General features: G+C 37.4%; 1 protein-coding gene across 4 annotated transcripts; it reads left to right on the forward strand.

Moving 5' to 3' along the window:
• The first annotated feature begins 16143 nt into the window (after nt 1–16143).
• Nucleotides 16144–57393, forward strand: CLEC4A (C-type lectin domain family 4 member A). Of its 4 annotated transcripts, none has more exons than XM_037846444.1 (7): nt 16144–16334; nt 16652–16787; nt 20581–20697; nt 26551–26649; nt 52144–52295; nt 53065–53180; nt 54255–57393. In XM_037846444.1, exons 2-7 carry the CDS (start codon nt 16706–16708, stop codon nt 54400–54402), a joined length of 714 nt encoding a protein of 237 aa, XP_037702372.1. In that variant the 5' UTR covers nt 16144–16334; nt 16652–16705; the 3' UTR covers nt 54403–57393. The 4 variants fall into 4 exon arrangements, with proteins under 4 accessions (XP_037702372.1, XP_037702373.1, XP_037702374.1 ...); XM_037846445.1 differs by lacking the exon at nt 16144–16334 and having other exon boundaries at nt 16363–16787; nt 54255–54268; nt 56649–57393; XM_037846443.1 differs by lacking the exon at nt 16144–16334 and having other exon boundaries at nt 16380–16787.
• Nucleotides 57394–72089: the final 14696 nt, after the last annotated feature.

Here is a 72089-nt window from a genome sequence, read left to right on the forward strand (position 1 = left end):
ACTTTTCCAAAAAAACTGAATGAGAGAATACTGCCTAACTCATTCTGTGAGGCCTGCATTACCCCGATACCAAAGCCAGACAAAGATATTGCAAGAAAACCAATATCCGCTATGAATTTAGATGCAAAATTCCTCAACAAAGTATTAGTAAACTGATTTAAGCTGTGTAAAATAAAAGGATTGTACACCATGATCAAGGAGTATTTATTCCAAGAATGCAAGTGTGGTTAAACATGTAAAAGTCAATCAGTGTAACCACATTAATAGAATGAAGGAAAAAAGCCACCTGTTATCTCAATGCAGAAAAAGCATTTGACAAAATCCAATACTTTCATGATAAAAACACCCAACAAACTAGGAATAGAAGGGAACTTCCTCAACATGATAAAGAGATATATAAGATACCCACAGATTAACATGACAGCCAGTGATGCAAAAGTGACAGCTTTCCCCCTTCAGATCAGGAACAAGACAAGGATGCCTGCTTTCACCACTTCAATTTAGCATTGTACTGGAAGCCCTAGCCACAACAATTAGGCAAGAAAAAAATAATAAAACAGTTTGGTGGTTCCTCAGAATGTTAAACATAGAATTTTCATCTGACCTGGCAATTCAATTTCTTGGTTAAAAAAAACACATCCAAATTGGCAAGGAAGAACTAAACCTATCTCTATTTGCACCTGGCATTATATCTAGAACACCCTGAAGAATTCACAAAAACGTCTGTTAGAGCTAATAAACAAATTCAGCAAAGCTTCAGGATACAAAAACAACACCCCCAAATAATTTTTTATTTCTATATGTTAGCAATGAGCAATCCTTAAGGAAGTTGAAAGAACAATTTCATTTGCAATAGCATAAAAAATAATAAAACAGGAATAAATTTAACCAAGAAGGTGCAAAACTTGTACACTGAAAACTACAAAACATTGAACATTCCATGTTCATGTATTGGGAGAATTAATATTATTAAGATGACAGTACTACCAAAAGAGATGTGATGATTCCATGCAATCCCTATCAAAATCCCAATGGAATGTTTGCAGAAACGAAAAGAACTCATAATAAAATTCATATGGTATCTCAAGGACCCAGTATAGCCAAAACAATTGTGTAAAGGAAGAACAGAGTTGGAGGACTCACTCTTCCCATTTCAAAGCTTATTATAAAGTTATGGTTTTCAAAGCAGTGTGATAGTGGCATAAGGATAGACATATAGACCAGTGGAATAGAAATGAGAGCCCAGACATAAGCCCTCACATCGATAATCAATTGATTTTCAACAAGAGGGCCAAGACCATTTAATGGAAAAAGAACAGCTTTGTCAACATACAGCACCGGGAAAACTGGGTATCCACATGCAAAAGAAAGGTGGACCCTTACCTTACACCATATTAACTGAAAGTGGATCTAAATTTAAGACTTAGAATTATAAAACTCTTACTAGAAAACATAGGAGAAAATCTTTATGACCTTGGATTTAACAATGGTTCCTTAAATATGACACCAAAAACATAGGCAACAAAAGAAAAAATAAATTGGACTTCACTAAAATTGAAAACTTTTTTTGTATCAAAGGGCATTAGCAAGAGAGTGAAAACAGCCTACAGAATTGGACAAAATATTTGGAAATAATATCTGATCAGAGTTCAATATCCTGCATATATAAAGAATTCCTACAACTCAACAACAAAAAGACAATCCAATTAAAAAATGGGCAAAGGACTTGAGTAGACATTTCTACAAAGAAGAGATACAAATACCAGTTACTTAATGAAAATGTTCTCAACTTAATTACTCATTTGGGAAATGAAAATTAAAACCACAATGAGATACCACTTAACACTTACTAGGGTGGATATGTTAAAAGAAACATACAATTTAGGATCTCACAGTTTTATTGAGTGATTCATGAATTGGACAGCATCCCATTCAGAAAGTAGAAGGCCCCCCCCCCCCCCAAGGGAATGGAAAGGGGAAGTTTATAGAGTGAACATGGAAGCAAGCAAGGAAGTGTTCTGATTGGTTGACTTTAAGTTTCCATTTTATATAGGGGCTCTTACAGAGTGGGGAACAGATGTACATTGGTTACTATGGTATGTCCAATCTGATAAGCTATCTCTCCTGGACTGAAGCTGGTTTGTCATGAGGTATTGCTTATCTGCAGTTCTGTAGGGTGTGTTATATTATTCCATTTTCTTGGAAAGTTCCTGCAGGTCAATTTTTTTTTGGTCTGGAAAATCCTTTCTTGGAATCCTGCCAACAATGCCCAATGCAGGTGGCCATTTTATTTTACTGAACTGCTATTAATAAGAAAGACAGAAAATAGCAAGTGTTCATAGGATGTGGAGAAATTGGGACCTTCATACATTCCTAGTGGGAATGCAAAATGATGTAGCTACTGGGGAAAACAGTTTGGTGGTTCCTTAAACTGTAGAACTATCATATGTAGAAAACAATTTGGTGGTTCCTTAAAAAGTTAAACTATAGAACTACCATATGTAGAAAACCATGTTTTCTACTACAAGTATTTGTTTGAGGTCCTGTTTTCAATTCTTTTGAGTATATACATGTGAGTAGAATTGAACATTGTACATCAATGTTCATAGAGCATTGTCTTAATTTTGCTAGGCTGCAATGACAAATATCACACAATGGGTTTTGTTAAACCTTGGGAATTTATTGACTCATGGTTTTGAGGCAGGAGAAGTCCAAAATTGAGGCATCAGCAAAGCGATACTTTCTCCTCAATTTTGGTGCTAGTTGCTGGTGATTCTTGGGACTCCTTGGCTTGTGCCCTCAGTTTGAATCACATGGCAATGCCCTTTTCTTTCTTTTCTGGATTTCTTTGACTTCCAGCTTCCAGCTCCTTCCTGTGGCTTTCTCTTTCTATGTCTGAATTTTCCCTTCTGTTAAGGAATCTAGTGATCCAAGTTCAGTGGGGCCAATCTCATTCATTTGGACCAATCTCATTTAGTCAACTAAAATAACATTACTTTAGGTTATCCTGTTTACTCCCACAGGAATGCGAATCAAGGCCAAGAACATGTCTAAATTAGGGTACATAATTCAATCCACCCCAGGCTTTACTTACAATAGTCCAAAGGTGTAAACAACCCAAGTGTCCATCAACAGATGAATGAATAAATGAAATATGGTATCTACATACAATGGAATATTATTCAGCCATAAAAAGAATGAAGTTCTGGATGAATGAATCATAAAATAATTAGGATATGTGGAGTTAGAAATTACGATACAGGTTACTACGGGCAGAGGTGTGGTGTGGGGAGTGGGAATTTAATACATAATTTCTTTTTAAATATTGTTTTTTAAAAATAACGAGGCATAATTTCTGTAGTATGAAATTAACCCATTAAGTGTACAATTTGATAGTTTTTAGTAATTTTCCAAGTTGTGTAACCATTCACCACAATTCAGTTATAGAAGGTTTCCATCATCCAATGATATTCCTCTTGTCAGTTTACACTTAATCCTGTTTTTCACCCTCAGTCCCAGGCAACTACTAATCTACTCTCTGTTGCTATATAATTTTCTTTTCTAGACATGTCATATAAATGGAATGGTACATATAGGATTTGCATTTAGCATAAGGATAAATTTGGCCTTTCAATTAGCATAAGGTTTTAGAGGTTCACCCATGTTTTAGTATGTATAAGTAATTTGCTTTTTTATTGCTGGATAATATTACCTTATATAATATACCACATTTTGTTATACCAGTTGACAGACATTTGAGTTGTTTCACTTTTTGGCTATTATGAATAATGCTGCTATAAACATATGTGAGTAAGTCTCGTGTAGACATATATTTCATTTTCTCTTGAATAGATATCCAGGAGTGCAATTTCTGGTTTGTGTGGTAAATATATGTTTAACCTTTTTGTTTTTATAAGGTTGTGGGTTTACAGAATAATTATGCATGAAATACGGAATTCCCATACACCACTCCACCACCACCACCTTGCATTTGTGTGGAAGATTTATTACAATTGTTGATAGCACATTTTTAAAAATTCAGTTTTATTGAGATATATTTACATACCATACAGTCCACCCACAGTGTACAATCAGCTGTTCATAGTACTATCATATATAGTTGTGCATTCATCACCACAATCAATTTTTTTACAGGAACCATTGTATTAAATTTTTTTTAAAAAATTCAGTTTTATTGAGATGTATTCACATACCATACAGTCATCCATGGTGTACAATCACTTGTTCACAGTATCATTATATATTTGTGCATTTATCACCACAATCAATTTTGAACATTTTCATACCCCATCTCTCCCTAGTATTCATTTACTTTTTGTCCCCATTTTTCTGTTCATTCTGTCCATACACTGTATAAGTGATTGGGAGTCACAAAGTTTTCACAATCACACGGTCACACAGTGTAAGCTATATAGTTATACAATTGTCTTTAAAAATAAGGCTACTGGATTGTAGTTCAACAGTTTCAGGTATTTCCTTTTAGCTATTCCAATACACTAAAACTAAAAGGGATATCTATATAATCCATAAGAACCTCCAGAATGACCTCTTGACTCATTTGAGATCCCTTAACCATTGAAACTTTATTTTGTTTCCTTTTTCTTCCCCCTTTTGGTCCATGAAGGATTTCTCAATCCATGATGTCAAGGCCAAGCTCATTCACTGATGTCCCTCATTGCCAGGGAGATTTACACCCCTGGGAGTAATGTCCCACATAGAGGGGAAGGCAGTGAGTTGACCAGCAGATTTGTTTTAGAGAGAGATTGACTACATCTAAGCAATAGAAGAGGTTGTCTGGGGGGTGACTCTTAGGCACCAATTTTTTTTTTAATAATTCAATTTTATTGAGATATATTCACATACCATACAGACATACAAAGCATACAATCAATTGTTCATAGTACCACCATATAGTTGTGCATCCATCACTAAATTTATTTTTGAACATTTTCATTACCACACACGCAAAAGTAATAAGAATAAACATTAAAGTGAAAAAGAACAATTAAAAAAGAACACTGGGTGCTTTTTTTCTTTTTTTCTTTTTGTCCCCGCTTTTTCTACTCATCCATCCATACACTGGACAAGGGGAGTGTGATCCACGTGGCTTTCCCAATCACATTGTCACCCCTCATAAGCTACTTTGTTATACAATTGTCTTCAAGATTCAGGGGTTCTGGGTTGTAGTTTGATAGTTTCAGGTATTTACTGCTAGCTACTCCAATTCATTAGAACCTAAAAAGGGTTATCCATATTATGCATAAGAGTGCCTACCAGAGTGACCTCTTAGATCCTTTTGGAATCTCTCAGCCACTGAAACTTATTATATTTCATTTCACATCCCCCTTTTGGTCAAGAAGATGTTCTTCATTCCACGTTGCCAGGTCCAGATTCCTCCCCGGGAGTCATATTCCATGTTCCCAGAGGTATTTACACCCCTGGGTGTCAGATCCCACATAGGGGGAAGGGCAGTGATTTCATCTGCCAAGTTGGCTTAGCTAGAGAGAGAGGGCCACATCTGAGCAACAAAGAGGCATTCAGGAGGAGACACTTAGGCACAATTATAAGCAGACCTATCCTCTCCTTTGCAGTAACAGTCTTCCCAAGGGCAGGTCCTGTGATTGAGGGCTCAACCCATCAAACCACCAGTTCCCAATGTCTGCTAGCAGATCAGCAACCATCGAGGTGGGGAATCCCAACATCCCATGCGTTCTCCCTCAGCAATGTTCACGTTAGTGGTAGCATATAATATTTCTCTTTTTGTGCTTGGCTTATTTCGTGCAGCATTATGTCTTCAGGGTTCATCCAAGTTGTCATATGTTTCACGACATCATTCCTTCTTATTGCTGCATAGTATTCCATTGTGTGTATATACCACATTTTGTTTATACACCCATCTGTTGAAAGACATTTGGGTTGTTTCCATCTCTTGGCAATTGTGAATAATGCTGCTATGAACATTGGCATGCAGATATCTGTTTGCGTCACTGCTTTCAGATCTTCCAGGTATATACTGAGAAGTGCAATTGCTAGATCGAAGGTAACTATATCTAGTTTTCTAAGGAACTGCCAGTCTGAATTCCATAGTGGCTGAACCATTATACACTCCCACCAACAATGAATAGGAGTTCCAATTTCTCCACATCTTCTCCAGCATTTGTAGTTTCCTGTTTGTTTAATGGCAGCCATTCTAACTGGTGTGAGATGGTATTTTGTTGTGGTCTTAATTTGCATCTCTCTAATAGCTAGTGAAGCTGAACGTTTTTTCCTGTGTTTTTTGGCCATTTGTATTTCCCCTTCAGAGAACTGTCTCTTCATATCTTTTGCCCATTTTATAATTGGCTGTCTGTACTCTTGTCATTGAGTTGTAGGATTTCTTTATATATGCAAGATATCAGTCTTTTGTCAGATACATGGTTTCCAAAATTTTTTTCCCATTAAGTTGGCTACCTCTTTACCTTTTTGAAAAATTTATTTGAGGTACAGAAACTTCTAAGCTTGAGGAGTTACCATTTATCTGTTTTTTCCTTGTTGCTTGTGCTTTGGGTATAAGGTCTAGGAAGTGACCTTCTAATACAAGGTCTTGAAGATGTTTCCCTACATTATCTTCTAGGAGTTTTATGGTACTGTCTTTTATATTGAGGTCTTTGATCCACTTTGAGTTAATTTTTGTGTAGGGTGTGAGGTAGGGGTCCTCTTTCATTCTTTTGGATGTGGATATCCAACTCTCCCAGCCCCATTTGTTGAAAAGACTGTTATGTCCCAGTTCAGTGGCTTTGGGGGTCTTAGGCACAATTTTAAATAGGCTTAGCTTCTCCTTTGCATAAGGACAAGCTTCATAAGGGCAAGCCCCAAGATCAAGGGCTCAGCCTTCTAAATTGGTAGCCACCAATACTTGTGAGAATATCATTAATTCCCCAAGTGGAGAAATTTAATATTACGTTTCCCCCAGTCCCTCAAGGGAGCTTTGCAAATACTTCTTTATTCTCAGCCCAAATTACTCTGGGATGTTTCAGGGCTTCAAACTAACCTGTACAAACCAGCCAGATTTCACTCCCTATTCAACATTCCATGTAGTTATCTTGTTTGAATAAACTGAACTTACAAGTTAAATTGTATAGTATGTTACAAAAAATATAAATTTTGCGCCTAATAAACATCTCTTCCTTTGGTGTCACACAGAATTTGAAGTTTTTAAAACACTGTCAGTATCATCCTTTACACTTTAGTCTGATTTGCCTTAGTCCTAATGAAGTCCATTTCGTTCATATCTCTATTTGAAGTCTGATCTCCTTTTTCAGACTCCTTAACATTTGCTATATGGGGTAATGCTGACATTCATAGCTGCTGAATTCTGGCTCTGGATCTCTGGTGTCACACAGATACCCAAAGTTCCAGGGACTGACCAGATTATACACAAAGAACTCAGAATCTCAGAATTTAGAAATAACCATTACACCTCAGAAATAGATACAACTGCTGTAAGAGCTTACAATCTAGGAACCTTTACAATAAGCCTGATAACCTATGGTCTTAGACCAAACTCTTGAGAGCTTGCACAGTGTGGTTAGTCCATACTAGTGAGGCATTATAGTGTTTTTAATTTTCATTTCTGGTTTATTTCACTCAACACATTGTCCTCAATTTCTATTCACCTCACAAGTTCACTCCTTGTAGCAGCTTAACATCCATTTATGTATACACAACAATTCACCATTCCATTCATCAGATGATGTATCCTTAGGCCACCTCTATCCACTGCAAATCGTGAATACTGACACCATAAACCCCACTGTGCAAATGTCCATTTGTGTCCGTCTTTTCAGTTCTTCTAAGTAAATACCCAATAACCAGGTTGCAGGACCACATGGCAATCCCATGCTTAACTTCCTTTGGAATGGGCTGTACCATTCTACTTCCCCACCAACGGTGATTAGGTGCATCCCTTTCTCCACATTTTCTCCTGCACTTGTATCCCTCTGCTTATTTTTTAGATTTTTTTTTTTTTTTGTGTGTGTGTACCATACTTTCCATCCTAAGTAAACAATCAGTGGTTTCCTATGTAATCATGTAGTTATGCATTCACCACCACTATCTATATAAGGACATTTCCATTTCTTCCACAAAGAAAGAAGAAGAGGTGAAAAAAGTAAAGAGACAAAAGGAAAAAAAAACAGAATAAAAGACAACTAAAAAGCAACAAAAGAAAAGACAAAATTAAAATAAAATACAATAAAAAAGTCAGACTACAGCACCAATGCCAAGGATTCCCTCCCTTATATCCCCCTCTTATGGGCATTTAGTTTTGGTATATTGCCTTTGTTACAGTTAAAGGAAGCATATTACAATGTTAACTATACTCTAGTTTGCATTGATTGTATTTTTCCCCAATACCACCCCCTTTTAAACACCTTGCAAAGTTGACATTCATTTGTTCTCCCTCATGTAAAAACATATTTGTAAATTTTATCACAATCATTGACTGCTCTAAGTTTCAGTAAGTTATACAGTTCCAGTCTTTTTCTTCTGTCTTTCCTTCTGGTGTCCTGTATGCCCATAACCTTCCTCTTTCAACTTTACTCACAGTCATCTTTTTTCAGTGTACTTACATTATTGTGCTACCATCACCCAAAATTGTGCTTCAAACCTCTCTCTTCTGTCTTTTACTATCTGCCTTTAGTGCTCCCTTTAGTATTTCCTGTAGCTCAGGTATCTTGTTCATAAACTCTCTCATTGTCTGTTTGTTTTAGAATATTTTAAACTCTCCCTCATATTTGAAGAACAGTTTTGCCGGATATAAAATTCTTGGTTGGCATTTTTTTTTCTCTTTCAGTATCTTAAACATATCATACCACTGCCTTCTCACCTCCATGATTTCTACTGAGAAATCCACACATAGTCGTATTGAGCTTCCCTTGTATGTGATGAATCACTTTTCTCTTGCTGCTTCCAGAATTCTCTCTTGTTTTTGACATTTGATAATCTGATTATTAAGTGTCTTGGCCTAGGTCTATTTGGATGTATTCTGTTTGGGGTACTCTGCGCTCCTCGGATCTGTAATTTTATGTCTTTCATAAGAGATGGGAAATTTTCAGTGATTATTTCCTCCATTAACATTTCTGCCCATTTTCCCTTCTCTCCTCCTTCTGGGACACCCATGACACATATATTTATGCACTTTATGCTGTCATTCAGTTCCCTGAGATGTTGCTCATTTTTTCCCATTCTTTTCCTTGTCTGTTCTTTTGTGTGTAGGATTTCAGATGTCCTGTCCTCCAGTTCCTGGATGTTTTCTGCCTCTTCAAATCTGCTGTTGTATGTCTCCATTGTGTTTTTCATCTCCTGCATTGTACCTTTCATTTCCATGAGTTCTCCCAATTGTTTTTTCAAACTTTAGAGTTCTTCCTTATGTTTGCCCAATGTCTTCTTTATATCCTTCATCTTTTTTGCCATATCGTCCCTAAACTTGTTGATTTGATTTTTGAATTGATTTAGTATATTTGTTTGAAGATCTTGAATTAGTTGTTTAAATTCCTATATCTCAGTTGAAGTGTAAGTTTGTTCCTTTGACTGGGCCATGTTTTCATTTTTCCTTGTGTGATTTGTAATTTTTTGTTGTCTAGGCTTCTGGTTTCTTTGATTACCCCAATTGGATTTTCCCATACCAGACAGGCTCAGGTCTCAGGAGGAGGCTTCATTCACTACCAGGTTTCCCTGAAGGTGAGTCCTAGAAGATTAACAGACTTTCCTATGAGGCCTCTAGATTCTGTGCTTTTTCTATCCTGCTGAGAAGGTGGCATTGTTAGCCCGCAGGTCCTGACTGGTGTAAAGAGGTGTGGTTGCTTTAATTCTCAGCAGACCCTGTTCTGGCCAGGGTCCAAGGGTGTCAGAAGTCAATCTTAAGTTGTTTCTGGTTCCCCTCCCTCAGGCCCTGGAGTCTGAATTCTCTGAGGGAGGACAGCCCCTTGAGCTAGGCTCCACCCTCCTTTTCTTAGGGAAAATACACCCTCTAGGGGTTATCTTCTCCACTGGAATTCCTCTTTTGTCTCTCTAACTCTCTTAACCCCCACCTTGCCTGGGTCAGTGCTGACAACTGAAAATGCCTGAGTCTTTCTCTAATTAGCTACTTATAGTGAGAGAGAAAAAAAAAAAAAGGAAAAAGAGAGAAAGCCCCTTTTTAGATCTAGTCCCCAGATCTCCAGTTTCGCCAGTTAGCTGGTGTTGGTACCCAGTTCTCTGTGCCCTTTTTCTTGGGACATAGCTATTTTCTGGTATTCTGAGCTCAGCTATCTCCAAAAGCCTCTGTTTTTATTTATTTATGTTTTTTTTTTTTCCATCAGCCCTGCCTACTCTCTGCTGTGAGGAACCTCAGGTTCCTTTCCTGCTTTGTCCAGGATTATCTGTGCTTTTAGCTTGTATTCAGTAGTCCAAATTTGTTAATTAAAACTGGAATTGGAGCTTGGTTGAGTTACTTTCCATGCAACCTGTTCCTTTTTTCCACATGGAAATGTTTCAGCTCAGTCTGCCTTGCCTGTGGGGGAGGGATGCCAGCCCTACAGTTTGGGGAGCTTTACTTAGAATTCTGAGCTGCAGTCTCAACCATTCCACCCATTCCATGCTGGTGTATGATGTGTGCCCAGTCACGGATGTCTCCCAACAGTTTTTCCAGATTATTTACTAGTTGTTCCTGGTTATTTACTAGTTGCTCTAGAGGACTAACTAAATTCCACACCTCTCTATGCCGCCATCTTGCCCCATCTCAGGTGGGGAAGTTTTTATAGTTCCACATATCCCCCCAGTCTCTGAAGGAGACTTTGCAAATACTTTTTTATTTTTTGCCCAAAAATACTCTGGAATATATCGGGATATTACATTAACCTGAACAGAATAACCAGACCTCATTCCCTGTTCTAGGTTCCATGTAATTAGTTGTTTTGACCAGACAGGTTAAATTAGGTAGTGTGCTACAGAGTATTTAAATTTTGTACCAATTAAACGTCTGTTTCTTTGGTCTCACACAAAAGTTGGTTTTAAATAAGACAATATCATCCTTTTCCCTGTATTCTGATTTACCTTCGTCCTATGAGATTCATTTCATTCATATCTTTATTGAAGTCTGATTTCTTTTTTAGCTTCTTTGACAGTTGCTTTATAGAGTAATGTCAATTTTCCCCAGAGCAATTTAAAAATAAAATGCTACCTCAATCAAAATTCCAACAACCTTCTTTGCAGAAATGGAAATGCCAATCATCACATTTATATGGAAGGTTAAGGGGCCCCAAGTACCTGAAGCTATATTGAAAAAGGAGAATGAAGTTTGAGGATCCACACTTCCCAATATCAAACTTATTATAGTTATAGAATTTGGGTAGTATTGACTTTCAGAGCTGCAAAACTTTGACTCTTAGTCTCAAGTGTCACACAGTATATACCACATTTTATTTATCCATTCATCTGTTGATGGACACTTGAGTAGCCTCCATCTTTTGCCAATTGTATATAATGCTGCTGTGAATATTAGTGTGCAAATATCTGTTCAAGTCCTTGCTTTCAGTTATTTTAAGAAATATACCTAGTAGTGGGATTGCCAGGTCATATGGGAGTTCTATACTTAGCTTTCTGAGGAACTACCAAACTGTGTTCCACAGTGGCTGCACCATTTTATTTTACCAGCAATGAATGAGTATTCCTCTTTCTCTATCCTCTCTAACACTTGTTATTTTCCACTTTTTAAAAAAATAGCATCCATTCTAATGGGTGTGAAATGGTATCTCATTGTGGATTTGATATGCATTTCCCTGATGGCTAATGATGTTGAGCAACTTTTCATTGCTTTATGGCCATTTGTACATCTTCTTTGGATAGATGACTTTCAACCTTTTTGCCCATTTAAAAATAGGGTTGTTTGTCTTTTTGTAGTAAGTTGAAGGATTTCTTAATATATTTTTGATATTAATCCTTTATCCAATATGTGATTTCCAAATATTTTCTACCATTGTGTAGGTTTTTGTTTTACTGTCATGATAAAGTCCTTTGAGGCACAAAATCTTTTAGTTTTTATGAGGTACCATTTGTCTATTTTGTCTTTTGTTGCTTTGCTTTGGGTGTAAATTCTAAGAAACCATTGCCTAACACAAGGTCCTGAAGTTGCTTCCCTACATTTTCTTCTAGGAGTTTGATATTTCTAGCTCTTATATTAAGGTCTTTGATCCATTTTGAGTTGACTTTTCTATATGGTGTGAAATAGGGGTCCTCTTTTTTTTTTTTTTTTTTTTTTTGCAAATGGAGATCCAGTCTTCCTAGCACCATTTGTTGAAGAGATTATTCTTTCCCAATTGAGTAGTCTTTGCTACCTTGTCAAAAATCAGTTGACCATACATGTTTCTGAGCTCTCAATTCTATTCCATTGGTCTATATATCTCAACTTGTGCCAGTACCATGCTGTTTTGATTACTATGGCTTTGTGATAAGTTTTGGGAAATGTGAGTCCTCCAACTTCATTCTTCTTTTTCAAGATAGCTGCAGCTATTTGGGGCTCCTTACCCACCCACATAAATTTAATGATTGGCTTTTTCATTTCTACAAAGAAGGTTGTTGGAATTTTGATTGGGATTGCATTGTATCCATAAATTGCTTTGAGTAGTATTGACATCTTAATAATGTTTAGTCTTTCAATCCATGAACATGGAATATCCTTCCATTTATTTGGATCTTCTTTAATTTCTTTTAGTAATGTTTTGTAGTTTTCTGCATACAAATTCCTTATATCCTTCATTAGATTTATTCCCAGATGTTTGATTTTTTTAGTTGCTATTGTGGAAGGAATTTTTTTTTTTATTTCTTCTTCTGATTGTTCATTGCTTGTGTATGGAAACACTGCTGATTTTGGGGTGTTGCTCTTGTACCCTGGCATGCTGCTGGATTCATTTATTAGCTCTAGGAGCTTTGTTGTGGATTTTTCAGATTTTCTTCATATAGGATCATAGCATCTGCAAATAGGGATAGTGTTACTTCTTCCTTTCCAATTTGGATGCCTTTTATTTCTTTTTCCTGCCTAACTGCTCTGGCAAAAACTTCCAGTACAATCTTGAATAACGGTGGTGACAGTGGGCATCCTTGTTTTTTTCTGATCTTAGAGGAAAAGCTTTCAGTGTTTCACCATTAAGTAGGTTGTTAGCTGTGGGCCTTTCGTATATGCCTGTTATCATGTTGAGGAAGTTTTCTTCTATTTCTAGTGTTCTAAGTATTTTTATCAAGAAAAGGTGCTTCATTTTGTCAAATACCTTTTCTGCATCAATTGAGATGTGTTTTTTTCTTCATTTTATTAATGTGGTGTATTCCATTAATTGGATTTTCTTATGTTGAACCACCCTTGGATTCCAAGGATAAATCCCACTTGATCATAGTATATAATTCTTTTAATATGCTGTTGCATTTGGTTTGCTAGTATTTTATTGAGGATTTTTGCATATATATTGTTCCAGTTTGCTAATGCTGCCTTTTCGCAAAGCACCAGAAATGGCTCTATAGTTAGATTCAATAGAGGGTTCATTTTATCTTAATTGTTTGCATTGACTTGTAAGCCTTCCCATATTACTCTTGTTTACTGACTCCTTAACCTGAACAGATGAGTAATTTTTTGAGGTAGCCTAAAGTTATAATTTAAAGGTGACATCAAAAATATAAAGTACAGATAAAGGTGCTTAATTATGCTAATCCTTGCTCAGGATCTTAGACATGCTTTAGTGAAAGTTAATCAGCTTTTTATCTAACCAGTATTGGATAGGGAAAATATGATTTATAAAATAAAGATGTTGTCCAGACAGGCCCATGTTTCTAGTGAAAGGGCTAATACACATGAAAAATGCATTTAAAAAGTTGTTCTCAAAACTTTTGTCTTTAAATTTAGTGCAAACCAAATATTCAATTCTTACTTCAATCTATAAAATGAAAATTACAGCCTGCTTAGCTTGGCTGTTTGCTAAGAGTGTGCTTTACACTTGGTCCTTGAAGGACAGACTGGTTTTATTCAGTAGGGGAGACTCTTAGGAGCTGATTCTGTGGTATTTCCTTGGCAGGATGAGTGTCTCAACCATTGACAGGTGGCCACAACCTATATTTAGGTTCACAATATTTATGTATAAAGACTATTCATTTATAGGGGAACTGTGAACCCTCCCTTCCTCTCATTTGTCAGCAGCCACTGCACTAACTCCATTCCTTTTTTGGTCAAAATCCTTAATATTCTTCTAGGTGCAAAGAGAACGTAGAATCTTGGGTTTGAAAGAGATCTTAATGATAATTTTATAGAAAACAACCCTTCCAGTAATATCCCTGAAAGACAATTATCCAACATCTGCTGGGTAGCTTACTCCTTGAAAGTTAACCTTTTGGAATACAAAGCTAGGTTTTGAAATTAGACAAGCCTGGATTAAAATTAAAGGTTCAAATTAAAAATCTGTTTTTACTGGATATGTGACCTGGCCAATTAGTTAATGTCTTAGACTCTCAATCTCATCATTCCTCAAAAGGGAAGTAGTAATGCATATTTTCCAGGTTCCCAAGCAGCCCAAACCGGGACAATTAGATCATGAAAATAAACAATAATAGTGGCAGGTTATAATTAATTGAAAAAAAATAGGAAATAATCTGTACTTTATAAAAAACAATGAAAATTTGATGAGGAGTGAGATATTTATATAGTTTCAAAGACCCTCCCCCCACAAAATACTTATTAATTGCAAATGGGGTAAAGAGTAACTTTACAGTGAAGAAATCTGGCAGATGTCACCTTAATCAAGTGATCAAAGTGAACATCATCATACTGGGGCAGGTTGAAATTTTGTACCACCTGGTAGGAGGTAATGATTATATCAGACAAACCCAAATTGAGAGAATTATGCAGAATAACTTCAAAAATGCCAGGTTATGAAAGTCAAGGGTAAACTGAGCAATTACTACATACTGAAGAGGACTAATGAAAATGACAACTAAATGCAACATGTGATTCTGAACTGGATTCTTTTGCTGTAAATGATATTATTGAGATAATTGGCAAAACCTGAATGGGGTCTGAGGATTAGATGGTAAAAATGTATTAATGTTAACTTCTTGATTTTGGTGGTTATATTGTGGTTGCTCAGGAGAAGGTGCTTGTTTTTAGGCAATATACACTGAAGTATTTGGGGATGATGGGGCATCAGGACAGCACCTTACCCTCAGATGATTCAGAAAAAAAAAACGTACTTGTAACTTTTCTAAGTTTGTGATTGTTTCAAATAAAAAAGAATGACAAAAAGGTTTTGTGATCTTCAATAGGTATGCCTGCAACTCACATTGAGAGGAGATCATGAAGGGGTTTCACCTTGGAATGCTCATGTCCATTCTGGCCCCTGCCAGGATATTTTGAATATCCAGTTTCACCTGCAGCTATGCTGTTTATCTAAGACTTTCTGCTAGACTTGGGAAGTCAATTGCTATCACTGATTTTGCTGAAGGATCTTCTGTTCTGGGGTATTATTTCAAAATGAAAGAGTCAGACTTGGGGAAATATATTGGGTGGTATTGATGGGTAAGTGGCAAGACGACTCTATAGGGGTAGGAGGTAAGATTTCCAAAAGGTGGTTAAGTTAGATGGAGGAAATTCAAAGGAGGAGACTCATCTGGGGAGACTTGAGAGCAGAGAATCTGGGCGATGAACTGGGAGTGCATCTGTGTAAAGACTCCACATGAAAGATTTAATTTTTGGAATATTTCCCTCTTGGCATTTGAAGAAAGTCAAATTTAGTATCCAGTTAAAAATTTTTCTCTTCTAACATTGTAATTCCATTTAGTTATCCCAACTGTTAAAAATAGCTGTATGTACCTGGCTTTTGTTGTGGTATTGCAGGAATTAAAGGGATAGGAGTAGGGTGGAATCAAGTGTGGCCTATTTCTTTACAATCCAATGGAGAGAGCTGCTTTCAGGAGTTCCTGGAGGTGTTTATAGAAAAGTGAATGGAGATTCATAATGGAGTTAGTTAAGAGCAACAGAGAAAAGCAGGGTGCACTGAGATGAGGAATAGCTTCAGAAGGTGTAAGAGTTAAACTTTCACTTCCCCACTACACCAGAGGAAGCTAACTCGTCAAAGTGAGAATGCTGACATGATTTTTACGTCAATGACCTCTTAGAACGCAGTGCCAAGAAGTTGTCTGACCAGCCACAAATGATGAGGTGAACGCAACATGAGTGAGCATAAGCCCAGCTTGGCTGGTCTACAAATAACTGTATTTGCCTATGGATACATAAGAATGTTTGAATTTCTTCCTTGCTGGTGAGTTCAGAAAACACAATTCTCGGGAAAGATTTCTCTAACTACTTAGTTCCTCTTTTCCTTTCCTTCTTGTTTTTCTCCCCACCCTTTGAGTTCTTACTTTTATTACATTTGCTAAGGTAAGATTAAAAGTTGTGATTCCCACTGTGCTGATACTGGGAATTGGGCTTCTGTGAACTGTGTGGTTCCATGCTGAGGTTTTTATATTTCGTGAGGTACTTCTCAGGGGCATGTGCCTTTTTGGGACTTGTGCTCTTATTTAGTTGAGTAATAGGAAGTGCAACAATTTGCCAACATGTTTGGTTCTCATTTATAAGATGTTTTAAGGAAGGGCTCAAACATTTTCTGAAGAAAGAAGTCCTCTTCTCAACATGGCCTCAGAGGTCATGTACGCTGAATTGAATTTCGAAAATGAATCCAAGTCCTCAGGTACCAACTCAGAGCCTCTTTCAGGTAAGAAACATTTTCTGGTAGTCAGAGTTGGTGATGAGATTAGGAATGAAGGATAAATTACAGTTGCTAGTTCTGTGACTGACCATGCCTGGGAAACACTGAAGATTCCCAGAAGATTGAGTTACCTGTAGATAGGCAGTAAGGGGTTGTGCAAATATATGATAGGGAAGAAATATATCATGACCCTATCTCTAGCCTCAACTCCACTGACTATGAGGAAATTGATGTGTGAGAAATCAACTACAGTCCTGAGTCAAGAAAAGTTGTAATGATGAGAAGTTGTGCTCCTGTGTCTTCTGGGCTGAATGAGGCTGTGTCAAACGTTTGGGTACAGGTCTTAAAACCATGTCTAGTCCAGACACAGGGTTTATTGATGGATTAGTGGGCTTTGTGTCTTGATCAGTTAGAGGGGAAGAGTGTGGGTAGAGTAAGCTGAGTGTATATTTTTTAGTATTGGATGAAGTGCAACAAAAAGCATTGCAGATGAAAGACTACAAAATCTTCCAAAGAAAATAAATCTCTTAAATCTTCAGGGAAATTTTTCAGAGTTCAGAAAATCTATTGCATTTTGCATCTCCAAGACAGACTTGATTAATTTTGGGAGTAGATAAAAGGTAATATGGGGGCATGCATGGTATCTTAGGTAAATAACAAGAGAGAAAAATGTATGTAGATTTCCGGAAGCTATGAGGGACAGTCAGGATTGCTTGTGCCTTGTAAAACTTTTTGTCTCTGGAGCACTGAAGGAAACTTTTTTCTCCCTTTAAAATACTTTAGATCGTTTTCTTATTATGCAAGTAATGTTCATTATAGAAAAATTTTTTATACTTAATCTTACAATCCAGAGATAACCATAAATTACATTTTCAAAAAAACAAAAAAAATGGTGGAAAACAATTTGGGGGTTCCTCAGGAAGCTAAGTATAGAGCTACCATAGGCATAGAACCCAGCAATCTCACTACTAGGTATATACCCACAAGAATTGAAAGCAGGGGCTCGAACAGATACCTGCACACCAATGTTCATAGCGGCATTATTAAGCATTGCCAAAAGATGGAAGCAAACCAAGTTGCTTTAACCGATTCATTGGTTTATTTATCAGCTAAATAAAATGTAGTATATACATACAATGGAATATTATTTAGCCAAAAAAAGGAATGAATACATAAAAAAAATTACATTTTCATGTATATCCTTCTAGATGTATGTACACTTAAATTTTTGTTCTAAAAATAAGATCATATTATACAGTATTGGTCTCCATCCCCCTTACCCACACTCAACAATATATCATCACTTTAAGAAGTGGCTCTTAACTGACTCTTAACAATGAAATGGCGACTAAAAAGTACTGGACCTTATCCTAAGGAAATGATCAGGGGTGATTATAAATTTTTATCTACAATAGCATTATTTAAAGTAGATAATACTGGAAAAAAATCTTGAGGATTATTTATATAATGAAATACTATGTGACTATAATAAATAATCTTAAGAAAAATATTCATGATACAGTGTGAATAAAAATAGATCAGAAACCAGTCTTTATAGTGTGTCAGTCATATGGGAAAATGTGCATGTATGTATAATCACTTTAAAAATTGCTGGAAGACAGCTGTTAAAAAAAAAAAAAAAAAAGACTGAAAAAGAGCCCAGACTTCAATTAGTGATATGAATGATCTGGTTAAGACTAGGGCAAACCGGGCCAAAGGGTAAAGGTCGAAACTGACTATATTTTAAAACTTCAACTTCCACGTGAGACCAAGGGAAGAGATGTCTATTTGGTGCAGGATCTATATTTTCCAAACAGTGTAACTCTACAGTTGGTTTGTTCAAATACCACAATTACATGGAACTTTTATAGGAAGTGAGATATGGTAGGTTAGTATAGGTTAGAGTGAAATAGTGACACATTCCAAAGTAATTTGGGCAGAGAATAAGAATACATTTACAGGCCCCCCCTGAGGAGCTGGGGGAAAGTGCAGAAGTGTTGGACTTCCTCACCTGGACTGATGCTGATGTTGTCACAAACATTGAGGACTGGTGGTTTGATGTGCTGAGCCCTCTGTCATGGGACTTGCCCTTATGAAGCTCATTACTGCAAAGGAGAGGCTAAACTTGCAGATGATTGTGCCTAAGAGTCTCCCCCTGAGTACCTCTCCGTTGCTCAGATGTGACCCCCTCTCTCTCTGTCTAACTGAGCCACCTCAGCAGATGAACTCACTGCCCTCTCCCCTATGTGGGACCCGACTCCCAGGGGTGTGAATCTCCCTGGCAATGCAGGATATGACTCCCGGGGATGAATCTGGACCTGGCATTGTGGGATTGAGAATATCTTTTTGACCAAAAGGGGGATGCAAAATGAAACGAAATAAAGTTTCAGTGGTTGAGAGATTTCAAATGGAGTCGAGAGGTCACTCTGGTGGGCATTCTTATGCACTATATAGATAACACCTCTTAGACTTTAATGTACTGGTATAGCTGGAAGTAAATACCTGGAACTATCAAACTCCAACCCAGTAGTCTGGACTCCTGTAGACAACTGTAGAACAATGTAGATTACAAGGGGTGACAGTATGATTGTGAAAACCTTGTGGATCACACTCCCTTTATCTAGTGTATGGATGGATAAGTAGAAAAATGGGGACAAAAACTAAACGAAAAATAGGGTGGGATGGAGGGGATGATTTGGGTGTTCTTTTTTACTTTTATTTTTTATTCTTATTCTGATTCTTTCTGATGTAAGGAAAATGTTCAGAAATAAATTGTGGTGATGAATGTATAACTATATGATGGTACTGTGAACAGTTGATTGTACTTCATGGATGACTGTATGGTATGTGAATATATTTCAATAGAACTGAATTTAATTTAAAAAAATTGCTGGAAGAACTGCCCTCCCCACTACGTAGGACATCACTCCCAGGGGTATAAATCTTCCTGGCAACGTGGGACATGACTCCCAGGGATGAGCCTGGTCTTGGCATCCTTGGATTGAGAAAGCCTTCTTGGACCTAAAGGGGGAAGAAAAATGTAACAAAACAGAGTTTCAGTGGTTGAGAGATTTCAAATAGAATCAAGAGGTTATTCTGGAGTTTATTCTTATGCGTTATATAGCTATTCCTGTGTAGTATTCAGGGTATTGGAATAGCTAGAAGGAAATATCTGAAACTGCTGAACTGTAATCCAGTAGCCTTGATTCTTGAAGATGATTGTATAACTATATAGCTCTTAAGGTGTGACTGGGTGATTGTGAAAACCTTGTGAATGGCACTCCCTTTATCCAGTATATGGACAGATGAGTAAGAAAACAAAGACAATGAATAAGTAAATAATAGGGGCATAAGGGGTATGGGATATTTTGGGTGTTCTTTTTTTATTTTTATTTTAATTCTTATTCTTTTTTTTTGGAGTAATGAAAATATTAAAAAATTGATTGTGGTGATGAATGCACAACTATATAATGATAGTGTGAACCATTGATTGTACACTTTGGATGATTATTTGGTATGTGAATATATCTCAATAAAATTGCATAAAAATTGCCAGAAGAATATATACCAAAATGCTAACAACTGTTATCTGTCAATGGTAGGAATTTGTACTTTTATGTATTTTTCAAATACATATTTGGAATTTTCCAATGAACATTATTGTTTCCTTTCTATTTCTTATCACAAATGTCATAGTTAGTAATTGTGTATCATCCAGGAAAAAAGAGAAGAGGAAGCGAAGGGGGAAGGAGTAAGGACAGAATTTGTTACTGATGAATCTAATTGGTTTCTCCTTCAGCTCCCAATAAGAAGACCAGCTCTCACAAAAGTAATCCCAGTTTCCCCAAGCTGTTTCTTGCCTCATTGCTGATACTTGTGCTGCTGTTGGCAATCTCATTCTTTATTGCTTTTATCAGTAAGTATGCCTTCTGAATCAATAAGAAATATCTGCCTTACATGAAAAGGCGGTATCCGTTAGATACTGACATTTAACAATGGGTTTATCCAGAAATCTGGAAAAGAACTTTTCTCTGGGGGAGACATAATTAGTAGGAGTCCATTAGCAATTTTGCTCTTTATTTGGATTTAGTTACAATTTTGCAAAAATATTGGAATCCCCTTTCTTTAGAGAAATTGAAGAGTGTATGTTTGGCAAGATTTGTGTTATAGACTGAAATCTGTGAGGTACCATCTGTATCTTAGACAGCTGTGTGAGCCCAAGCCTTTATTTCCTTAGTAGTGTTTACAGGGTGAACCCTATTTGAGTGCAGAGCAACTTATATTTTGGGATGAGCAGGTAGACAAGGAGATGGGAAGAAATATTCCAGGAAGAGTTCTCCTTTGAATTTTTTTTTTTTTTTTTTTTTTTTTTTTTTTTAATAATAGTCTGTCTTGGTTGGTTGGGGCCACTATAACAATATACCATAGACTAGTTGGCTTAAACAACAGAAATTAATTTTCCCATGGTTATGGAGGCTACAAGTCCAAAATCAAGGTTCAGCAGGCCCTGCTTCACTCCTGGCTTTTGGTGGCTTGTCAGCAATCCATGGCGTTCCTTGGTTTGTGGCAACGTAACTGAATCTCTGCCTCCATCACATGGCATCTCTCTCTCTGTCTCTTTCTGTGTCCAAATTTCCTCCTCTTATAAAGACTCCAGTCATATTGGATTAGGGTCCACATTAATCCAGTCTGACTTCATCTTACTAAAAACTTCAAAAATCCTGTTTCCAAATAAGGTCACATTCATGGGACCCTGGGTCAGGACCTGAACCCATCTTTTTGGGAGACACAAATCAACCCATAACATAAACTTTACTTTTTAGAGCAGTTTTAGGTTTACAGAAAAATTGAGCAGAAGATAGAGTGTTCTCCAAAACTCCCTCTCCCCCTGCCCACACTTTCCATTAATGCATTGATGTGATACATTTGTTACAATTGATGAAACAATATTGACACTTTATTATTAACTAAATTCCATAGTTTACATTAGGGTTTACTCTTTGTATTGTATAGTTCTATGGGTTTTGACCAATGCATAATGCCATGTACTCATCATTACAGTATTACACAGAATTTTTCTATAGCCCTAAAAATGCCTTGCTCTCCACCTATTATCCATCCTCTCTTTTTTGCCACCCCTCTCCCCCAAACCCCTGGCCAAACCTCTGGCAACCACTAATCTTTTTACTGTCTGTATGGTTTGCCTTTTCCAGAACGTCGTATAGTAGGAATCATGCAGTATGGAATCTTTTCAGAGTGGTTTCTTTCACTTAGCAATGTACATTTAAGATTTCTTTATGTCTTTTCATTGCTTGAAAGCTCATTTCTTTTCATCATTGAATAATATTCCATCATATAAGTGTACCACAGTGGGTTTATGTAGTCTCCCATAGAAGGATATCGTCATGGCTTCCAATTTTTGGCATTTATGAATAGAGTTACGTTCATTTGCAGGTTTTGTTTGGACACAAATTTTCAACTCAATTGGGTAAATACTTAGGAGTATGATTGTTGAATTGTATGGTAAGACAGTGTTTACTTTGTAAGAAACTTCCAAATTGTCTCCCAAAGTGGCTGTACCATTTTTCATTCCCACCAGCAACAAATGAGAGTTCCTGTTACTCTACATACTCACCAGTAAATTGGTGTTTTCAGTTTTCTGGATTTTATACCTTGTAATAGATGTATAGTGTTATCTTCTTGTTTTAATTTGCTATTAATTCCCTAATAACATATGATGTTGAATATGTTTTCATATGCTTATTTGCTGGCTATCCATCTTTATGAGGTGCTCTGATCTCTTGTCAATTTTTTATTTGAGTTTGTTTTCTTTTTGTTTTTAAAAGTGCTTTGTATATTTTGGATACAACTCCTTTTTCAGGTGTGTTTTGTAAATATTTTCTCCCATTCTGTGGCTTGTCTTTTCATCCTCTTAAGAGTGTCTTTTGCAGAACAGAAGTTCTTAACTTTAATGAAATCCAACTTACCAATTTTTTTCTTTTATGGATTATATTTTTGGTGTTGTGTCTAAGAAGTCATCAACAAACCCAAGGCCAGCTAGAATTTTTCCTTGTTATCTAGAAATTTTATAGTTTTTTTGTTTTACATATAGCTCTGTGATCCATTTTGAGTTAATTTTTGTGAAAGGTGTAAAGTCTGTCTAGATTCACTTTTTTGCATATGGATGTCCAGTAGTTCTAGAACCATTTGTTGAAAAGACCATCCTTTCTCCATTGGATTGCCTTTGCTCCTTTTCAAAGGTTAATTGGCTCTATTTGTGTGGGTCTGTTTTTGGGTTCTTTGTTGTTCTAGTGATCTTTTTGTCTATTCATTCATCAATACCACACTGCTCTGTTGATTTTCATCTTATTTGTTTCTGTCTTGCCTAAGGCTGTGTGAGATTCAAAAGCCAACTTAGCAAATAGGTTTATTTCTGTATATCTTTAGCTTTTTCAAATTTTTAAAAGATATGAAAGCTAGTATGTATTTGGACAGAGATTCTATTTACTCATTTAGTATGGAAATTATTGTACATGAAGTGAGTAAGGCTAGGATAAGTAAGGCTGGAATAGGCTTCCTGGAAAAGGTGACATTTGGGCTTAGTCACAAATGGGATGAAGAGCACATTAAGTGAGGAGCTGTGTCTACTAAGAATGTCACAGAGATGTGGGAGACCATGGAAAAATTTGGGGAAATATCAAAATGTATGTCAGGAACATATAGGGCTAAGTGAGGAGCTGTAAGAGATGAAGTTGTAGTTGGGAGAAATAAGCAGGGTTCAGATCATGAAATCTGTTGGGCACCATTATAGAGTCTGGATATTTTTCTGAAGGTTGTTATGTCAGTCATCTTTTGCTGCTCGACAAACCAGTCCAAAATTTAATGGATTAAAATGACTATTTAGCGCATGATTCTGTGGTTGGCAATTTGGACTGAAGTTGGGAGGTTCCTCTGGTCTTGGCTGAACTCACTTATGCATATGCAGTGAGGTGCTGGTCACCTAGGCAACTCAACTTCTGAGGTTTGGCCAGATGTTGGGGCAATTTGGCCACATTTCTCTCATCATTGTTTAGGCCAACCTGGGCTTCTTCATAGGGCAAATTTTAGGCTCCCAAGAGTGAGGGTGGAAGGAAGTAAAGCTTCCTGAAGCTTAGGCTTGGAACTGCCACTACATTGCTATTGGCCAAAGACAGTCATAAGTCTGTCATAAGCCTAGATTTGTTTGAACTTCTTTAAATTAATTGCTCCAAATTTTGTGACTCTTTTGGCTTTTTAATTTGTTCTTTTGGTTTTTCCATGTCTTCTAGATTCGTCAAGTGCTTTATGATTTGAGGCATTTGCTTGTCTTGATAAGGTTATTTTGGGAAATGTAGGATTATTTGAGAATTTGGCAGAGCTACAGCTTGCTGGAGTGCAATTTCCCCAATCCTACCAGCAGGTGGCGCTCCTGAGCCATCGTTTACTCTCAAGTTGGTCTTCCCTGAACAACTCCTATGCGGTGGGTGGAGTCCAAACCAGGTGGGGAACCAATGAGTGCATCAGTTCTCCGTGTGCACTGGAGACTCTGCCCTGGGGGTGCTATGTGGTCCCTGTGCAGTTGGGCAGGGAATCTGCTCAAGGGACCCTCCAGTGCAAACATGCCCCACTCCCTGCCTGCTATGTGCCCATGAGCCTCTGAGTTGTGGGAGGGGCTCCTGATGCATCCATATGGCATCTTCTCCTATCCCCGCTTCTTGCTGGTGCATCCCCTGGACTTCCGTGGCGTGGGGGGGAGGGGGCTGGGAGAGAGTAAATGCTGCGCCTTGGGTTCCTTCTCCGGAGCTCCCTCCCGGCCTTGTGGCTGTGGAGGATTTATTGTTAATGTGGGGTGCATGGGAGTGGAGAGCCGCTGTCTCAACTGCCGTGCTCACTCTGTTGCCTGGCCATTTTGCTGCTGCTGCTCCAGGCCAGGACTGCCTCCTGGACAAACTTACCCCATCCCTTAAGTCTTAAGTCACCGTCTCTCTGCATCTTTGTCCCAATCCCCACCACGTACTGTAGGGTTCCCTCTATGGCTGGTTACACCCCCGTGCATCCTCAGGCCCCTCTGTAGTTTCTTTCAAGGTCAAGAAACCGGCTCTGCGTCATCCACTCTGTCATCTTCCTAGCCTAAATTTAAGTGGTGGAGAAATAGATCCCACTTTGTGGGCGAAGGTACTAAAGTCAGATTGCAAATGGGTATGGATACAGAGAAGGGTGGAGACTCTTGGCTGTAATTGCAATGTGTCAGAGTCATGGAGAGCCATTAAAGAATTTTAAGCAGGTAAATGATATAATCAAATTTTACGTATAGAAATATACTTTTGGCAGAGATGTGGAAAATGGATATATGAGGACAAAGTTTGAGGTGGCAAAGAGAGGGTTAGAACACTAACTCATTAATCCAATTGGGGAACAGTGAGAGCCTCATCTAAGGCCAGTGGTAGCAAAGAAAGAGAAGGAGATAGATTTGAATGATAATGAGGAGGTAGAATCAGGGTGATAGAGGCTTTATGAATATTTGGATTTGGGGAATAAGGGGCCCAGAGAAGTAAAGTATGACTCCAAGTTTTTGACTTGGTAAATTCAGAAATCATGAAGTTATTTAAAGAAATAGATAGCATAGGATATATAGCAGGTCTGAGTTGGAAAGTGGTGATTTAAATTTTGGACATGTTGAGTTTTTTATGACTGTGTGAACCTCAAATGGACATGCCTAGTGGGAGACATATTTTTCTGGATTTCAGGAGAGAGATCAGAGCTTTGAAAATCATTCATATATACGTAGCTGTTGAAAGCATCAGTCATGGAGAGGATTTATTATGTGAAGAGGGATAAGGGTGTTACTCTGGGGGGTGTTACAATTAAAAGAAGTGAATGGAGGAAGATGAGTATATGAAGGGGGTAGAAGAAGCAGTAGCAAGAAAGATAAAATCAGAAAAAAAGAGTGTCCTAAGAATTACAGGGGATGAAAACTGGAATCAAATATAATGGGTTGATCAAATAGGAAGGGGGTTTAGTATGTAGTCTTTGGATACATGCCCTAGGAGATTACTGGTGACCATTGCAGGAGTAGTTTTAGTGGTATGGTGGAAGCAGAAGCTAGATACGGTTGATCAGTGGACAAATGGGTGGTAAGGAGGGAAGGAAGAGAGAAAAGTCTGTTTCTAGAGTGAGTGGTAGCTTATTTTAAATTGGGGAAGACTTGAGCATGTCAGTGTGCTAAGCATGGAGACAGTAAGGGAACGAAGAGGAAGAGGATAATGCCCTCCTAATCAATGTTGATATGTCTTTATCTGGCTTCTCACTCTCCAGGCTAACCCAGAGCTCCTCAGAATTAACTGAATTCTCCTCCTTCCCCCCAAAAGATCCATGCTGGGTACATTCTCATATAGAGGTGTTTGACTAATTGCCTTCAGTCCTCCTCCCCTCCCCCTATAGCTCTTGCATTTAGTATTGAAGGAGAATATGGATAACTCCCTCTCAGATCCATTATAATGGAGCAGTTATGTCCTCTTTCAACTACTGATATTGCAGCTATTCCTGAAAAAATCTTTAGAGGAAATCAATAGGATAAGCATTATGTTGGTGGGGTGATGGGGAATCTTTCCCACAACCAGGATCCCTCTACTAAAGTAATTGACATTTGTAGGTTTTTTTCTCCTATAAAGAATACAAGAATAACAAAATAACAATTCAGAGGAAAGTGAAAACACTACCAGGAAATTGAATGGTCTATTCTCTTTTCCAGTTTTTTTTCAAAGATATTCTCAGCTTAAAGAAAAAAAGACTCTAAAAGAACCGATTCCCAGATTTGTGGAATGTGAGAGATCAAATCGGACCACAGAAGGTAAAAATTAATGTGCCTTTAATTTGGTTGCTGACTATACTGTGTGAGGATCCCAAAATCAATATTTCCAGTAAGATTTCCAGGTATATAACACTAAGAAATTGCATCTCATACTCATTTTAAGCTACAAGTGTACAAATATTTAGGACCTATAATTCTTATATGTATGCGTATAATTTGCGCAAGGAAACAGAGGCTTACTTGTGAAACAGTAAGTACATTGCTTTTTGATTTCTCCAGCCTTCACTATCTTCTCAACTTTCTGTGCACACTTGCTCTTTTTCTCACACATCAGGTAAAATGTATTTTCTCAAGAAATATCTGATCCATTTGTGTCTTAAGAAAACATATTTTATGTGTATAAAATATTTCTGGAAAAAAACTAAAATACTCTTACATGGTTTTACCTTAATGGACTGGGTTGAAGATTTTGGGAGGGAGAGAAACTTTTAGTTTTCATCATTTAGTTCTATTTGATATTGATGATCATATGAAGATGATTTTATATGGATGTGTTTCTCTTTTATTAATAGACTATTTTTTAGATCAGTTTTAGGTTTACAGAAAAATTGGATAGTTAGTAAAGAGAATTCCCATTTAATCCCCTAGGCACAGTTTCCCCAATTATTAATGTCTTACATGAGTATAGTACATTTATTACAATTAATGAACCAATATTGATATGTATGACTCTCTAAAGTCCTTAGTTTATTTAGATTTCCTTAGTTTTTATCTAATGTTCCTTTCCTGTTCCAGGATCCCATCCAGGATACCATATTACATTTAGTTGTCTTGTCTTCTTAGGCTGCTTCTGGCTATGACAGTTTCTCAGACTTTCCTTGTTTTCAGTGACCTTGACAGTTTTGAGGAGTACTGGTCAGGTATATTATAGGATGTCCCTCTAAAAGAATTTCTATGATATTTTGTCATAATTGAGAGGAAGATCACAGAGATAAAGTTTCATGTTCAGGACATAAAGGGTACTTTAATGACTGTTGATGTTGACCTTGTTCACCTGTCTGAAGTAATGTTTGTCAGGTCTCTCCCACCTTTCCATACTGTACTCTTTGAAAGGAAATCACTATGACAGCACACACTTAAGGAGTGAGAAGTCTTTTAAGATGGAGTATCTATATAATTTATTTGGAAATCTATACGGTAGATTTGTCTCTTCTACCCTATTTGCTAATTTATTAATCATTTATTTATATCAGTATGGGCTTATAGATATTTATGTTATACTTTGGTTATAATCCAATGCTACTTTATTTATTTTGTTGCTTAAATTGTTCCAGCTTTGGCCATTAGAAGCTCTTTCATTTGGCTCCTGTTCCCTTTAGACATACTCCCATCAACATTTCTTATTTGAGCACTCCTTACTTTCCACTACAAGTTGCTCCAGGCTGATCTCTTGTATTTCTTTCCCCAGTCCTATCATCAGCCATTTCTCCAAGGAGCTCTGGTTCTTTTTATTGGAGAGCAATATTAGAAACGATATCTGGCTGCACAGTGTGCTCAGTGCTACTGGGGTGTCGTTTCCATCTGGAGTCATTTTTTGACCCAGTATGGCTTTGCCTTCACTCACCTCCTTTGTGCTATTTGGCAAATATGTTACATTTCTATATATTATAGGCCCAACAATACATTATACACATATTGTTTTATAAAATTGATTTTTAGATTATTTATCAGAAGAAAGGAAAGTAAATGCATTTGTACTGTTTTTATAAAAACATAATTACCTTTACCAGTGCCCTTTCTTTTTTGTGTGTACGGATTTGAATTACCATCTGAGGTTACTTGCTTTTAGACTGAAGGACTTTTAGTATTTCTTGTAAGGCAGGTCTGCTAAGAAAAAGTTCTCCCAGCTTTTGTTTATTCAGAATGTCTTTTTTTTTCCTTTTTTTTTTTTCACCTTCATTTTTCAAAGATAGCTTTGCTGGATATAGGATTCTTGGTTGACAGTTTTCTATCTTTGAGCACTTTGAACATCTTATTCTACTGCCTTCTGGCCTCCATTACTTCTGGATGAGAAGTCAGCTGTTAATCTTATTAGTAGTCCCTTGTAAGTGAAGAGTCATTTTTCTCTTGCTGCTTTCAAGATTTTCTCTTTTTCTTTATCTTCAGCATTTTTACCATGAATTGTCTGTTTGTGGGTTTCTTTATATTTATTCTACTTGGAGTTTGCTGAGCTTCCTGAATGTGTAGATTTTTGTTTTGTAATAAATTTGGGAAATTTCAACCATCATTTCTTAAAATATTTTTTCTACCCCCTTTTCTCTCTCCTCTCCTTCTGGGACTCTCATTACATGTATGTTGATATGCTTAATTTTGTCCTACATTTCTCTGTTTCTTTTTTTTTTTTTCATTCTTTCATCTCAGTGTTCTTCAGATTGCATAATCACTATGAATCTATCTTCAAGTTTACTAATTCTGTCTTCTACCATTTTAAATCTGCTATGAAGTTTTCATTTCAGTTATGGTACTTTTCAACTCCAGAATTTCCATTTGGTTCTTTTCAAAGTAATTTCTATTTCTTTATTTGATGTGGCATTGTCATCAATTATTTATTTATTTTACTTTTTAAATCATGGTTTCCTTTAGTTCTTTGAACATGTATATAATGACTACTTTGAAGTCTTTATTAAGTCTGATATTTGGTTCCTCTCATAGGCAATATCTGTTGCCTGCTTTTATCCCCAGTGTGTGGATCATACTTTCTTGAATCTTTGCATACCTCATAATTTTTTGTTGTTGTTGGAAGGTAGACATTTTAGATATTATATTGTAGCAACTCTGGGTACTGGTACCCCTTACTCCCATCTAGGGTTTATTATTATTTTCTTGTTTATTTGTTTAGGGACTGGCTGGATTATTTTAGTGGAGTCCATTCTCCCCTCAACAGTGTTAAGCCTTTGATGTTGCTTCTCAGTGGGTACAACTTTGAGTGTATCCACAGTTACCATGGGAGGACAAAGGTTTTGGCAGGATTCACTTTGATTGTCACTTTCCCTGACCACATCCAGCTGTTAAGCCCCACTAATGCTGGCTGATTACTCTATTTTTTATATCAGTGTCCTCAGGCATAAATTGCTCCACAGACTACGTCAATCAATTTCTGGGTCCTTTGAAGGGGTAGTTCCCGAGGTCAGTGTTTGAGATTTGTTCTGACTCGAGACCTCTCTTTCTAGTGATCCACACATAGTTTAGCCTAAATCTTGAATTAATCTAACAATCTTTTCCTGATTTCCTTTCACCATTACCTACCTTTTTTTTGATCATACCCTTAGGCTTGAACTTCCCCACCCTCTGTTGCAAATGAAGTCAGTTCCTTTGGGAAGAGATAGGAGCTAGTTCCCTCCAGGGAAAATCTCTAAGCCCTGCTCTGGAGCTGGGGGTAGGGATAATAGCACACTTCTTTCTGATGACACACCTGCTATAGGAACTGAGTGCTCAGTTGAGAGGGTGCAGTAGCCTAAGGTCTTTTTTTGGCTTGCTTCTCCAGGTGTTGAATCACCACCTTATGAGCTAGGGAAATGGTAGTTGGGTATTCTCCGTGGTATCATATCCAAGGCAGAGCCTTAGTCTAATGAATGGGTGTTGGGCAGAAGCAAGGAGAGCCCCCACCTCTCAGTGGCTCTTGCCTTCATTTGCTGTATATTTTTATGCTTTTGCAGAGACTTTAAATGGTTGTTTTTAAAATAATTTTCACCGATTTTGCTAGGGAGTGGGTCTGAAAAGCTCACACTGTCATGATAGAAATCCCTCTTCCTGGCTTGCTTCTTTTTATTGCTGAATAATATTCCGTCATGCTGATGTACCACAGTTGGTTTATCTGTTTACCTATTAAAAGATGAATTGAAGGATATCTTGGTTGCTTTCAATTTTTGACAGTTATGAATAAGGCTATTATAAACATTTGCAGGCAGGTTTTTGTTTGGTCACGTTTTCAATTCAGTTTCATAAATAGTGTGATTGCTGGATTGTAAAACAATATTTAGCTTTGTGACAAACTGCCAAATTGTCTTCCAAAGTGGCTACACCATTTTTCATTCCCACCAGCAGTAAATAAGAGTTCCTGTTGCTCCACATTCTTGTCAGCATTTGGTACTTTTGGATTTTATACCTTCTAATAGAAGCATCTCATTGGTGTTTTTTTTTTGTTTTTTTTTTTCTTTTGGCTTACACAACAGGAATTTATTGGCTCACACTTTTGAAGCTGGGAAAAAGTCCAAATCAAGGCATCATTGAGGCAATGCTTTCTTCCTGAAGACTGGTGTTCTGGGGCTGGCTGCCGATGATCCTTGGTCATTAGTTTGCCACATGACAAGGCAAAAGATGACCTCTCCTGGCCTCTCTTTTCTCTTCTGCATTCCATTAAGTTTCAGCTCCTAGGTTCCCAAGGCTTTTTTTTTTTTAATTGAGTTTGTTTACTTTCCGTACAATTATCCAAGGATCCAAAGTGTACAATCGCCTGTGGTATCATCATACAGCTGTGCATCCATCACCATAATTAATTTTCTTTTCAATTTTTAGAACATCTTCATTACTCCAGAAAAGAAATAAAGATGAAAACAAGGAAACGCAAATCCTCCCATACCCCTAACCACTTCCCCCCCTCCATTGTTGATTCATGTTTTTGGTATAGTATATTTCTTATTGTTGATGAAAGAATGTTAAAATACTACAAACTGTAGTATATAGTTTGCAATACGTATATATTTTTTCCTATATGCCTCCTCTCTTATTAACTTCTAGTTATAGTGTCATAACATTTGTTCTAGTTCATGAGAGAGATTTCTAATATTTGTACAGTTAATCATGGACATTATCCACCACAATATTCACTGTTTTATACATTCCCATCTTTTAAACTCCAACTTTTCTTCTGGTGACATATGCGACTCTGAGCTTACCCTTTCCACCACCTTCACACACCATTCAGCACTGTTAGTTATTCTCACAATGTGCTACCATCACCTCTATCCATTTCCAAATGTTTAAGTTCACCCTAATTGAACATTCTGCTCATAATAAGCAACATCTCCCCAGTCTTTAAGCTTGTTCTATATCCTGGTAACTTATATTTCATGTCTATGAATTCACATATTATACTTAGTTCATATCAGTGAGACCCTGCAATATTTGTCCTTATATGTCTGTCTTATTTCACTCAATATAACGCCCTCAAGGATTCTTCATCAACCCATTTTTTTAAGAGGGATTTGTTCACACACCATACATTCCATCCTAAGTAAACAACCATTGGTTACCTGTATAGTCATGTATTTATGTATTCAGCACCATTGCCACTATTATGTAAGGACATCTCCATTTCTTCCACAAAGAAGGAGTGTTCTAGTTTGCTAATGCTGCCAGAATGCAAAACACCAGAAATGAATTGGCTTTTATAAAACAGGGTTTATTTGATTGCATAGTTACAGTCTTAAAGCCATAAAGTGTCCAAGGTAACACATCAGCAATCAGGTACCTTCACTGGAGGATGGCCAATGGTGTCTAGAAAACCTCTGTTAACTGGGAAGGCATGTGGCTGGCATCTGCTCCAAAGTTCTGGTGTCAAAATGGCTTTTTCCCAGGATGTTCCTCTCTAGGCTGCAGTTCCTCAAAAATGTCACTCGTAGTTGCACTTGGGGTATTTGTCCTCTCTTAGCTTCTCCAGAGCAAGAGCCTGCTTTCAACGGCCATCTTCAAAATGTCTCTCATCTGCAGCTCCTGTGCTTTCTTCAAAGTGTCCCTCTTGGCTGTAGCTCCTCTTCAAAATGTCACTCACAGCTGCACTGAGTTTCTTCTGTTTGTCAGCTCATTTATATGGCTCCAGTAATCAAGACCCATGCTGAATGGGTGGAGCCACACCTCTGTGGAAATGATCTCATCACAGTTACCACCTACAGTTGGATGGGTCACATCTCCATGGAACACTCAAATTACAATCTAATCAACACTGATATGTCTGCCCACACAAGATTACATCAAAGAATATGGCCTTTTCTGGACATAATACATTCAAACCGGCACAAGGAGGAAGAGTCAAAGAAGGTAGAGGGATAAAAGAAAAAGAAAAAAGAGAGAAAAAAAAACATGATAGTTAGAAAGCAACAAAAGGACAGATAGCATTAAACTAAAGTAGAATAAAGAGTCAGATAACATCACCAATGCCAGGAATCCCATAACCTTCCTCTTTCTGCGCCACCCCGATACGCATTTAGCTTTGGTATATTGCCTTTGTTATATTAAAGGAAGCATAATGCAATGTTTCTGTTAATTATAGTCTCTAGTTTGCATTGATTGTATTTTTCCCCCAATCCCACCCTATTTTTAACACCTTGCAAGGTTGACATTCATTTGTTCTACCTCATGTAAAAACATATTTGTACCTTTTATCACAATTGTTGAGCACCTTAGGTTTCGCTGAGTTATACAGTCCCTGTCTCTAGCTTTCCTCTTTCCTTCTGGTGTCCCACATGCTCCTAACCTTCCTCCTTCAACCATATTCATAGTCTTCTTTGTTCAGTGTACCCACATTGCTGTGCTACTATCGCCCAAAATTGTGTTCCAAACTTCTCACTCCTGTCTTTTCCTTTCTGTCTGTAGTGCTCCCTTTAGTGTTTCCTGTAGAGCAGGTATCTTGTTCACAAACTCTGTCATTGTCTGTTTGTCAGAGAATATTTTAATCTCTCCCTCATATTTGGAGGACAGTTTTGCCAGATATAGGATTCTTGGTTGGTGGTTTTTCTCTTCATTATCTTAAATATATCCACTTCTTTCTTGCCTCCATGGTTTCTATTGAGAAATCTGCAAATAGTCTTATCAAGCTTCCTTTGTATGTGATGGATCGCTTTTCTCCTGCTGCTTTCAGGATTCTCTCTTTATCTTTGATGTTTGATAATCTGATTAAGTGTCTTGAGTAGGCCTATACAGGTCTATTCTGTTTGGGGTACACTGCATTTCTTGGATCTGAAATTTTATGTCTTTCATAAGAGATGGGAAATTTTCATTGATTATTTCCTCTATTATTGCTTCTGCTCCTTTTCCCTTCTCTTCTCCTTCTGGGATATGAACAACACATACATTCCTGCATTTCATTTTCTCCTTAAGTTCCCGGAGACATTGCTTGTATTTTTCCATTCTTTTCTCTGTCAGGTGCCTTGTTCTCAAGTCCCTGAGTGTTTTCTTTTGCCTCTTGAGGTCTGCTGTTGTGTTTCCATTGTGTCTTTCATCTCTTGTGTTGTACCTTTCTTTTCCATAGATTCTGCCAGTTGTTTTTTCAAACTTTTGATTTCTACCTTATGTATGCCCAGTGTTTTCATTATACACTTCATCTCTTTTGCCATATCTTCCCTAAACTTTTTGAATTGACTTAGTATTAGTTGTTTAAATTCCTGTATCTCAGTTGAAGTATAAGTTTGTTCCTTTGACTGTGCCATAACTTCATTTTTCTTAGTGTAGGTTGTAGTTTTCTTTTGGCATCTTGTTTCCTTGTTTACCCCAATCAGGTTTTCCCAGACCAGAACAGGCTCAGGTCTTGGAAGGAAGGAATAGTATCCAGTTTCCCTAAGGGTGTCTTAGAAGATTGGTGCACCCTGTGAGGCCTGAAGTCACTGTGCTTCTCCACCCAGCAGGTGGTGCCTGTCAGCCTGGTGGTAGTAGAGCTGAGCCCATCTCTCTCCTCTTAGGGAAGATAAACCCCCTAGGGAGGGTTCATTAGCATTTGAATAGTTTCTCTGCCGATGCTATCTCCACCCTTGTCTGGGTCAGAGTGCTGGGAACTGAAAATGGCTGAGGCTTTCTCCACTGAGCCAAAAATGGGACAGAAAGCTCCCCTCAGGGCCAGTCTGCAGCTACCCTCTGGCTCTCCAAGGTCAGGCATCATCAGAAGCCTCTGTCTGCTTGCTTGGGATTCATAGCTGGTATTGAGCAGTCCACATTTGTTAATTAAAACCCCAGTTGGAGCTCAGCTGAGCTATATTCACTTGCTGGGAGAGTGCTGCTGTCTAGCACCATGAGGCTTTGCAATTTGGGCCATAGCGGGGAGGGGGCTCCTGGCTTGGATCTGCAGTTTTTACTTACAGATTTTATGCTGTGATCTTGGGCATTCCTCCCAATTCAGGTTGGTGTATGATGAGTGGACAGTCACGTTTGTCACCCCACAGTTTTTCCAGATTATTTAGTAGTTCTTCCTTGTTGTTTATTAATTGTTCCAGGGGGACAAACTAGCTTCCACTCCTCTCTATGTCACCATCTTCTTCCGTCTCTTCCCCTCATTGTTGTTTTGATTTGCAATTCCCTAAAGACATATGATGTTGAGCATGTTTTCATTTGCTTATTTGCCATCTGTTCATCTTCTTTGGTGAGGTGTCCTGATCTTTTGTCAATTTTTTATTTGGGTTGTTTGCTTACTTATTGTTGAGTTTTAAGAGTTTATGTTTTGGATACAAATCCTTTTTCAGATATGTTTGCAAATATTTTCTCCCATTCTGTTGCTTGTCTTTTCATTCTATTTACAGTGTTTTTGTAGACTGGAATTTTAAATTTTAATGAATTCCAACTTTTTTTTTTTTTAATCCTGTGTATCATGCTTTTGAAATTATATCTAAGAAATCATTATCACACCCAAGGTCAGCTGGATTTTCTCCTATGTTATCTTCTAGAAATTTTATAGTTTTGTGTTTTTCATTAGGTCTTTATTCATTTTTTAAAATTGTGGAATCTAACATATTTACATAGAAGTAATAACTTTCCAAGTGCTGTTAAAAAGTAGTTAGCAAATTTCAAAGATTGTTGTGGGTTACAGTTCCAATTTCAGTTATTTCCTTATTGTAAAATATAACATATATGTGGAACTTTGAATAGGAAGAGAGCTATGGTAGGTCTGTATAGATTAGAATGAAATAGCAACACATCCTAAAGTAATTTGGGTGGAGAATAAAAATATATATTCAGGGCTCCCCTGAAGAGCTGGGGGAGAATGCAGAGGTGTTGGACTTCCTCACCTGGATTGTTGCTGATGTTCTCACAAACACTGGGGATTGACGACTTGATATGCTGAGCCCTCTCTCTTGGGGCTGGCTCCTATGAAGCTTGTTGCTGCAAGGAGAGGCTAACCCTGCTTATAATTGTGCCTCAGAGTCTTCCCCTGAGTGCCTCTTTGTTGCTCAGATGTGGCCCTCTCTCTCTAACTAAGCCACCTTGGTGGGTGATTTCTCTGCCCTCCCCCGTATGTGGGACCTGACTCCCAGGGGTGTAAATCTACCTGGCAACGCAGGATATGACTCCTGGGGATGAATCTGGACCCAGCATCATGGGATTGAGAACATCTTGACCAAAAGGGGGATGTGAAATGAAATAAAGCTTCCGTGGCTGAGAGATTTCAAATGTAGTCAAGAGGTCACTCTGGTGGACATTCTTGTGCACTATATAGATAACACTTTTTAGGTTTTAATATATTGGAATAGCTAGAAGTAAATACTTGAAACTACAAAACTCCAATCCAGTAGTCTTGACTCTTGAAGACAGTGGTATAACAATGTAGCTTACAAGGAGTGACAGTGTGATTGTGAAAACCCTGTGGAACATACTCCCTTTATCCAGTGTATGGATGGATGAGTAGAAAAATGGGGACAAAACCTAGATGAAAAATAGGGTGGGATGGGGGGGGTGATCTGGTGATTCTTTTTTTATTTTTATTTTTTATTCTGATTCTGATTCTGGTGTAAGGAAAATGTTCAAAAATAGATTGGGGTGATGAATTTACAACTATAAGATGGTACTGTGAACAGTTGATTATACACCATGAATGACTGTATGGTTTATTAATATTTCTTAATAAAACTGAATTAAAAAAATAACGTATATGCAAAAAGGTGGTAACTTTCAAAGTATGACTTAACAAATAGTTATATAGGAAATTTCCAAGAATGTTAAGGGTTATGGTACCATGGTTTCAGTTATTTCCTTATTGTAAAATATATAACATGTACAAAAAGGTGGTAACTTTCAAATTACAATTTAACAAGTAGCTATATAGCAAATTTCAAAGAATGTTATGGGTTACAGTTCCATCATTTCATGTCTTTTCTTCTAGCTATTGTAATACCTTAGCAACTAAGAGAAAGAAAATTATATAGAGATTCAGTATTCAGAATCCTTTGTTAAATTCTATTGCTACACCTTTCTCTAGTTTAATCACTTTCCCTATCTTCAGGGATGTTTAGGCAGTGACAACCCTAACTTGTTCATGTGGAAAGGGGTGTCGACATTATGGGAAAACGGGACGTGACTGATTGATGTTCTTGAAGAACCTGTTTCCTCTGGGTTTGGGGACTTAGCTGACATAGGAGCTCTCTGGAAGATTTAAGTTTCTGAAGAATGAACTTTGTAAGTGAAAGTTTTATGGAGTCTCAGAAAGGGACTTGGATATTCTTTAGGGTTGTGGGGACTACTGTTGACTTGAGCTTATCATACTGTGGCCATTTGGGATATCTAGTTGAAGCTTGCATAGGAGTAACCTCCAGGACAGCCTCTAGACTCTATTTGAAATCTCTTAGCCACTGAAACCTTATTTTGTTGCCTTTCTTTTCTCCCTTTTGGTCAAAAAGGCATTCTCAACCCCTCGATGCCAGGGTCAGGATTCATTTTGAGTTAATTTTTGTAAAAGGTGTAAAGTCAGTCTGTAGAGCATATTTGTTTTTTTTGTTTTTTTTTGCATATGAATGTCCAGTTGTTCTAGCACCATTTATTGATAAAACTATCCTATTTCCATTAGATTGTCCTTGCTCCTTTGTCAAAGATCAGTTGACTATATTTGTATGGTCTATTCTGGGCTCTCTAATCTTATGATTTGTGAGTGCCACAGTGATTGATTTGTGAGTACCACACTGTCTTGATCACTGTAGCTTTATAGCAAGCCTTGAAGTTGGTTGGTGTCTATCCTCTAAATTTGTTCTTCATTATTTTGGCTTTTCTGGTTCTTTTGCCTTTGCAGATATGTTTTAGAATCAGTTTGCCTATATCCACAAAATAGCTTGCTGGGATTTTAATTGGGATTGCATTGAATCTATAGATCAAGTTAGAAAGAATTGACATCTTAATAATATTGAATCTTCCAACCCATGAACATGGAATATCTCTCCATTTATCTGATCAGATATGCTTTGATTTCTTTCATCAGAATTTTGTAGTTTTCTGCCTGTTGGTCCTATATATATTTTGTTAGTTTTATACATAAGTTTTCTGTTTTTTGGTGCTAATGTAAATGGTATTGCTTTTAATTTTAAATTCCAGTTCATTGCTGGTATAGAGGTAAGCAATTGACTTTTGTATATTAACCTTGTGTCTTGCAACTTTGCTAAGATTCCTTATTAGTTCCAGGAGATTTTTTTGGTTAGTTCTTTGGAATTTTCTATAAAGACAATTATATCATCTGTGAACAGTTTTATTTCTTCCTTTCCAATCTCTCTCCTTTTTATATCCTTTGCTTCTTTTATTGTGCTGACTAGGACTTCCAGTACATTGTTGTATAGGGGTTGTGAGGGGGGCATCCTTGTCTTGTTCCTGATCTTAAAGTCAAAGCACCCAGTTTCTGACCACTAAGTATGAGGCTAGCTATATGTTTTTTGTAGATGTTGTTTGTCAAGTTGAGAATGTTCCCCTCTATTCCTAGTTTGCTGACAGTTTTAATCATGAATAGGTTGTGTGAAACAATTTTTCTGTATAGATTTTTATGATTATATGGTTTTTCTTCTTTAGCCTGTTGATTTGGTAGATTATGTTAAATAATTTTCCATTGTTGAACCACCCTTGTAAACATGGAATAAACCCTACTTGATCAGGTTGTATAATGCTTTCTATACATGTTGGATTCAATTTGCTAATATTTGGTTGCATCTGTGTTCATGAAAGATACTGGTCTGTAGTTTTCCTTTCTTGTAATGTCTTTATCTGGTTGTGGTATTGGAGCAATGTTACCCTTATAGAATGTGTTTGGAAATTTGCCCTCTGCATCTATTTTCTGCAAGAGATTATAGAGAACTAGCTATTATTACTTCCTTAAATGCTTGGTAGAAGTCACTGTCCAACCTTCTGGGCCTGTTACTTTCTATTTGGAAGGTTAAGTATTGACCTAATAATTTATTTATTTTATTTATAATTAAAGCTTTATTTAGAAAACAGCTGATAGTAATTTTTTTGCTGTTGTTGAAATGGGTTTCAAGCAATCGTTATCTCATTTTTTTAACCTATTTTTAATTGGAGAATATAATCTGTTTATTCTTAAAGAATGTCAGATGTCTTTTAATAGTTCAGAGTTCTTGGTAATAGGAGAACCATTTGTTCATACCACAGGGATAGATTGTATGGTGGTTCAAAAAGATACAGTGGTTTGTATTTCCTCAAAAATTCCTTTTTCATTGATTTGAGGGGGGATATAAAGGGATAATGGAAATCTTTAGATTCTGGAAGCCTTTTCATAGGCCTGCTGGGAGAAGAGAGAGCATTATTCTGCAATTCCTCTTCACAAAATCAACCAGTTTTTGTTTTTAAAATTCTGATAACCATAAGAAACCCTATTAAACCCCAGCTAGATTTTCCTTTCTATATATTACTTTTCTTTTTTTTCAAGGAGAGGAGCCGGATTTATTGAATACCTTTTCTCATGCCATGCGCTGAGACAACTCAGTCTTCATAAATGCTCTACCTTATCTACAGTATTAGAGACTGTTTTTATAAGTATTGTTTTATTTTTAAAACGTTATTGTGAAATGTAGTGCACACAGAAAAGTGAATAAATCCTAATTGTATAGTTTGATTACTAATAAGTGGGTACTCTTGAAACCACTACCCCGCTCATGAAATAGATATTTCTAGTACCTAGGAAGGTTCTCCCAATGCCCCTTCCTGATCACACCCTTACTTACTCCCCGGGAGGTAACCCTGTTCTGATTTTATGGTAATCAGTTATTTGTTCTTTTGCTTCTCTCAATATAATAATGTCTGTATTTGACCTTTATATAGATGAAATCATATTATGTTTTTAAAATTTATTCTTGTTATGACATGTAGCTGTAGTTGCTCTTTGTCGTTGCAGTATAGCATTTAATTGTGTGAATATATCACTATTTTTTATTCTATTGTTGATGGACTTATTTTTTCCAGTTTTTGACTCTAATAAAAAATGCTGCTATAATCATTCTTGTACATGTATTTGGGTCCACATATGCATGATTAGCTCTAGAGTGTATATCTAAGAATATAATTGATGAGTCATAAAATATGTGTATATTCAACTATTCCTTTAGTGGATAAATTTAGAAATTACAACATGTCCCTTAACTCATCAAATTTAAATTTAGTCAGCAAGTTTTACTTTCTCATAGACAATAGAAGGACTTGAGAAGTTTAGCTCCATCTACCTTGTTCTCATCTAATTTACATGCTACTGTTGTATATTGTGTATACAAACACATATATTTGTACACATATGTGTATTTATATATTTATGCACATACATACATGTATATGTGTATGTATAATTACATGACATTTGTATTATTTTTTATAGAGTCAGCATTCATTTAAATTGACCCATATCATCATTTTCTTTGATCTTCATTTCTTTTTAAAAAAACCTCATGCTTTCCATCTAGGTTCATTTTCTTTCTGCCAGAAGTACATCCTTCAGGATGACCTTTAATAAGGGTCTTCTCTTGGAAAACTATTTTGTTTATCTGATACTATTTCTTATTTATTTTGCCCTCCTTTTTGAGTGATATTTTTGGCATTTATTTTATTCAGCATATTGAAGCTACCATTCCACTTTCTCCTGACTCATTCTTGTTTTTGAGAATTCAATTGCCAATCTATTTGTTTTCCCTTTGAAGGTGTTCTGCTGGTTGGGTTTTTCTTTTCTTTTCTTTCTTTCTTTCTTCCTTCCTTCCTTCCTTTCTTTCTTTCTTCGCTCTTTGTTCTTGTTTTTTTTCTGAGTTTCTATATGATTTGCCCATCTTCATTTCTCTGATGGTTTTGTTTTACTTTTACTTCTTTCCTGAGTTGTGCCTGTTCATGCTTTATTCTCTTCTGTTGACTCACTAACTCTTCCCTAGTTCTATTTCTGCTTTTTGGCCTTTATAGATGTGGTAGCCTCAAGTCTAAATAAGTAGTTTGTTTTAAAAGTTGCAGTGAAAATTTATTCCCAGTTATCTTTGGCCCCATGGCAATATCTCTCTGGTGAGGTTTTTTTTTTGTTTTTTTTTTTTTTTAAATCTGTTAAATTTTGCTATTCTTTCTGCCATTGTTTTCTTATAGATTTCTTCTGACAATTTGGCTTGTCTACATGATATTTTCTGAGCTGACCCAAATCAAGGGAATGTTTATGCTGCTGAGCTCACTTCCAATTCCACTCCCACTTCTGTAGGCAAGGGATATATTTATGCTCTTTGGGTGTGCTCCTCACTTTCAGGAAGTGTATTCTTGTTGGTAATTTTTGACTACTGCATTGGTTGGATTCTCATCACTGATGCTTTTCCTTGGTTTTTCTCTATCTCCTGTACAAAACTTAATTCATTTTGACCTAGTGACTGACACTCCTTTAATCAGTGTATGGGCAGATAAGTAATAATATGACAAAAAATATATAAATAATAGGCGGATAAAGGATATAGGATGGTTTGGGTGTTTTTTTTCCTTTTTTAAATTTTTTATATTCTTACTTTTTTTTTCTTTATTTTGGAGTAATGAAAATGCTTGAAAATTGTGGTGATGAATGCACAACTGTATGATGATACTGTGAGCCACTGATTGTATACTTTGGATGAATTATATGGTGTATGAGTATATCTCAATAAAATGGCATCTAAAATTAAAAAAAACTTATTTTGAAAGTTCTTACAAATAATTTTCAATTTAAACAAAAATGGAGTTTATATTTTTGTTTTCAGTTCTTGTTGACTTTGTATGGATTCGAGGAGGAGAAAGGAATACTTTACTGGAAGTTTGGTTTCTCTTATACTTTGTCATACAAATTACTCATCATTTTATTGGTTTTCATTTTAATGTAATGTTAATAATCTCTCTAAGTAAATTGTGACTTTATTTTTAACAGCGAGTATTCCTTTTCATATCAATCCTGTCATTCTCTAGAGGTCTGTAAACTTTTGTCATGGTTTTATACCTCTAAATTAAAAGTAAGAACCATAGTTCTTTTTTTTTACCACATAAAGATTTCCATGGTCAGTCATAATTGTACTTCATTTTTGAGAAATAATTCATTGTTCTAATTCACCAGTGAGTAAGTAGAGAGACCACTGGAGTTAATTGTTTATGGCTACTCTCTTAGTTTACCTTTGTCTGAGAATATCTTATTTCACCTTCATTCCTGAGGGATATTTTTGCTAGGAAAGCATACTCAGTTGACAGTTCTTTTGATTTCTTTTCTTTTCCTTTCTTTTTTTTCCTTTTCTTCTCTTTTCTTTTCCTTTCACTTGAAAAACATTTTGCCACTTTGTTCTGGCCTCCATTGTTTCTGATGAGAAACCTGCTGCCATTTGAATTGATTGTCGTTGTTTTTCTCTGACTGCCTTCAAGACGTTTTCTTTTTCTGTAATTTTCAGAAGTTTAAGTATGATGTGTCTTGGTGTGGATTTCTTTGGTTTTATCCTGCTTGGGATTCTATCAGCTTCTTCAATCTATAAGTTTATGTGTCTTTCCAAATTTGGGAAGCTTTTGGCCTATTTCTTTGAGTATTTTTTTCAGCTCCATCCTCCTTGTGGGCTATGATGACACAAGTATTAGACATTTTGTTATAGTCCCATAGATTCTAGAGGTTCTGCCCATTTTTTCTTTTCACGCTGTTTTCTCTCTGTTGTTAAGATTGGGCAAATTCCTACTGTTCTCTCTTCCTTTTCACTGATTGTTTCCTCTTTCCCTTTCATTCTGCTGTTGAGCCCTACTACTGAGTTTTTAAATTTTGGTTATTATAGTTTTCCTTTCTAAAATTTCCATTTGGTCCTTTTATATATCTTCTATTTCCTTGCTGAGACTTTATATTTCTTTGGTGAGGCTTCCTATTTTTTCCATTTGTTTCAAGAGTATTTGTACTTTCTCATTGAAACATTTTTATCATGGCTTCTTTAAATCTTTGTCAAATAATTCTAACATTTCTGTCAGTTTGGTACTGCCATTTATTGCTTGTCTTTTCATTCAGTTTGAGATCTTCTTGCTTTTTGGTATGATGCATTTTTTTTTGTTGAAACCTAGAAATTTTTAATTTATATAATAAGACTCTGGATCTTATTTAAAACTTCTTTTTTAACTCACTTTCCCTGGCACCACTCTGGCAGGGAAAAGGGGGCCCTGCCTTATTGCTGTAAGACAGAGGTAGAAGTTTGGCTCCCCACTTGGCATCTGTGACACCCAAGGGGTGAGGGCTCCTTTTTATGGGAATTTTGGCTTTCCATGTTGTCTCCACTGATACTGTGGGGTGGAGGGGTCTCTTTACTTATCATAGGGATAAAAGTCCTGTTCCCTACTTGGTCTTCTCTGCCACAACCACAGTGGGTATTTCATTATAGCCTTGCAATGATAGAAATTTAAGCTCTCTACTCATCGTTTGCTGGTCTGGTGGAAATGAAGCCATGTGTTTTTTTCCTGTGGTCATTGCCTGGATCAGAGTGGTTATTGGGTAAAACTTGTTTTTTTTTTAACATTTTTTAAATTGTGAAATATAACATATATTCAGAAAAGTGATAAATTTAAAGTACAGTGTAACAAGTAGTTAGCTAATTTCAAAGAATGTTATGGGTTACAGTTCCACCATTTCAGTTATTTCCTTGTTGTGAAGTATAACATGTATACAGAAAGGTGATAACTTTCAGAGTATGATTCAACAAGCAGTTATAGAGCAAACTTCAAAGAATGTTATGGGTTACAGTTCCACCATTTCAGTTATTTCCTTGTTGTGAAGTATAACATATATGCAGAAAGGTGATAACTTTCAGAGTATGATTCAACGAGCAGTTATAGAGCAAACGTCAAGGAATGTTATGGGTTACAGTTCCACAATTTCAGTTATTTCCATGTTGTGAGATATATATACAGAAATGTGATAACTTTAAAAGTATAATTTAACAAGTAGCTGTAGAGCAAATTTTGAAGCATGTTATATGCTACAGTTCCACAGTATCAGTTATTTCCTTCTGGCTATCCTAGTACCCTAGAAACTAAAAAAAAATTATAAAAAGATTCAGTATTTGTAATCCTTTGTTAAATCCTATCTTGTCAGTTGCCACCCCTCTCTCGTTTGATCACTGTCTCAGTCTTCAGGGATATCTGGAAAGTGACCAGCCTGCTTGTTCATATTGAAAAGGGGTGTTGACATCATGAGGAAGGGGGATGCACCTGACTGATGTTCTTAGAGTGGCTATTGCCTCTGGATTCTGGGATTTATCTGGCCTAGGAACACTCTGGAGATTGAAATTTCTGAAAAGTAAACTTAGTGAGTGAAACTTTTATAGGGCATCAGATAGAGACCTAGGTATTGTTTAGTATTTTTAGGACTACTATTGGTTAGGGCTTGGAATATCTAGCTGGAGCTTGCTTAAGAGTGTCCTCCAGGATAGCCTCTTGACTCTATTTGAAATCTCTTAGCCACTGAAACCTTATTTTGTTACCTTTATTTTTCCCCCCTTTGGTCAAAAAGGCATTCTCAATCCCTTAATGCCAGGGCTAGGCTCCTTCCTGGGAGTTGTTTCCCATGTTGCAAGGGAGAGTCACTCCCCTGGGAGTCGTGTCCCACATAAGGGGGAGGGTAAAGAATTTATTTGCGAGTTGGGCTTAGAGAGAGAGAAAGGCCACATCTGAACAACAAAAGAGGTTCTCTGGAGGTGTCTCCTAGGCATAATTATAGTTGGCTTAGCCTCCCCTTCACAGCCATAAGTTTCAATAGAGCAAGCCTCAAGTTTAAGAGCTTGACTTATTTAGTAAGGGGTTTCTAATTTCACATAACATATATTCTGTCCAAAATAAACAATCAGTGTCTCACATTACCTTAACTTAGTTGTACAATCATCATCACTCAAATTTTTAACAATTACCACAACCCAAAACACCCCAAAGCTCCTAACAGCCCCTAGTTATTTATCCCTACTATTAGTGTGGTACGGGTAAAGTACTCCTATTAAATACAGTCTGCAATATGAAATATGTAGTTTTTCCCTTATACCGTTCTGTTTTGTTAACTCTTTGTACTAGCATCATACCTTAGAAGTAGATCATACAAACACTTGTGGGATACATACCTTTAAACAAACTCTTTTAATCATGATCACCTTAATGCAGCACTGATGCCTATAATCCCATTAATGAACAATCATCACCCCTGTCTATTTCCATACCTTTAAGTTCACCCTCATTAACATGTCTGTACATGTTAGGTTATCATTCCCCCTTCACTAGCTTCTGTCTATCTCTAGGTCCCCTATATTCTACATCATAAGACACTGATTTTACATTATTCAGGGAGTTCATATTAGTGGTAACAGAAAATATATCTCCTTTTGTGTCTGACTTATTTCACTCAGCATTATGTTGTCAGGGTTCACCCATGTTGTCATATGTTCCAGGACCTCATCCCTTCTTACTGCTGCAAAGTATTCCATCATATGTATATACTACATTTTGTTTATCCACTCATCTGTTGAAGGACACTTGGGTTATGTTCTCCTCTTGGCAATTGTGAACAATGCTGATATGAACATCTGTGTGCAAATGTCTGCTAGTGTCACTGCTTTCAGATCTTCTGGGTATATACTGAGAAGTGAAATTACCAGATCGTAGGGTAACAGGATATCTAGTTTTCTGAGTAAGCACCAAACTGTCTTCCACAGCAGCTGTACCATGATACATTCCCACCAGCATTGAGTAAGGGATCCCATTTCTCCAAATTCTCTCCAGGATTCGTAGTTGCCTGTTTGTTTAATAGCAGCCATTCTTATTGGTGTGAAATGATACCTCACTGTGGTTTTGATTTGCATTTCCCTAATAGCTAGTGGAGATGAACATTTTTTTCATGTGTTTTTTATCCATTTGTATTTCCTCTTTGGGAAAATGTATTTTCCTATCTTTTGCCCATTTTATAATTGGGCTGTTTGTGCTATTATCATTGAGTTGTAGGATTTCTTTATATATGCTGGATATCAGTCTATAATCAGATATATGGTTTCCAAATATTTTCTCCTATTGCAATGGCTGCCTTTTCACCTTTTTGACAAAGTTCTTTGAGGTACAGAAGATTTTGATTTTGAAGAGTTCCCATTTATCTATTTTTTCTTTCATTACTTGTGCTTTGGGTGTAAGGTCTAAAAAGGTACCTCCTGTTACTAGGTATTGAAGATGTTTCCCGATATTATCTTCTAGGAATTTATGGTACTCTCTCTTATATTGAGGTCTTTGATCGACTTTGAGTTAATTTTTTAAAGGGTATAAGGTAGGGGTCCTCTTTCATTCTTCTGGTTATGGGTATCTAGTTCTCTCAACCCCAGTTGTTGAAGAGACTGTTCTGTCCCAGTTCAGTGCATTTGGGGGCCTTATCAAAAATCAGTCAACCATAGATGTGGGGGTCTATTTCAAAACTCTCAAATTGATTCCATGGATCCATATGTCTATCTTTGTGCCAGCACCAAGCTGTTTTGACCACAGGCTTTTAGTAGGTTTTAAAGTCAAGAATTGTTAATCTTCCTACTTCATTCTTCTTTTTAAAATGTTTGTTTTTGCAATCTGAAGCCCCTTTCCTGTCCAAATAAATTTGATAACTAGCTTTTCCAAGTCTGCAAAGTAGGTTGTTGGAGTTTTGATTGGAATCATGTTGAATCTGTAGATGCAGATAGACATCTTAACAATATTTTAGCCTTCCTATCCATGAACATGGAATATCTTTCCACCTATTTAGGTCCTCTTTGTTTTCCTTAGTAAAGTTTTGTAATTTTCTGTGCAGAGGTCTTTTATGTCCTTGGTTAAGTTAATTCCTAGGTAATTGATTTTTTTTGTTGCTATTGTGAATGGAATTTTTTCTTGAGTATCTTTTCAGTTAGGTAATTTCCAGCATATGGGAACATTACTTACTTTTGTGCATTAATCTTGTATCCCACCACTTTGCTGAATTTGTTTATTAGCTCAAGTAGCTTTGTTGATTTCTCAGGATTTTCCAAATATAAGATCATGTCATCTGCAAATAATGACAGTTTCACTTCTTCCTTTCCAATTTGAAAGGAAATTTCCATGTCTTGCTGGATTGCTTTGGCTAGAACTTTTAGCACAATGTTTAATAGTGGTGACAGTGGGCATCGCTGTCTCATTGCCAATGTTAGGGGGAAGTCTTTCAGTCTCTCACCACTGAGTACTGTACCGTCTATGGGTTTTTCATATATGCCCTTTATCATATTAAGGAAGTTTCCTTCAATTCCTACCTTTGAAGTAGGATGCTGAATTTTGTCAAATGCTTTTCAGTATCTATTGAGATGATCATTTGATTTTTTTCCCTTTTGATTTATTAATGTGTTATATTACATTGATTTTCTTATGTTGAACCACCTTTGCATGCCTGGAATGAACCCCACTTGGTCACAGTGTATGATTCTTTTAATGTGCCTTTGAATCCTACTGGCAAGTGTTTTGCGAGAATTTTTGTATCTGTATTTATTAGGAAAATTGGGTTGTAGTTTCCCTTTTTTGTAGTGTCTTTATCTGGTTTTGGTATTAGAGTGATGTTAGCTTCATAAAATGGGTTAGGTAGTGTTCCTTTTTCTTCAATTTTTTGAAAGAGTTTGAGCAGTATGGTTCAGTTCTTTTTGGAAAGCTTGGTAAAATTCCTCTGTGAAGCCATCTGACCCTGGGCTTTTATTTGTAGAAAGCTTTTTGGTGACTGATTGGATCTCTCTGCTTGTGATTGGTTTGTTAAGGTCTTCTGTTTCTTCTCAGGTCAGTCTAGGCTGTTCATGTGTTTCTGGGAAATTACCATTTCCTCTAAATTATCTAGTTTGTTGGTGTACAGTTCTCATAGTATCCTCTTATGATTTTTATAATTCTTCGGGATCTACAATAATGTCCTCCCTCTAATATCTGATTTTGTTTTTTTGGGTCTTTTCTCTTTTTTACTTTGTCAATCTAGCTAAGGGTTTGTCTATCTTTTTGATCTCAAAAAACCAGATTTTGGTTTTATTTATTCTCTCTATTGTTTTTTTTTTTCCTCCATATCATTTATTTTTGCTTTAAACCTTGTTATTTCTTTTATTCTACTTGCTTTCAGGTTAGTTTTCTTATCATTCTGTAGCTCTTTCAGTTGTTCAGTTAGGTCTTTGGTTTTAGCTCTTTATTCCTTTTTAATGTATACATTTAGAGCTATAAAATTTCCCCTCAGTACTGCCTTTGTTGCATCCCATAGGTTTTGATATGTTGTGTTCTTATTTTCATTCATCCTAGATATTTACTGATTTATCTTGCAGTTTCTTCTTTAACCCACTGATTGTTTAGTAGTATGTTATTTAACCTCCACATGTTTGTGAATGTTCTAGTTCTTTCATGGTTATTGATCTCTAGTTGCATGCCATTATGGTTGAGAATATGCTTTGAATAATTTCAGTCCTTTTAAATTTATTGAGGCTTGTTTTGTGCCCCAGAATATGATCTATCCTGGAGAATGTTCCTTGAATGCTAGAGAAGAATGTATATCCTGATAATTTGCATGTAACACTCTATATGTCTGTTAAGTCTAATTCATTTAGCACATTGTTTGGGTTCTCAATTTCCTTATTGGTCCTTTGTCTAATTGTTCTATCTATAGGAGAGAGTGGTGAATTGAAGTATCCCTCTATATTGTAGAAATGTCTGTTGCTCCCTTCGGTTTTGCCAATGTTTGTCTTGTGTACTTTGGAGCTCCGTGATTGTGTGCATAAACATTTATGATTGTTATTTCTTCTTGGTGAATTGTTCCTTTCATTAATATATAGTGTCCTTCTTTGTCACTTATGACATCTTTGCCTTTAATGTCTATTTTGTCTGATATTAGTATTGCTATCCCTGCTTTCTTTTTTTTAAATTAAGTTTTATTTAGCTATATTCACATACCATACAGTCATCCATGGTTTGTACAATCAGTTGTTCACAGTACCATTATATAGTTGCACATTTATCACCACAATCAATTTTTGAACATTTTCGTTACCACACACAAAAAAGAATAAGAATAAAAGTTAAAGTAAAAAAGAACACCCAAAACATCTCATACCTCCGTCTCTCCCTAGTATTCATTTACTTTTTGTCCTTGTTTTTCTGTTCATCTGTCCATACACTGTATAAAAGGAGTGGGAGCCACAAAGTTTTCACAATCATACAGTCACTCAGTGTAAGCTATATAGTTATACAATCATCTTCAAGAATAAAGGCTACTGGGTTGCAGTTTAACAGTTTCAGATATTTTCTTCTAGCTATCCCAATACATTAAAAACTAAAAAAGTATATCTACATATAATGCATAAGAATAACCTCCAGAATGACCTCTCAACTCTATTTGAGATCTCTCAGCCACTGAAACTTTTTTTTGTTTCCTTTCTCTTCCCCCTTTTGGTCCAAGAAGGCTTTTTCAATCCCGTGATGCCAGAGCCAAGCTCATCCCTGGGAGTCATGTCCCATGTTGCCAGGGAGATTTACATCCCTGGGAGTCACGTCCCATGTATGGGTGAGGGCCGTTAGTTTACCTTCAGAGTTGTCTTAGAGAGAGAGGCCACATCTGAGCAACAAAAGAGGTTCTCTGGGGGTGACTGTTAGGCACTATTTTAAGTAGGCTTAGTCTCTCCTTTGCAGTAACAAACTTCATAAGGGCAAACCCCAAGATCATTGTTTTGGCCTTCTTAATTGATAGCCCCCAATGTTTGTGAGAATGTCAGGAATTCCCCAGGTGGGGAAGTTTAATTTTCCACATTTACACCAGTCCCTCAAGAGGGCTTTGCAAATATATCCCTGCTTTCTTTTGGTTTCAGCTTGCATGGAATATTTTCCCCATCCTTTCATTTTCAATCTCTCTGTGTTGCTGGGTCTAAAATGAGTCTCTTGTAAATAGCATATTGATGGGTCATTGTTTTTCATCCATTCTGCTAATCTGTATCTTTTAATTGGGAGTTCAATTCGTTCACATTCAGTGTTCTTCCTGTGAAGTCAGTTCTTGAACCAACCATCTTATCCTTTGGTTTTTAGTAGTCAGCTCTATTCCTCCCCATCTCTCTTGTTTTTTTTCTTTAAGTTACCCTTAGTAATACTCTTCAGTCTGTGCCCTTTTCCAGACAGCGCTCGCCTTTTTTCCTCAGCTGGTAGAACTTCCTGTAATATTTCTTGCATGGCAAGTCTCTTTTTAACAAATTCTCTCAGCATTTGTTTGTGAAAATTTTAAGCTCTCCCTCAATTTTGAAGGAGAGTTTTGCTGGATAAAGAATTCTTGGATGGCAATTTTTCTTTCATTATCTTAACTATATCATACTACTGCCTTCTCACACCACTGGTGCCACTGAGTAGTCAGTACTTAGTCTTATGTCATTTCCCTTTTTGTGTAGGGAATCACTTCTTTCTTGCTGCTTTCAGAACTTTCTCCTTCTCTTCAGCATTTGACAATCAGATTAGTATGTCTCGGGGTTGATTTATATATAATTATTCTATTTGGAGTTCATTGGACATTTTTGAATTTGCAAATTTATGTCACTTAAAAGAGTTGGGAAGTTTTCCCCAACTATGTCATGAAACACACTTCCTAGTCCTTTACTCTTCTCCTTCTGGGACACCAATAATTCTTATACTTGTTTGCTTCATATTGTCCATCATTTCCCTGAGATCCATTCCAATTTTTTCAATTTTTTTCACTGTTTTTATTTTTGTGCACTTGCATTCAATTGTTTGTCTTCTAGTTCACCTTTTCTTTCATATGCCTCTTCAAATCTGCTGTTGTGTGTCTCTAGTATATTTTTAATTTGATCAACAGTATCATTTATTTCCATAAGATCTGCTGGGTTTTTTTTTTTTTTTAATTTAGTCTTTCAAATTCTTCTTTATGCTCCTCTAGAGTCTTCTTGATGTCCTCCATGTTTTTAGACAACTCATTGAATTTGTTTTGGAGATTTGGATGTACTTCTTTGATTAATTGCTCCAAGTTCTTTGTCTCCTCTGGCTTTTTAAATTGATTGTTTAGCTTGTCCATATCTTCTTGTTTCTGCTGTGCTTTATGATTTTCTGTTGGCTTTGGGGTATTTGCTTACCTTGATGATATTATTTTGGGAAGTGCTCTGTTAGTTGAACATTTATGTATGTATATTATATATTGGCAGAGCCACAGCTTGCTAGAGTGCACTTTCCCTGTCTTACCAGCAGATGGCATTCTTTATCCACCTCTCACCCTGAAGCCAGCTTTCCTCCAACTTTGCCTGTTTGCTGTTCAGGGTCCAAACTGATGGGACTCCAATCAGTGCAGCAGTTCTCCATGTGCTCTGGGGGCTGCCTGCTCTGAGGATGTGGTGAGGGTCCTCTCCAGTTAGGCAGGAAGTCTGCTGAAGGACACCCTCCAGCTGAAATGTGCCCTGCTCCCTGCCTGCCATGTGCCTATGAGCCTCTAGCATGTGGGAGGGACTGCTGGTGCTTGGCGCCCTTGCCTATCCATGCGTCAATGCCATCAACACTGTTCTGCTGCCCCCTGAATTCCTTTGTGGGAGCTCTTTACCATGTGGCTGTGGAGGATTATCTCCCCAGCTAATTACTGAGATGGGTGCATGGTTGCACAGGAGTGGAGAGCTGCTCACTCCCCTGCTTAATGGCTGTCTCACTGCTGCCAGACCCTGGCAGCAGTCCTGGCTGAATAAACTCACCTGGTCCTTTGAGACACAGTTTCTCCACTTTTTCCTCCAGTTCCCCACCATGTATTGCAAAGTCCTTCTCTGACTGCTGGCACCATGAAACTGCTGTCTTGGGCATCCTCTGGCCCTTCTCTAGTTTCTTTCCTGTAGGGGAAGTTTGCTCCACCTCACCTGTTCCACCATCTTCCCAGAAGTCTAAAAGTTTTATGTCTTGCTAGGCTGTCCCTTTTCTGTTCCTTTGGGTAGAAAGAGAAGGCTTTCATTGGGGCTTGTTTTTTTCTGTGCCCATTGACATTTCTGGATTGCTAGCTTTTTCAGTTCTAAGATTTTGGGATACATGAGACAAAAAGAAAGCCTGGAAATTCACCACCATGCCATTTTTGGGTCCTGAGGCCCCTAGCTAGTCTGCCTATATGCACCTTCCAGAGTGTTCTGTGTTTGTTTTATATTTAATATCAAGGGTTTTTAGTTGTACTTAGTGGAAAAAATAAGGAACAATATATCTACTCCATCTTCCCAGAAGCAGAAGTCTCCTTTGGTACTAAAATTCTAATACACAAACTTTAAAAATTACTTTTATTTACCTCTTCCAATACAGAGGAAACCTGGAGCTGCTGCCCAAAGAATTGGTCTTCACATAACTCCAACTGCTACTTTATTTCTACTACATCAGCAACTTGGGATAAGAGTGAGAAGATCTGCTCTGAGGAAGGGGCTCATCTGCTGGTGATCAATACAAAGGAAGAGCAGGTGCTTTCTAACAGACAGTGGAGTCTAGAGCTCTGACTTGGTTCTGTACATCTCTCTTGGCTGAGGCAGAGATTCGTATTGTTCTGGGATGTTGGTGCTATGGCACAAACAGTACAATAAGTAAAACTATAGTACAGTATTGTATAATAAATAGAAGTTGCTCCCTAAGCCTTTACATTCCATGCCCTCTTCCTGCTTCAATAAAACTGACCTCCCTCAAAAGCACTTGAGACATTTAAAATATACATATGGGGGGTTGAGTGGAAGGATAAAAAGATTCCAGTCTGAAATATTGGTTTGTCATTTCAATATGTAAATGTTTTGTGAATTATTAACTACTTAACAGAGAAGGGGTGTTAAGTGTAATAGAGAAATAAAACTGAATCAATCATGAAGAGTCACTATAAATAATGAGCAATATAGTTAAAGCGTCTCTGAAATTAAGAAAGAAAATAATTAAATCTGTAGAAATGATCTTATGTACAACTTTGAAGAATACCATCTTCTAGTGAAGAAAAAAGGGAAAGTGAGTTGAGATGAGAATTCATCATGATCATGGATAGACAGCACTCCTGTAAGTAATGAACATCATGCTAGTAGGTGTTGTCTTTGATCCTGCCCTGCTCAGCCAGAGACCTGTGCTCCTGGGCATGGGCCCATGTGGCTGCTCCTGGCTGTCTCCTTTCCTTCTCTTCTCTGTGAGGCTACATGGAGCTCAGTACAAGCAGAATACTGTCATGGGTGTGATTCATTTCTTGTCTTCCATCAGGACTTCATCATCCAGAAGCTGAATAAAAATTCTGCTTACTATGTGGGACTGTCACACCCAGAGGGGAAGGACCAATGGCAATGGGTTGATCAGACACCATACAATGAAAGTGTCGTGTGAGTATAGAAATAGATAAAAGGATTCCTGGGCCATGGATCATGGAAGGGTTTTAGGGTGTTTACACTGTCGGCTCTTAAAATAAAATAGCTTACTCTTTTTTTAATTCTTGGGCACTAGGTTAAATGATTTTATTATCTCATTTAATCATCACAAGAATCCTATGAGGCACATATTATTTTTCTCCCTATGGAGATGAGGAAACTGAGATTGGGAGGTTAGAGGTTAGATAAGTCAGCTAAGGTCACCAGCAGTGGCAACAGTGCTTCCCAAGTCCAGGTCTATTTGACACCAAAGGCTGTGCTTTTAACCACTACATTTCTGTCTCTAAATATAACAAAATTCATGTCAATTAATATCATAACCAATTATTAAGATTTAATACTTCTCATAAAGCAAAATGCTAAATTCTGATAGTCTTATGTTATCTCATTTATGTAGTTCTTTAAAAACTCTGAAGTACTTTAGTATGCTTTAGTACATTACCACTTTTGATCCTTATATCAGCCTTGTGAAATATATAGGAATATTTCTATAGCCTCCATTTTTTAGATAGGAAAACTGAGAATCAGGGATATTAAATTACTTCTCCAAGATATCAGGGAGTAAGTAGCTGATCCAGAGATTTAAATTAGTTCTCCAAAAGGAGTGCATAAAAAAGGAACAAACTGTATTTATACTTGGGACTTGGGGGAAATCTTTTGATCATTTAAGGAAGCCCTATGGGATTGGCTGTCCCACAGGAACAGGACATAGGATGGACAAATACAGTAGAGCCTCTGGGGTATCTGATAGGAAGATGTTTAATGCATCCTGAGTTGCTTAAGATGACAGAATAATGGGTGATGTGGTATGGTTTTCAAGAGACATGCTAGAAACACAAATGGAGGAGGAGCTGCCCAAACATGAGGTTTTTTATAAAAGGTGGCTGCAAGGAACAGTGAGGAAGGAATGATTTGGGCATATCTGACATTGGCTTCTACACTGTTCAACCCCAGTCCCCTCACAGTCTCTTAACACTGAAGAAACAAATACCCTTATTCTTTTTTTTGTTTTTGTTTTTTCGCTTTCAGATTCTGGCATCAAGGTGAGCCCAGTAATCTTGCTGAGCGTTGTGTTTTACTACTTTTTCGTTTTACATCAAGAAAATGGGGCTGGAATGATGTCTTTTGTAATGACCCTCAACATTTAATTTGCAAGATGAAGAAGATCTACTTATGAGTGGAACTTTCTCCATGGACATATCATTGGTTTGGCATCCACCATTAAAGGAATAGCTTATTTGCTCTTTTTATTTATATGTAAATCTTGTATAAGGGATATCTGTAGAATTTTTCAGTAGGCTGTCACCTATTTTACTTTTGATAGAATAGTTCACATTCATTTATTCATTTATAAAATAAATATTTATTGAACATCTTCCATGTGCCAGAGACTGTATTAGAGAGTCTTTTTACAGATACATGGAGAGGACATGAGCCCCCTCTTCTAATTTCTGTCTTAGGGCTAAGGAGTTTGGTACAGATCTAATTATTTGGTGTGGTCCCTCCCCCATCTGTTTTTTTTTTGTTTTTTTTTTTAATGGGTTGGTCAAAACCAAAATAATCCCAACTATTACTTTCCATTTCTTTCAGACATATTTATTTATTTTAACTAAAAGGCATAAAAATTATGAAGCATTAGGATGCAGTACATATCAGTGTTTCAGTTTTGGTCCAGTAGTTGTTTTGAACTTGCTAACATTCTCTGTTCATTATTGGACTGGTGTCTAACATCAGACTATATACAAAGGAGAATTAGAGATTGAAAATTCTAGATTTGAGTTTAGAGAATTAGAATCAGAGATCATTGCGGTGAGAAGACGTATAGAGTTATATCCTTCAGTTATTCTCTTAATTTTTTCTTTGGTTAGGTTTATAGTTTCTGTGTATGGATTACCACTCAAAATGGCCCCTGATTTGTTTTTATTTACTTTTTTACTAGAGTTCTTACAGGTAAGTTTCTTTCTACTACAATATAAATTATGTTATATCAACAATAAAACTCACAATTCATTGCCTTGATATGGTAATTATGATTGATTTTGATGAAGCTGGTTCCATCCATAGATATACTTGTATAGGTTTTCCCAATGTGACTTCCTAAGATTATACCCTGATCGTCTGGATGTAACTGAGCCATTTCTTTTGTCACTTATTGCCTGACTGTATCTTAAGAAGAGTTATTTTTATAGAGGTCTGATCTTACTCATTGTGTGTAGCATTTACTAGTTTAACTCCCAGAGAGCAACTCACACAACAAAACTGAGGGATTTCACTTTATTTACAGTGAACTTTTCCCCCTATTATTTCAATAATATTGGGACAGAGGTGAAGGAAGGGTAAAAATGAAACGCTTTAGTAAATGCCTTTGATGGCAGAACATACGTGTCCTTGAATTGGAGAGAAATGGATAGTGTTATATTAGTCAGTCCTGTAGATCCTCTCTTCCCTCTGCCTTGCATTTTATGAATGTGGTTCAGACCTTCTTTTCTTTAGCTTCTCCTAAGGCACCGTTGAATCAAGGTTATGTGTAACAGAATTTATGTAAGATTAGTATTTAAAGAGTGATATTAAAGTGAAGAACAATCCAGCTGAGCCCAATCAATGGACAAAATTGTGAGAAATAATAAAATGGTTGTTGTTTGAAACCACTAAATTTTGGGGTGAATTATTAGTCAGCAATATGTAACTGAAACAACTTTTGAATTATATTGCAATTTTGAACCAAGATTCTGCAAAATAATGAAACATATTCAGTCAGACTGCTGTGTCTAAAATGCCATTTTAAGTGATAGTAAATTAACTAAAATTTTTAAATTAGCAAATAAATTTAATTAGCAAAATAAATATTTTGATTGGCAAATAAGATATAAAATTAATCAGTGTTTATTTTATATCATTTAATTTCTAATCTTATAGAATGGGCATATTATATTAGATCATATGTATGTAATTCTTAAATAAATGTTCACAATTAGGTATACATAGGATAAATCCTTTTTTTCTGTTAAGGATGTGCAACCAAAAAATGTTTTGAGATCACTATTGTAGAAAATAGGTCTTGAAATGCTTGATTAAAGTTTAGATGTTCCCTTTAAAGTTCAAGAAAAGACTATATACACAACTATTTGAAAAAGTATGTTCAGGTGTTGAATATGTTAGAATTTTGGGTTTTATATTCATTTTCATAGTTGCTATTAAAAACAAATAAACACATCAACAAATAAACCTTTGAACACTTCAAGCTCTTTTGGCCAGTCTACTAAAATGGAAAAGAGGCAGAAACTCTGTGGAATGTCCAGTACTGAGGGAAATATTTTTGCCAGTTGGGATTAAAATGACCAACCCTGGTGATCTCTCTGAAGGTGTGAATCTACTGACACCTGACAGGACTTTGGGACTCTTAATTTTGTTAATTTTATTTAGATGGTCCTAATATTGAAACATGGGTTAATAATTCTGTCTTTGCCAATATGGAAACCATCAGTAGTGTGCACCTTCTCAAAGATGAAATAATGACTCAAGAACAGAAGAAATAATGTGACATGATTTCAGCTACATTCAACCAAATCTTCAGTTAAAAGATTTGATGAAATTAATCACTTTTTCTCCACACAATGAAATGCTCTGCAGCAGTTAAACTTGTTGGAATTTTATAACAAAGATCCAATGTTTTGGACCGTGGTGTATATTGTTGGTCTATTTGTCCCTTCTTCCCTACAAAGAAGACGTCATTGTTATTGAGAGAGTCACCTTCCTTCATGCAGCCCAGGTGGCTTGGGATGTCAGCGTCACATTCAGCAATGTGGGTGGATACTGATTAATCCAAAGCAATCAAAACAGTACCCCAGTGGTTGGTTTAAGAACAGGCATGAGTTGCAAGTCCTGCCAGTGAATTGCCTCTCCATTCCCATTCTCAGAGGGATCAGATTGCAAATCTCCCTCTCCCAAGGAAAATGAACAGAAAAATATGAAGTCCTGCTGGCTACTGATAGTCATTCTAGGACCATAAAGAGAACCAATTTTACGATGACATGAACACCGTGGATAGCAGAGTAGAACCCTGGAAAGAATCTGGTTCCTTAAGTGTATGGTCAAGCCACTGGATCAGCTGTCTCTGAAGCCCACACTACATTTTTAATTTTAAGAACTAATAAATTTTCTACTTATTCAAGTCTGGTTGAATCCTGTCTGATAGAAGAAAGTATATTATTTTAAATGAATAAATTTCATTGAGATATAATTTATATATAGTAAAATGCACACATTTTCAGATTACAGTTCAACAATTTTGACAAATTTATACCACCCTGTAACAACCATATCAATCAATATAAAGAACATTTTCATCATGATAAGACATTCCCTTGTGCCCCTAACCTAGGAAAGCGGTAATCTGATTCCTGTCAACATTGATTTGTTTTGCCACCTCAAAAATATCACATGTATTTTCTGAACATGTCTGTGAGATTCATCTTTGTTTTTGTGCTTTTTTTTAAATTCAGTTTTATTAAGATATATTCACATAACATACATTCATCCAAAATATACAGTCAGTTGTTCACAGTACCGTCATATAGTTGTGCATTCATCACCACAATCAATTTTTGAACATTTTCCTTACTTCTCCCAAAATAAAAATAATAATAAAAATAAAAGTAAAAAGGAACACCTAAAGCATTCCCTCTCTCCCATCCCACCCTATTTTTCTTTTAATTTTTGTTCCCGTTTTTCTCCTCATCTATCCTTATACTAGATTAAGGGGGTGTGGGCTGAAAAGTTTTCATAATCACCACAGTCACACTGTGTAAGCTACATAGTTATACAATCATCTTCAAGAATCAAGGCTACTGGGTTACAGTTAGACAGTTTCAGGTATTTCCTTCTAGCTATGCCAATACACTAAAAACTAAAAAGGGATATCTATACAGCACAGAAGAATACCCTCCAGAGTGACCTCTTGACTCCATCTCTCAGCCACTGAAACTTAATTTTGTTTCATTTCTCTGCACATTTGCTCAAGAAGAGTTTCTCAATTCCACGATGCTGGGTCCAGGCCCATCCCCAGGAGGCATGTCCTGTGTTGCCAGAGAGATTTACACCCCTGGGAGTCATGTCCCATGTATGGGGGAGGGCAGTAAGCTTACCTGCTGAGTGGCTTAGAGAGAGGCCACATCTGAGCAATAAAGAGGTTCTCTGGGGGTGATGCTTACACACAATTTTAAGTAAGCTTAGCCTCTCTTTTGTAGTAACAAGCTTCATAAGGGCAAGCCCCAAGATCAGAGGCTCAGTCTTGTAAATTGGTAGTCCTCAATATTTGTGAGAATATCAGTAATATCCCAGGTGGGGAAGTCCATTTCTGCATTTTTCCCCAGTTCCTCAGGGGAAAATTTTTTTTCTCTGCCCAAATTACTTTGGGATGTATTGGGATTTTACACTAATCTGTACAAAGCTCCCAGATCTCACTTCCTATTCTAAGTTCCATGTAATTATGGTGTTTGAATAAACTGTACAAATTAAATTATTTAGTGTGCTACAGAAAATATAGAACAAGCACTAAATAAACATCTCTTCCCTTGGTCTCACACAGATTGAAGTTTTAAAACAGTCAGTCTTGTCCTTTACCCTTTGACCTGATTTGTCTTAGTCCTAACCAGATCCACTTCATTCATCTCTCTAATTGAAGTCTGAACTCTTTTTTTTTTTAGCTTTTTAACAGTTGTTGTATGTGCTATTACTGACATTCATAGCTGCCGAGCTCCAGCTCTGAGTTTCAGGTGTCACACAGATACCCAAAGTTCCAGAGACTGACCAGGTTATACACAAAGGGCTCAGCATCTCAGAATTTGGAGATAACCATTACAACTTAGGAATAGATGTGACTGCTGTAAGAGCTTACAATCTAGGGACCATTACAATAAGCATTCCCCTGATAACCTGTGCTCTAAGATTCAGTTCTCAGAGTTACACATTATAGGTAGTCCATATTAATGAGATGTCATAATGTTTGTCTTTTCATTTCTGGCATACTTCACTGCAAATGCTGTCCACAGGATCCATTCACCTGGTTGAGTGTCTCACAGCTTCACTCCTTGCAGTTGCTCAGTATTTCACTGTATGCATACACCCAGTTCACTATTCTGTTCATCAGTCAATGGACCCTTAGGCCACCTCTAACCCTTGCAAATCTTGAATACTGCTGCCATAAACACCAGTGCGCAAATGCCCTTTCATGTCCCTGCTCTCAGATCTTCCAAGTATATATCCCATAATGAGGTTGCAGGACCTTATGTCACCCACATACTTAGCTTCTTGTGGAACCACCACACTGTCCTCCAAATAGGCTACATCATTCTACTTCCCTACCAACAGTGAATAGGTACATCCCTCTCTCCACATTTTCTCCAGCACTTGTATCCCTCTGTTTATTTTTTCCCTGCAATTTTATAGACATATTCACATACCATGTAATCACCACAGTTTGCAGTCAACTGTCCAAAAGTTTCATCATATAGTTGTGCATTCATCAGTCAGCACTTGAACATATTCATTTCTCCAAAAAAATTAAAGAATAATGAAAAAGATAAAAAATTAAAATACAATGCTCTTCAATACAATACAATAATAAGGTCAAACAACAACATCACTACCAGGAATCCCATACCCCTCCCTTATATTGCCCTCTCATAGCCATTTAGCTTTGATATATTGCCTTTGTTACATTTAATGGAAGCATACATTAACCATAGACTCCAGTTGGCATTGATTATATTTTTTCCCCAATGCCATCCCTTTTTCAACACCTTGCCAGGTTGATATTCATTTGTTCTCCCACATATAAAAATATTTTTATATTTGTACATTTAGTCACCATCATTGACCACTCTAGTTTTCACTAAGTTATACAGTCCCAGTCTTTATTGTGTATCTTTCCTTCTGGTGTCATACATGCCCCTAGCCCTCTTTCAACTTTACTCACAAGTATCTTTGTTCGGTGTACTAACAATATTGTGTTACCATCACGCAGTGTCTTGCTATCTACCTGTGGATATGTACAATCAATTCTGCTGAACATTCTGTAGTCCTTTGGCATCAAATGCCTGGTCTCTACCCTCTTTCTATCTTCTGGTAGCCTGTATTGTCAGCTTTTAACTCTCAAAGTTTGTTCATTAATGTTAGTTCATATGAGTTGGACCATGCAGTATCTGTACTTTTGTTTCTGGCTAACTTCACTCAATATAAATGTCCTCAAGGTTCATCCACCTTATTATATGTTCCATGTCTTTGTTCTGTCTTATGGCTGCATAATATTCCATCATGTGTATAAACCACAGTTTGTTTATCCACTCATCTATAGATGGACATTTGGGCTGTTTCCATCTCTTGGCAATCGTGAATAATGCTGCAATAAACATTGGTTTACAAATGTCCATTTGTGTCTTAACTTTCAGTTCCTCTGAGCATATACCTAGCAATGGAATGGCTTGGTCATACGGCAAATCTGTGCTTAGCTTCCTGAGGAAACTCCACATTGTCTTCCAGAGTGGTTGCACCATTCTGTCCCACCAACAATGAATAAGTGTGCCTCTTTCTCCACATCCTCTCCAGCACTTCTAGATTTCTGTTTTTTGGATAATGGGCATTCTGGTAGGTGTGAGATAATATCTCATGGTGGTTTTGATTTGCATTTCCTAATAACCAGTGAAGTTGAGCATTTTTTCATGTTTTTGCACCATTTGTATTTCCTCTTCAAAAAGGTGTCTATGTCTTTTATCCATTTTTAGATTGGATTGCTTGTCTTTCTTTTGTTGAGTTGTAGGATCCCTTTATATATTCAGGATAAAAAACCTGCATCTGATCTGTGGTTTCCAAATATCATCTCCCATTATGTAGGCTGCCTTTATACTTTTCTGACAAAGTCCTTTGATGCACAAAAGTGTTTAATTTTTAGGGGATCCAGTATTACTTAGGGTTCTCTTGGGAAACAGAATCAACAAGAGATATCTATGAATGTAAGATTAATAAAAGTGTCTCATGCAACTGTGACTATGCATGAGTCCAAATTCTGTAGGGCAGGCAGCAGATTGGCAACTCCAATGAAGATGTTTGATTAGCTCCTCAGACAGTGAAACAGCAACTTCAACAAACGTGTTTGATGAACTCCTCAGGAAACGAACTGGCAACTTGGATGAACTGCTTAGGAAATGCTTCACTGGTCGGCTGAAGAAGAAGTGAAGGTCCTCAATCTGTCTCACTAAAAAGTCTTCAACTGATTGAATTAAATCCAGCAAATTGCATTCTCTCATTGTGGAAGACATGCCCTTCATTGACGTAATCAGTCACAGCTGCAGCCAATTGACTGATGATTTAATAAACCAGCCTTCTGGTTTATTAAACAGCCACAAATGTCCTTGCAGCAACAGGCCAGTGCTTGCTTGATCAGACACCTGGGTACCATTACCTGGCCAAGTTGACACATGAACCTAACCATCACAGTCCACCCCTTGTCAACTTGGCAGTTATACACATCACCTGAAATCATACTTTATTTTTAAGTAGAGAACAATAACAGACATATATTTTGCCTAACAATATTCTGCTGTCATTCGTGCAACTGGAAACACACTAAATTTCTCCACAATAGGGTACAAGTCCTTAGGGGACGTTAACTCTTAAAATTGATTTCCTTTAACTTAAATACTGCAAAATGAACAATACAGCTTATGTCATATAGGGGAATAAGACAGAGAAGAAATCAAAGATATTTGTTTTACAGACAAACACAAACATACTCATAACAAAACAAGGAGGAAATATTCATGCCATCATAGTCCTCGTTTCTGTAACTGGTCACATGGCCATAGTTCATATTTATTACTAACTTCTTCCACTACCCATTCCATGTTCCCTTTACCTTCAGCAAGCACTTCAGCTGCCCATGGTTCTTTGCCTGGTGGGGTGAGCCAAACCTTCATTCCTGAAGTTTCTTGGCCATTGGTAGTCCTGTCTGGAGTGGGTTGTTGCATTTTTCCATTGGCTTTAATCACAGGGCATGGTAGTACTAAGAGAAACCCTAGGGGATCTCTTGTAATCCAGGAAAACTCTTCTTTACCTCCATTGTGTAGTTGCAGTGCTATTTCCCCTTGAGAGTAAGGAACAATCACCCCAGCCAGTACAGTAATCCCCATCCTTGCCTGTTGATTCAGAGGCATAAGAAGCTCAAAGTGGCCAGGTGGCAGTCTTAACTTCCAGTTCAATGGAATTATTGCTGTGTTTCCTGGGGAATGCACTCCTCCTTTTGGAACAAAAACTTGTAGACCAGCAGAGCTTAAGGCTGCAGGGACAGGAAGCAAATATTTTCCTAGTGGATCACTAGGAGTGGTAGTGAGTGGTGCCACTCCTGTTTCCACCCCTTGATTCCTGGACCCATGAATCCTGGCTATGGGAGAAACAGCACCAGAGTGGACACTGATTCAGAGCATACACAGCCTCCTGGAGAACACCGCCTAGTTGGTGCCATAATTGAGTCTTCAAAAGGCCATTCCATCATTCTATCAAACCAGCTGCCTCTGGATGATGGGGAATATGGTAAGACCAGAGAATTCCACGAGCATGTGGAATTCCCTCACTTCATTTGCTGTGAAGTGGTTTCCTTGGTCTGAAGCAATGCTGTGTGGAATACCATGATGGTGGATAAGACATTCTGTAAGTCCATGGATGGTAGTTTTGGCAGAAGCATTTTGTGCAGGGAAGGCAAACCCATATCCAGAGTATGTGTCTATTCCAGTAAGAACAAATCACTGCCCCTTCCATGATGGAACTGGTCCAATGTAATCAACCTGCCACTAGGTAGCAGGCTGATCACCATGGGGAATGGTGCCATATCAGGAACTGAGTGTGGGTCTCTGCTGCTGGCAGATTGGGCACTCAGCAGTGTCTGTGGCCAGGTCAGTGTTGTTGAGTAGAAGTCCATGTTGCTGAGTCCATACATAATCTCCATCTGTATCACCATGTCCACTTTGTTCATGAGCCCATTGGGCAATGACATGAGTGGCTGGGGAAGGAGGCTGATTGGTATCCACCAAATGGGTCATTTTATCCACATGGTTATTAAAATCTGCTGAAGTCACCCTCTGGTGAGCATTCACATGGGACACAAATATCTTCATGTTTTTTGCCCACTCAGAAAGATCTATCCACATACCTCTTCCCCAGACTTCTTTGTCACCAATCTTCCAATCATGTTCCTTCCAAGACCCTGACCATCCAGCCAAACCATTAGCAACAGCCCATGAATCAGTATACAAATGCACCTCTGACCAGTTCTCCTTCCAAGCAAGGTAAACAAACAGGTGCACTGCTCGAAGTTCTGCCCACTGGGAGAATTTCCCCTCACCACTGTCCTCCATGGACATCCCAGAAAGGCGCTGCAGTGCTGCAGCTGTCCACTTCCAAATGGTGCCTGCATATTGTGCAGAACCATCTGTAAAACAGGCCCGAGTTTTCTCTTCCTCAGTCAACTGATTGTAAGGAACTACCCAAGATGCCATAGCTGTGAGCAGGGAAAGAGAAGGTAAGGTGGCAGGAGTGGGTGCCATGGACATTTTGGCCACTTCCTCATGTAACTTACTTGTGCCTTCAGGACCCACTTGAGCTCTATCCATATATATCATTTCCATTTTATGATGGAGTGCTGTTGTGCATGCCCAACTTTATGGCTTGGAGGGTCAGACAACACCCAGTTCATGATAGGTAACGCAGGTCTCATGGTAACTTGGTGGCCTATGGTTAAGCATTCTGTCTCTACTAAGGCCCAGTAGCAGGCCAACAGCTGTTTGTCAAATGGAGAGTAGTTATCTGCAGAGGATGGTAAAGCTTTACTCCAAAATCCTAAGGTTCTGCATTGTGATTCTTCTTTAGGAGCCTGCCAAAGTCTCCAAACAGCATCTCTATTTGCCACTGACACTTCCAGCACCATTGGATCAGCTGGATCATATGGTCCAAGTGGCAGAGCAGCTTGCACAGCAGCCTGGACCTGTCACATAGCCTCATCTTGTTCTGGTCCCCACTCAAAACTAGAAGCTTTTCTGGTCACTAGGTAAATGGACTGGAGTAGCACACCCAAATGAGGAATATGTCATCTCCAAAATCCAAAGAAGCCAACCAGATATTGTGCCTCTTCTTTGGTCATATGAGGGGCCACATGCAACAGCTTATCCTTCACCATAGAAGGGATATCTCAACAGACCCCACACCACTGGACACCTAGAAATTTTACAAAGGTGGAAGGTCTCTGTATTTTTGTTGGATTTATCTCCCATCCTCTGCCATGCAAATACCTCACCAATAAATCTAGAGTAGTTGCTACTTCTTGCTCACTAGGTCCAATCAACATGATATGATCAATATAATGGACCAGTGTGATGTCTTGTGGGAGGGAGAAACGATCAAGATCCCTGTGGACCATATTATGACAGGGCTGGAGAGTTGATATCTCCTGAGGTGGCACAGTGAATGTAAACTGCTGGCCTTGCCAGCTGACTGCAAACTGTTTCTGGTGGTCCTTACTGACAGCAACTGAGAAAAAAGCATTTGCCAGATCAATAGCTGTATACCAGGCACCAGGGGATGTGTTGATTTGCTCAATCAATGATACCACATCTGAAACAGAAGCTGCAATTGGAATCACCACCTGGTTAAGCTTATGATAATCCACTGTCATCCTCCAAGACCCATCTGTTTTCTGCACAGACCAAATAAGAGCGCTGAAAGGGGATGTGGTGGGAATCGCCAACCCTGTATCCTTCAAGTCCTTAAGAGTGGCATAATCTCTGCAATCCCTCCAGGAATCCAGTATTGCTTCTGGTTTACTATTTTGCTAGGCAGCAGCAGTTCTAATGGCTTCCACTTGACCTTGCCCACCATAATAGCCCTCACTCCATGAGTCAGGGAACCAATATGAGGATTCTGCCAGTTCCTGAGTATGTCTATTCCAATTATGCATTCCAGAACTGGAGAAATAACCACAGAATGGGAATGGGAACCCACTGGACCCACTGTGAGATGGACCTGAGCTAAAACTCCATCAATCACTTAACCTCCATAAGCCCCAACTCTGACTGGTGGACCAGAGTGACATTTTGGGTCTCCTGGAATTAATGTCACTTCTGAACCGGTGTCTAATAATCTGCAAAATATCTGATCATTTCCTTTTCCCCAATGCACAGTTACCCTGGTAAAATGCTGTAGGTCCCCTTGGGGAAGATTAACAGTATAAATTTTTGGCAGTGTAACAGGGTCTTTCTCCAAGGTACCAAGGGTACCCGGCCTTCCCCTCATTCAAGGGGCTCTGGATCTATAAACTGTCTCAAGTATGGGAATTGATTTAGGGGCCATGACTCTCTGTTTTTGAAATTTAAGGTACACTTTTGTTCACTTGACCTAGAATTTTTCTGCGTACACAACTTCAACATAAATTTAGTGGACTTCCCATCAATTTTACTGCTAGGTACTCCATGATCTACTAGACAATGCCATAAGTCTCTGTGAGTTAGATTATTTTGACTGCTGCCTTGAGCCTATTTTCCATTATGGTAGCCATGCCCACCTTGTCTTTGATGATTAACTGCTGCCACATGGCTTTTGCTGACTCTGGATCTGATTATCCCCATTGTGTTTCAGGATTCCAGCTCAGTGACAGCTGTTCCCACAGTAATATCTGACCTACAGAGAAGGGTGACTACAGAGCTCTTCAGGGATGATGGAACTAGTCTCACAAATTTATTCCTCACAGTTCTGGCTAAAGGTGTGTACTCTGGACATTCCAGGGATGTGTGAGCAAGTCTGTGATAAATCCACTCTAACATTCCAATCTCTGTAAGACTTTGAATCTCCTCCTCTACATTATACCAGAGCAGTTCTGGCATTTTGAGCTCTGGTAATGCCAGCCACCTTTTGATACATGTTTCAGCCAACCACCCAAACAGACTGTTAATGCCCTTTCTGATCCCTTGAGCTACAAAAATCTCTGCTTAGTGGGCCCATATCAGTAAGTTCAGTCTGATCCAACTTTATGTTCCTTCCACCATTATCCCACACCTTCAATATCCATTCCCACACATATTACCCTGGTTTCTGTCTTTATAAGTTGGAAAACTCATACAATTATTTTGCAGTATAGCATACTTCCTCATGGGTCACGCTTTGTATGTCACCCTTTGGGGACTGTTGGGACTTTAGTCTAGTTATAGGTATTGAAGCAAAGACTGGTGGTGGGGCTGGGTCATTAAAAGAATTAGAGGTATCCTTCAAGCCATTTACCTCAGGGCATTCTGTTGCAGTTTCATCTCATGAAACAAGATTAATCTCTCCAGACAGAGGAGTGAGGGCTGCTTCCTCATAGGATGTGATTACAGGATTAGCAGGCACTGAAAAGTTAATTTCTTTAGGTGGAGGTTGGGATGGCAGTCTCCTTAGAGCAGACTGGAGGTGGGGAAGCTGTTTCCTCAGGGCAGAGTGGAGGTGGGGGAGGCGGTTTCCTCAGGACAGACCACCGCAAGTATATCTAACATGACTCAGCAGAATCCAGGGTTCCAATGTCCTCACTGCCATTATTATCAATCCATAAGTCCCTATCCCAAGTTTCAGGATCCCATTCTTTTCCAATCAGTGCCTTTACTTTAAGAGCAGACACCCTGCGAGGTTGACATTTTAGTTTACATTGTAAATCTGCTACTTGCACAATGAGACTCTGCATATGGTTTTCTGAAATGTCAAGTCTGTCACCACAGGAAATACAATTATCTTTCAGGGCTCTCATAGAAACCTTTACATCTCTCATACAGTGCTTGAGTTTTAAATTTGAAGCCTTTAGCCCATCCCTTTCTCTTATAACTTTATCCAACATATCTAAGAGTAGTCAGCCAACATCATTATAACTCTTAATTCTGCAAAACTCTGTGAAGGTGTCAAAAACACTGTCACCCAGAGCCTTGCTTCATACAAGAGTTTCATTAGGAGAATCAAATGGTGCTATTTTGTGTATCTCCATTGCCAACTCAAGCCATGGACTGTCAGTGCTATCTTGATTATTCAAAATGGAGTCATTAGTGACTTTGAATCTAATCAGAGTAGAAAACAAATTATAAAAACCCATTTAAGATTCTGTTTCTCAAGAACCACTCCCTGTACCAAGCTGTATTAGTTAGGGTTCTCTAGGGAAAAAGAATCAATGAGAGAGATCTATAAATATAAGATTTATAAAAGTGTCTCACACAACTGTGGATATGCACAAGTCCAAATTCCATTGGGCAGGCAGCAACCTGGCAACTCCAGTGAAGATGTTCGATGAACTCTTCAGGCAGTGAACTAGCAACTTCGATGAACGTGTTCGATGAACTCCTCAGGAAATGAACTGGCAACATTGACAAACTCCTCAGGAAGTGCTTCGCTGGTCAGCTGAAGAAGAAGTGAAGGCCCTCTGTCTCACTTAAAAGGCTTTGACAGATTGGATTAAATCCAGCAAATTGCATTCTCTCATTGTGGAAGACATGCCTTTCATTGACATAATCAGTCATAGCTGCAGTCAATTGACTGATGATTTAATAAACCAGCCTTTGGTTTATTAACCAACCACAAATGTCCTTGCAGTAAGTTAGGCCAGTGCTTGCTTGACCAGACACCTGGGTACCATTATCTGGCCAAGTAGACACATGAACCTAACCATCATCAATCCCATTTGTCTACTTGTTCTTTGCTCACACCTTGGGTGTGAGATGTAGGAAACCACCACCTATCACAAGATCTTTAAGATATTGCCTTACATTTTCTTCTATGAGTCTTATGGTCTTAGCAATAATGTTTAGGTCTTTGCTCCATTTCAGTTAATTTTTGTATAAGGTGTGAGATAGGAGTCCCCTTTCATTCTTTTGGAAACAGATATCCAGTTCTACAAACACCATTTATTGAACAGGCTGCTCTGTCCAAGTTGCTTTGGCTTGACTGCCTTATCAAAGATCAATTGTCCATAGATGCTAGAGTCTATTTCTGAACACTCAATTCAATTCCATTGGTCAGTATATCTGTCCTTATGCCAGTACCAGACTGTTTTAACCACTGTAGCTTTGTAATATGTTTCAAAGTCAGGTAGTGTGAGACCTCCCACTTTGTTCCTCTTTCTCAAGATATTTTTTGACTATTCGGGGCACTTTCCCTTCCAAATAAATTTGGTTATTGGTTTTTCTATTTCTGTAGAGGAAGTTGTTGGGATTTTAATTGGTATCTCATTCAATTTATAAATAAGTTTAGGTAAAATTGCCATCTTAACTAATTTAGTCTTCCAATCCATGAACATGGTATGTTCTTCCATTTTGTTAGGTCCTGTTTGATTTGGTTTAGCAGTTTCTTGTAGTTTTCTGTATAAAGGTCTTTTGTATCCTTGGTTAAGTTTCTTCCTAAATATTGATTCTTTTGGTTGCTATTGTAAATGGAATTTTTTTCTTGATTTCCTCCTCTTTTTGCACATTCCTTGTGTACAGGAACACTACAGATTTTTGCATGTTGATCTTGTAGCCTGCCACTTTGCTGTATTCATTGATTAGCTCTAATAGGTTTTCTGTAGATTCTTCTGGATTTTCTACATATAGAATAATGTCATCAGCAAACAGTGGAAGTTTTACTTCTTCCTCTCCAATTGGATGCCTTTTATTTCTTTTTCTTGCCTAACTGCTCTAGTTAGCATTTCCAGCACAATGTTGAATAACAATAGTGACAGTGGGCATCCCTGTCTTGTTCCTGATCTTGAAGGGAAAGATTTCAGTCTCTCCACATTGAGTATGATGTTAGCTGTGGGTTTTTCATATATTGCCTTTATCATATTGAGAAATTTCCCTTCTATTCCTATCCTTTGAAGTATTTTCATCAGGAAAGGATGTTGAATTTTGTCAAATGTCTTTTCTGCATTGATCAAGATGATCATGTGTTTCTTCTGTTTGGATTGATTGATATGGTGTATTACATTAATTGATTTTCTTGTGTTGAACCAGTCTTGCATACCTGGAATAAATCCCACCTACTCATGGTGTATAATTGTTTCAATGTGCTGCTGGATTTGATTTGCAAGTATTTTGTTGAGGATTTTTGCATCTATGTTCATTAAAGAGATTGGTCTGTAGTTTTCTTTTTTTGTAATATGTTTGCCTGATTTTTGTATTAGGGTGATGTTGGCTTCATAGAATGAGTTAGGTAGCTCTCTCTCTTCTTCAATTTTTTTGAAGAGTTTGAGAAAGATTGGTACTAATTCTTTCTTAAATGCTGTGCCAGTATAAATGTATTATGTCCCCTAAAATGTCACTATTTTTAATCTTGTGTGGGCAGACATATTAGTGTTGATTATATTGTAAATCTTTGAGTGTTTCCATGGAGATGTACCCCACCCACTCTGATTGGATAGTTTCTGTGGAAGTGTGGCCCCACCCATTCAGCATGGACCTTGATTGGTTTGCTAGAGCACTGTATAAGCTTGCACAGAAGGAGTGAGCTTGCTACAGTGAAGAGGGACACTTTGAAGAATGCACATGAGCTGAGACAGGAGCTGCAGAAGAGAGACAGTTGAAGATGGCCTTTGAAAGCAGACTTTTGCTCTGAGAAGCTAAGAGAGGACAAATGCCCCAAGAGCAACTGAGAGTGAAATTTTGGAGAGAAGCTGAAGCCTAGAGAGGAACATCTTGGGAGAAAGCCATTTTGAAACCAGAACTCTGGAGCAGATGCCAGCCATGTGCCTTCCCAGCTAACAGAGGTTTCTGGATGCCATTTGCCATTCTCCAGCGAAGGTACATAAAGGTCTTAAGACTGTAACTGTGTAACCAAATAAACACCCTCTTGTAAAAGCCAATCCATTTCTGGTGTTTTGCATTCCAGCAGCATTAGCAAACTAGAACAAATACTTGGTAGAATTCACATGTGAAGCCATCTGGTCTGGGCTTTTCTTTTTGGGAACTTTTTGATTACTTTCTCAATCTGCTTACATGTGATTGTTGAGGTCATCTACTTCTTCTTGAGCCAATTTTGGTTGTTTATGCTTTTCTAGGAAGTTGTCCATTTCATTTAAGTTGTCTAGTTTATTAGCATATAGTTGCTTATAGTATTCTCTCATTATCTCCATTTCTGTAGTGTCAGTAGTTATGTCTCCTTTTCTGTTTCTTATTGCATTTATTTACATCTTCTCTCTCTCTTTTTGTTTTTTAGCCTAGCTAGCCTAGCATCATTTTTTTTTTTTAGATTTTATCAAAGAACCAAATTCTGGTTTGTTGATTCTCTCTATTGTTTTCCTGTTCTCAATTTCATTTATTTATGCTCTAATCTTTGTTATTTCTTCCCTCTGTTTGCTTTGAGGTTAGTTCCTCCATGTTAACAGTTAATTCCTCAATTTTTCCTCTCTCTTCTCTTTTAATATAGGCATTTAGGACAAAAAACTTCCCTCTCAGCACCTCCTTTGCTGCATCCCATGTTTTGATATGCTGTCTTTTCATTGTCATTTGCCTTGAGGTATTTACTAATTTTTCTTGTAATTTTTTCCTTTACCCACTGGTTTTCTAAGAGGATGTTGTTTAGCCACCATACATTTGTGAATTTTATGACCTTCTGCCTGTTCCAACTTCATTCCATTATGGTATGAGAAAGGGTTTTGTATAATACCAATATTTGTAAATTAGTTGAGACTTGCTTTGTGATCCAACATGTGGTGTATTCTAGAGAATGTCTCATGAGCATTTGAGAAAAGAGTGTATCCTGCTATTGTTAGATGTAGTGTTGTATAAATGCCTGTCAAGTCTAGTTCATTTATTGTACAATTCAACATCTTCATTTCTTTATTGATCCTCTGTCTAGATGTTCTATCCATTGATGAGAGTGGTGTATTGAAGTCTCCAACTATTATTGTAGAGGTATCTACTTCTCCTTTCAGTGTTCTCAGTGTTTGCCTCATGAATTTTTGGGCATTCTGGCTTCATGAATAAATATTTATGATTGTTATGTTTTCTTGATGAATTGACCCCATTATTAATATACAGTTCCTTCTTTGTCTGTTTTAATTGTTTCACTTTTGAAGTCTAATTTGTCTGATATTAATATAGTTACTCCTGCTTTTTCCAGTTGTTGTTTGCATGAAATATCTTTTTCCAACCTTTCACTTTCAGCCCATTTTTGTCCTTGTGTCTAAAGTGAGTTTCTTGTAGATAGCATATACATGGGTCCTGTTTTTTAATCCATTCTGCCAGTCTGTGTCTTTTTACTGGGGAATTTATTCCATTAACATTTAGTGTTATTACTGTAAGGGTAGTATTTTCTTCTACCATTTTGTCTTTTGAATTTTATATGTCATATCTTATTTTTTCCTTTGTTTCCTTTTACCTTTCCTGATAATCTTCATTTCTGCACTCTTCTCTGACTCTCTCTCTCCTGTCTTTTCCTATCAGCCTGTAGCACTCCCTTTAATATTTCTTGTAGCACTGGTCTCTTATTCACAAACTCTCTCAGTGTCTGTTTGTCTGAAAACATTCTAATCTCTCCCTCATTTTTTCTTTCAGTTTTATTGATATATATTCACATACCATGCAATCATCTGTGGTGTACAATCAACTGTTCACAGTACCATCATATAGTTGCGCATTCATCACCCCAATCTATTTTTGAACATTTTCCTTATACCAGAAAGAATCAGAATAAGAATAAAAAATAAAAATAAAAAAGAACACCAAAATCATATCCCCTATCCCACCCGATTTTTCATTTAGTTTTTGTTCCCATTTTTCTACTCATCCATCCATACACTGGATAAAGGGAGTGTGATCCACAAGGTTTTCACAATCA

This window comes from Choloepus didactylus, chromosome 8 (genome assembly GCF_015220235.1).
Source record: "Choloepus didactylus isolate mChoDid1 chromosome 8, mChoDid1.pri, whole genome shotgun sequence".
NCBI classification, from domain to species: domain Eukaryota; kingdom Metazoa; phylum Chordata; class Mammalia; order Pilosa; family Megalonychidae; genus Choloepus; species Choloepus didactylus.

Coding starts and splice junctions, on each gene's coding strand:
- CLEC4A (XM_037846444.1), top strand. CDS start 16,706: ATGGCCTCAGAGGTCATGTACGCTGAATTGAATTTCGAAAATGAATCC. Junction 26,650..52,143: donor ATCAAATCGGACCACAGAAG/GTAAAAATTAAT, acceptor CTTCCAATACAG/AGGAAACCTGGAGCTGCTGC. Junction 53,181..54,254: donor CCATACAATGAAAGTGTCGT/GTGAGTATAGAA, acceptor TTTCGCTTTCAG/ATTCTGGCATCAAGGTGAGC.